Source organism: Schistocerca nitens, chromosome 8, assembly GCF_023898315.1.
Source record: "Schistocerca nitens isolate TAMUIC-IGC-003100 chromosome 8, iqSchNite1.1, whole genome shotgun sequence".
Classification (NCBI taxonomy): Eukaryota; Metazoa; Arthropoda; class Insecta; order Orthoptera; family Acrididae; genus Schistocerca; species Schistocerca nitens.
In genome coordinates this window covers 258809421-258881509 of record NC_064621.1, presented here as the reverse complement: position 1 = coordinate 258881509, position 72089 = coordinate 258809421, and positions in this window count along the sequence as shown.

Genomic DNA, 72089 nt, shown 5'->3' with positions numbered 1-72089 from the left:
TCGTCCAACATGAGTAGCTAGCAAGTGTAGTTTCTAGCTCACTTTTTCCAAGCCAGCTCACTTTTTGATTCACTTTGTGAACCAAAAAGTTCACTACTTGCTTGTTACTATAGTCCATTTTACTAGGTCGAACTCACATATTTTAAATAAATTACTTAGAAAATAAGAAAAATGAATATATTTTCTTATCATGTTCACTTATTATAAAATAATTATTTTTTTCATAAAAAAATTCATATTTTTTTTACAAAAGGTGCACATAAGAAAGAAAATTTAATTCCTTTTCACAAAGAATGACTCATGTTAAAATTTCACTGACTCAGTAGTTCAGTGTATTTTATTATAGAAAGTGGAAGTAAGAAAATAAAACAGTTTTAAATGTTTTGTCTTCATCTAAATTTTTCTAATTCTTTCTCCTTGTGCTGCCATAAGATTTTTATGGACAGTCACTCGTAAATATTTTGTGAGAGACGGCGTCTTTACAATTTTACCACATTCACAAGTAACTTTTATTTTCATGTATCTACTTTCACATCCAAGGAATATCCATCTCTTTGATATTCACCTTAGAAAATTCATTAATATACTTTTTATCTAGACAGTCCTCACACTGTTTTAGCCTTTTGGTATTGTTCATTTAAAGATTATAAATGTAATAGGAAAAATAAAATTAAAAATTTTTTCCACATAGTGAATAGCAGATCATGTAATTCATTATTTCTCTTTTTAAGTTTCTTCATTCCTCTATATTGCAGTTTCAGCTGTCCTTCAGCTAATCGAAAATCCCAATCTGTAAATAATTTAGAATATCTATCTGGTAAAATAATCTTAAACACATTATTAAGCCATTGTTGAGCTCCTTGATTAGGGTCTTGATTGTGGACTCAATGCATTCTTGTTTATTTCAACTGGATATATTTCATGTTTTTCACTTTGAATCATATTAATTTTTCTGCACTGTCCTGTATTACTAAAAAACAATGTTTATAATCTTCTAAGCTTATTCTATTTCTAAAAATACATTTCTTAACTCCTTTACATTTTTGCTCCATTTTATCGCCAACTTTATAACCATATATTTTTGCTCTTAAACTGTTAAGCTCTTCCATTATTTTTCCACAGCATTTGTCGCTAATTTTTTGTTTACTTGTGGTATTCCATAAATATTATCTGTTGAATAATTACTTGTATCAAAGCAATCAATCATCTACTTCATATGTTCATAAAAATCTTCAGGTTTTATATTCTAGATATAACAGTATGTATCTTGATAAGACATCTCAATATTTTCTCCATATTTTGGTTTCATTATTTTACAGTGAAAATCTTACATCAGTTCTTTAGATAAATGAAGCATACTCACACCTACATAGATGGGTTTATTGAACACAAGTTTTGTTTTATTCGTATCAATAGCAACAAGATTTTCATTAAATATTGTTCTTCCTTTAAAGTTTGGTTTTTTTATAAGACCATCTCACATTTCTCCACCTGATACAAATTTTATAGCCACCTTATTTCTAATGTCTTACCAAATACTGAATTATTCATCAATTTATATAAATCTTTTTCAAAATTATTTTTGGCTTTAGTTCTCATTTCTATATTTAAATCTATATACTTCTACAACCAATCTGATTGTTTAAATTTTATAACTCTATGTATTTCTGTTATTTTCTTTACAAGATACAGATACTGTTTAAAATTTCTGTAGTGAACTACATAATTTTGTTTGTCATTCAGAGTAACCAACAACTTGCTTACTTTAGTTTCTGGTAGAACTTTATTTTCAGAAGCTAATAGTAAATCGTTATGTAGATCATGTAATTCTTTTGGATATTCTAATTCTACATAAAAATATATCCAATTTTAGGAGTACTTGATATTTCCCTTATTTCTTTGCAGTCAAAATTATTTGGTTCATCCCATTCAAATCAACCATACGGTAAAAATTGACTCATAGTATAACCACATGAATTGTTTGCATCTAAATATGCAAGTATATGTATATATATATTTGAATATTTCTGGTATCTCAACTGCAGATTTTTTTAGTGCTCATTTAACTTTAGGACTGTATCTCAGAACGAACAAAAATGGACTGTTACCGCTATTGAAATAAACGCTTCATATGTTGTTGTTGTTGTTGTGGTATTCATTCCAGAGACTGGTTTGCTGCAGCCCTCCATGCTACCCCATCCTGCACAAGCTTCTTCATCTCCAAGTAACTACTACAACCTACATCCTTCTGAATCTGCTTAGTGTATTCATCTCTTACTCTCCCTCTACAAATTTTACCCTTCACACAGCCCTCCAATACGAAATTAGCGATCCCTTGATGCCTTAGAACATGTCCTACCAACCAATCCCTTCTCCTAGTCAAGTTGTGCCACAAATTCCTCTTCTCCCCAATTGTATTCAGTACTTCCTCATTAGGTATGCGATATACCCATCTACTCTTAAGCATTCTTCTGTAGCACCACATTTCGAAAGCTTCTATTCTCTTCTTGTCTAAACGAGTTATCGTCCATTTTTCACTTCTATACATAGCTACACTACATCAAATACTTTCAGAAAAGACTTCCTGATATATGAATCTATATTCGATGTTAATAAATTTCTCTTCTTCAAAAAGGGTTTCCTTGTCATTGCCAGTCTACTACTTTAAGTGTCTCATTTCCTAAACTAATTCTGTCAGCATCAACTTATTTAATTAGACTACATTCCATTATCCTCATTTTGCTTTTGTTGATGTTTATCTTATAACTGGCATCTGGTTTCTGTTCAAATTGTAAATAATCTTTCGCTCCATGTATTTGATCCCTGCCACCTTCAGAATTTGAAAGAGAGCATTCCAATCAAAATTGTCAAAAGCCTTCTCTAAGTCTACAAATCCTAGGAATGTAGGTTTGGCTTTCCTTAATCTATATTCTAAGATAAGTCATAGGGTCAGTATTGCCTCACATGCTCCAACATTTGTACTGAATCCAAACTGATCTTCACCGAGGTCGGCTTCTACCAGTTTTTCCATTCGTCTGTAAAGAATTTGAAGTAGTATTTTGCAGCTGTGATTTATTAAACTGATAGTGATCAACACCTGCTTTCTTTGGGATTGGAATCTTTATATTCTTCTTGAAGTCTGAGGGTATTTCGCTTGTCTCAAACATCCAGCATACGAGATGGTGGAGTTTTGTCAGGGCTGGCTCTCCCAAGGCTATCAGTAGTTCTAATAGAATGCTGTCTACTCCCAGGGCCTTGTTTCGACTTAGGTCTGTCAGTGCTCTGTCAAATTCTTGACACAGTATCATATCTTCCATTTCATCTTCATCTACAGCCTCTTCCATTTTCATAATATCGCCCTCAAGTACATCTTCCTTGTATAGACCCTCAATATACTCTTTCCACCTTTCTGCTTTCTCTTCTTTGCTTAGAACTCATTCTCTATCTGAGCTCTTGATATTCATGCAGGTGGTTCTCTTTTCTCCAAAGGTCTTTTTAACTTTCCTGTAGGCAGTATCTATCTTACCCCTAGTGATATGCGCCTCTACATCCTTACATTTGTCCTTTAGCCGTCCCTGCATAGCCATTTTGCACTTCCTGTCGATCTCATTTTTGAGACTTCTGTATTCCTTTTTGCCTGCTTCATGTACTGAATTTTTGTATTTTCTTCTTTCATCAGTTAAATTCAATATCTCTTCTGTTACCCAAGGATTTCTATTAGAACTCGTCTTTTTACATACTTGATCCTCTGCTCCCTTCACTATTTCATCTCTCAAAGCTACCAATTCTTCTTCTACTGTATTTCTTTCACCCATTCTTGTCAATCGTTCCCTAATGCTCTCGCTGACACTCTCTACAACCTCTGGTATTTTCAGTTTATCCAGGTCCCATCTCCTTAAGTTCTCAACTTTGTGCAGTTTCTTCAGTTTTAATCTACAGTTCATAACCAATAGATTGTGGTCAGACCCCACATCTGACTCTGGAAATGTCTTACAGTTTTAAACCTGGTTCTCTGTCTTACCATTATATAATCTATCTGAATCCTTACAGTGTCTCCAGGTCTTCTGCACATATACAACTTTCTTTCATGAGTTTGAAACCAAGTGTTAGGTATGATTAAGTTATGCTTTGTGCAATATTCTCCCAGTCAGTTTCTCCTTTCATTCCTTATCCCCATTCCATATTTGCCTACAACTTTTCCTTCTCTTCCTTTTCCTATTATCGAATTCCAGTCCCCCATGACTATTAAATTTTCGTCTCCCTTCACTATTTCAATAATTTCTTTTATCTTATCAAACATTTCTTCAATCTCTTCATCATCTGAGGTGCTAGTTGGCATATAAACTTGTACTGTTGTGGTAGGCAAGGGCTTTGTGTCTGTCTTGGCTATGATAATGCATTCACTATGCTGTTCATAGTAGCTTACCTGTGCTCCTATCTTTTTATTCACTACTAAACCTACTCCTGCATTACCCCTATTTGATTCTGTATTTATAACCTGCATTTACCTGACCAGAAATCTTGTTCCTCCTGCCACCAAACTTCACTAATTCCCACCGTATCTAACTTAAATCTATACATTTCCCCTTTTAAATTTTCTAACCTACCTACCCAATTAAGGGGTTCTGACAGTCCACACTCCAATGCATAGAATGCCAGTTTTATTTCTCCTGATAACGATGTTTTCCTAACTAAGCCCCATCTGGATATCCAAATGGGGGACTATTTTACCTCTGGAATATTTACTTAAGAAGACACCATCATCAGATAACATACAGTAAAGCTGCATGCCCTCGGGAAAAATTACAGCTGTAGTTTGCCCTTGCTCTCAGCTGTTCACAGTACTAGCACAACTAAGGCCACTCTGGTTAATGTTACAAGGTCAGGTCAGTCAATCATCCAGATAGCTATCTGTATCGCTAAGGCACGCAAGCCTCACCACCAGTGGCAAGGTCCATGGTTCATGGATATACATAATGTTTATTAATAAAAATAAAAAATCTTTAAAAAATTTTCTCTTATATGGAGTCGATTATAGATCTATTCAACAACAAGCTTACATACAATAATAAGCAAATTTTAATGATTGTTGATGAAACGAATAATCCATTGTCTTATGCAAATCAAGTTGCTGATCTTTTAGAATGTATTCGTCCTAGTAAAGTAATTCAAGTCTTTGTTAAACGAAAATACTCTAAATCATTTGAAAATTTTGGTAGTATCATTTTTAGGACAACCAAATTATACACAAAATTCAACAAAATTTATCAAAGAACCTGGTTTATATTCTTTAGTTATGAAATCCAAAATGCCTTTTGCAGAAGAATTTTCAAGATTGGATTTATGAAGAAGTTTTAACATCAAACTTGGAGAATATAAAATGAAAAAAGAAACAAAAGATATGAATAAAGGCCAAGTTACTCAATTAAAAAAAGTTAAATAGAATTTCAGAAGGTTACAATTAAAGTTTAAATCGAATATTTTATAGAGCTATGGAAAGTTCAATGAAAGAAACAAAAAAGCAAATAGTTTATTGCCTCGTGTTGTTCCTCAAATAATTAATGAAAATTTAAGACAATCTTTCATTCTTTTAAAATTATTTGATGATGATTATGAATGTTCTTATTATGTAATTAGAGGAGAACGAAAAAATTTACAAGTACAGTTGTTTAGAACTGAAGACAGATATACAAATTATGAAGAAATGTTAAGAGTTAATTATAATCCCAGTTCAGTAAATTTATAGCAACAAATGAAAGAACCTTTTAAAATTATTTATTGGTACAATTATTTCAGTATTTTGATTAATTATATCCAAGAACCATTAGTTATTGATGTAATTACTCTTCATCAAAATTAACCGTATCTAACAATATTTTTAATAACTGTTCTACACAATGGACATTTAACTTTCTCTTTTAACCATTTATCAATACACTCTTTATGAAAAAAAACGAACACAGTTTGTTTTTGCAATTTGATGATTTTCATTACTTAAACATACAGAACAATCGTAATCTTCAGATCGTTCTAGTATTTCATACATTTTAGATAATTTTTGTATAAATGATTCAGATGGATTTTGATATTCTATAATATACTCCCAATTTAATTTATCTTTTAAATCTATCATAAAATCTTCACATAATATTTGTTCTGTTGATACTTCAACAGAGTGTAATTTATCTTGAAATTCGCTAAGAAAATCTTCATACAAATTTTGATAATGTGACATAGCTTCCCAATGTAATGTGTCCTGAAATTCGCTCAAAAAATTTTCAGAGAATTTTTGACATGCTGATATTTATTCCACATTTACTTTATCTTTATATTCCTTAATAAAATCTTCAGACAATTTCTGACCACATGATATTTAATCCCAATCCATATTTAATTTATCTTGAAATACTCATATAAAATTTTCTGAGAATTTTGACTTTTTTGCTATTGCAATCCAGTTTACTTTACCTTGGAATTCTCTTATGAATTTTTCTGGTAATTTTTGATATAATGATATATAATACCAATTTACATTATCTTGATATTCTCGAGTAAAATCTTCAGGCAGTTTATGTTTACTTGATATTTCACCCTAATTTTATTTGTATTGATATTGTCTCATAAATCCCTCAGGTTCTTTTTGACAGCTTGATATTTTATCCGAATTTACTTTATTCTGATATTCTCTTATAAATTTTTCACATACGTTTTCTTTACTTGATATAATATTGCAGACTAATTTATCTTGAAATTCTCTCATAAAATCTATAGATAATTTATAATGTCCTGATATACAGGGTGTAAAATTAAAGATGACAAACCAGAATAACTAAAAAATAAGCATCACACAAAAAAGGTATACAATCCAAAGTTGAATATTTTCGATTGGGACATCTGCTGGTGCTAAAATTAGCTCACCACCCCAACTCCCTGGGGGTGGGGCGGGAGGCAACTTTAAAATTTCAAATGGGAACACCCATTTTTATTGCAGAATCATTTTCTGCATAAAAAAATACATACATTTTGTATCAAACATTTGTTTGTTTAGATTAGATTAGTTTTTCGATCCATAGATCCGTGCTGAGGAGATCCTCGTGGATGTGGAACATGTCAATTATTTTTAAGCTGAAATAACAATATTAATAGCATGAATATATACAATACATCATTTTTTCTATTAAAAAATTCGTCAATGGAGTAGAAGGAGTTGGCCACTAGTAAGTCTTTCAGGCTCCTTTTAAACTGATCTTCATTTGTAACTAAATTTTTTATGTTTACTGGCAAATTATTGAAGATGAGTGTTCCTGAGTAGTGGACCCCTTTCTGAACTAAAGTAAGTGCTTTTAAGTCCTTGTGCAGATTATTTTTGTTCCTGGTATTGTATGTTTGAACTGAGCTGTTTGTTGGAGAAAGAGATACATTATTTAGGACAAATTTCATTAATGAGTAAATATACTGAGAGGCAGTAGTTAATATACCCAGTTCTTTGAAGAGGTTTCTACAGGACGTATGTGAATTTACTCCACAAATAATACGTATTACACGCTTTTGGACTCTGAAAACTTTTGTTTGACTTGAAGAGTTACCCCAAAATATTATACCATATGACATTATGGAATGAAAGTAGGCAAAGTATGCAAGCTTTTTCATTTTTATGTCGCCTATGTCTGCTAACACTCGAATTGCAAATACAGATTTGTTAATGCATTTCTGCAGTTCTGTGGCGTGCTCTTCCCAACTGAATTTATTATCAAGTTGTAATCCCAGGAATTTAAGACTGTCAACCTCTTCTATCTGCTCTTCTTCGTATTTTATGCATATGCTGGGTGGAAACCTCTTACAGGCTCTGAATTGCATATAGTGAGTCTTTTCGAAGTTTAATGTCAGTGAGTTGGCTTTAAACCATTTATTAATATCCATGAAAATATCATTAGCAGATCTTTCTAGAACTACAATTGACATACTATTTATTGCAATACTTGTGTCATCTGCAAACAAAACGAACTCTGCTTCTGGCAGTGTAACTGATGAGAGATCATTAATGTACACAAGAAAAAGCAATGGCCCTAAGATGGATCCTTATGGGACACCACATGTAATTTCTTCCCATTCTGATGATGACTGATGACTTAATTCACTAGTCCCTTGCACTGACACCCTTTGTTTCCTGTTAGTGAGGTATGACTTGAACCATTTTGCAGCACTGCCCACGACACCATAGAATTCTAATTTACTTAAAAGGATGTTGTGGTTCACACAATCAAATGCCTTTGACAAATCACAGAAAATACCTACTGCTTGTAATTTGTTATTTAATGAATTAAGTACATTTTCACTGTACATGTAAATAGCCTTCTCGATATCAGAACCCTTCAGAAATCCAAACTGTGTTCTTGATAATATGTTATTTGTGGTCAGATGGTTGAGCAGCTGCATGTACATTACTTCCAAAATTTTTGAGAATGCTGGCAAAAGTGAAATCGGTCTGTGGTTTGATGGTATCTCTTTATCCCCTTTCTTGAATAGAGGCTCAACATCTGCATATTTTAGCCAGTCAGGAAATGTCCCAGTTATAATTGACTGGTTACACAAGTAACTTAGAATTGTACTAAACTCACAAGAACATGCCTTAATTAACTTTGTTGATATTTCATTGTACCCACTAGAATGCTTTGTTTTTAAAGATTTTATTGTGGAAGTTATTTCTTTTGGTGAAGTGAGTGATATATTCATGTACTTGAAGCTATTTGTGAAGGCTAGTTTCAGATATTCAAGGGCATTATTTACTGATCCTGAAAGTCCCATTCTACAACGGATATAAAGTACTTGTTAAATAGATTTGACATACTATGCCCATCAGTTACTAATGTGTCATCTACCCTTAGTTCTATTTGCTCCTGTTCCTTTCTGGTTCTACCAGTCTGCTCTTTCACTATATCCCATATTGTTTTTATTTTGTTCCCTGACATTGCTATCTTCTTCTTGTAGTGCATTTGTTTAGACGTCTGAATTACTTTTTTTAACGTTTTACAGTATTCCTTGTATTTAGCTAAATCATCAGCATTGGAGCTATTCTTGGTCGACAGATACATTTTCCTTTTTATCTTACAGAAAATCCTTATTCCTTGTGTAATCCATGGTTTAATTATAGACTTCTGTTTAATTTGAGTAACTTTTAGAGGAAAACAGTTTTCAAATATGGTACTGACATTGTTCATGAATGTGTTATATTTTTCATTCTTGTCATCAGCACTATAAACATCTTTCTAGTTCATATCTTTGAGCAGTTTTCTAAAACACTCAATTTTTGGTTGATTGACTACTCTCCTGTACTCAGATTTAGCAGTCTTGATAATCTGCAGAGAATTTACATCTAAAACAAGGAGCTGCATGTCATGATCTGATAGTCCATTTATAACAGGTTTTATGATATGATTTTGTTCCTTTGATTTGTCTATAAAAATGGCTGTCCTTGAGTATTTAGTGATCCTAGTTGGAAAGTTTACAGTGTGAGTTAGATTGAAAGATAACGTTACTAACTGCTGTGAATGTTTACTGGAAGATTGCATTAGAAAATCTGTATAAAAGTCACCAGCAATCAAAATTTCTTTGTTTCTTCCTGTTAAATAACCCAAAAGATCTTCTAGATGATCTAAGTATAGATTATAATTTCCTGCAGGTGCTCGGTAAATAGTTATTATTATATAGGATCTGTTATGGAACTCTACTTCTGTTGCACATGCTTCTAGATGCTGCTCTAAACAGAATTTATTAATGTCAATGTTCTTGAATTTATGGCAGTTTTTGATAAATGTGGCAACTCCTCCTCCATCCATATCTACTCTGCAGAAGTAGGAAGCTAGCTTAAATCCTGAAATGTCTAACTTAATTATATCAGTGGTCACTTGATGTTCAGAGAGGCAGATTATGTCAATTTCGTTAGATGAATTCATTTCATCGATATAAATGAGTAGTTCATCAAGTTTATTTCTAAGTCCCGGAATGTTCTGGTGTAATAAAGATAACTGATACTGTATACTAATGGGATTGTAACTGCTTTGGTGAAGATGAACTGGCAGTTTCTGATTACTTTCTGTTAAACATTGTTTAAATGGAGGCTGTATGATAAAATCTGACTCCTGTTCATCTGTTTTCTCAAACTGAGTGTGTCTACCAATCTCTCTTAAAACTCGTTTTCTTTTCCCCTTCCCTATCCTAATAAAGGCATCCCTCTGACACCTGTGACCACTGGTATTTTACCACTTGTGCCAGTGTCCCCCCTTAAGTTTTCTGCAATCAACCCAGACAGTTTTCCCTTCCCTTTCCTATTGAGGTGAAGGCCATGCCTAGTGTAGTCCCACCTACCGATAGCACCCACAGGAATCAAACCAATATGGGATCCTATATCCATTCTAAGCAGCCACTCCAACTCCAAGTTCACCCTCCCTACGGAAGAGTTCAAATGAGGCAGATCATGGCGTCTCAACACAGACACAAATCCCACACTTGTATACTTCGTTGCTGATGCTGTCTTCACCAGGCCACTCTCTATGGAATATTCAGAGTCTCTGTCAATGATATTTCCCGGACCACCCACTATAACCACAGCATCCTCCTTTGTGAAATCCTTGCATAAAGCACCTACATCCCCTGTTACCTGACCCAGATCTGCACTAGGCTTGAAAAAGTTTGTGACCTGGTACTCTGGTCCTAGATTTTCCTGCAGTAGTTGGCCAACACCTCTACCATGGGAACTACATAACAACAGAACTTTCTTTCTCTTTACAAATTTCCCTACCTTTTTCAAGTCCTTGAAAGCTTGTTGTGCCCTTTGTACAGCTTCAGCTACAGGAGGCTCATCCGATTCTGACTGAGGCAAGAGGTCAAATCTATTTTCAAGATTTATGACAAAGCTGTCTGATGCTCTCCTTTGCCTGTTCCCCCTATTACCTGTTGCCACTTCCCACCTCTGTTCACCCTTCTCCCTCTTTAACCTGTCCAGATCCTCCCTTGCCTTGTCTAGGTCAGCTTGAAGAGCTGCAATTTTCCCTTCCTGTTCCAGTTTTTCCTATCTCTACTGCAGATCCTACAATACCACTGGTGAGCCTCATTTATGTCCCCATTTCCCACGCCACTGTATTCGCCCCAATGATAGAAACTACAGCACCCATCACACCATACCCCGGAACTAACGATCCTACGGCATGTCACACACTTCTCACTCATGGTAAAAACAGAAATCGTATAAGCTGATTTAAGTAGTGACTTAAAACATTAACAAAGGACCCTAGAAACTATTCAGGCACATATAAATAAATTGAACTGTACTGAATAAAAAAACTGGTGATTACATATAACAGACTGTTTACTTACGATACGCGCGCGTGAAATTAAGCCTAAATTCCGTGCTATAGGCGCAAGAAGGAAAATAAACTTCGTACCCCGTTTAATCTTCTTTAACACTTCACTAACACTTCCACTAATGTAACAACACTTATATTATATTTATACCAACTGGAAACGTTTATCTATATTTTTAATTCACTGCTTACTTACGATTCGCGCGCGTGAAATTAGGCCTAGGATTCGTGCTACAGGTATGAGAAGAAAAATACGCTTCTTACCCCGTTTAATCTTATTTTATACTTCACTAACACTTCCACTAATTCAACAACACTTATATTATATTTATAACACCTGTATACATTTAAAAATAGCTTAATAATAACGCTTTTTATAATTATTTAGTGCAGCAAATACTCGAAGTGCAAAATGACTAAGCAGGGATGGCTAGAGATTCTTGATAGTTGCTGCTGTAATTCAAGAAACTCATTGTTCTCATTTTTTATAGAAAATGGTTATGGATAAATAAAAAATACTTATTTACTTCATAGGATGTTTGGTTAGTTAGCTAGTCAGATGATTTGTTTGATAATTAAAAGTTGTGTGGCCTCATGACCATTAAATAAACAAACCTTATCCAAATCTGTGGAAAAAGTTAATATTTGGGTCAACATTTGTAAAACTCTAATTCCTCTCTCTCGAACACCACCCTAAGGGAGAAGAGGGAGGGTTTTAGTTTTAGCAAATCAAATAATTATTACCAGGAAGATGCATCTCAGGCAATGGTAAATTATTTAATGTACACTTTTCCAAAATGTATGTGGTGTATTCTGCAAATTTCTTACAAAATATTGTCTACCTTTTGGATTGTTGATAATGAAGTCCCTGAATTTATTTGTCACCATTTTTGTTGTTCCATGTTTTTCATTGAAATGATTTTTGTTGTTAGCAATCTCTGCATCATGAATAATTCTCAATCTGTCAATTAGGTCACGAAAATGTTTCACTGATTTCCAAAATATTGTGGTAAACTATTCAAAATCTTCTGAAATAAGGTATATCTTTGGAATGGTTGATAACGATCTCACAAAATTTATCTGTGAACATCTATGTTATTCCAACTTTTTCGTTATGATAATTTTTATTTGCAGGTAATTCTTCACCATGGATAGCTTTTAATCCATCAATTAATTGATAAACATCATTCATCCAAATATATTCTATTGGTTTTTCTGTATATTCCTTTATTAAAGCCTTACATTCTGTCTCAGGTGAACTTATTTCTGAATAATCTGAAGAATTTATTATTGATCTTCTTAAGCTCAAAATAGGCATCCTACAATTTTTATCAGATATTTATATTTATTGCCTCAACTCGATTTTGTTTTATGTTGGTTACTATCAATATCTAATGCTTCTGAATGATATAGTATATCTGCATTATTAGATATATCAAGACCATCAAATTTTTCACACATATCATTCATAGTTATCTTTTTTTTAGTTAAAAGATTCATTAATCCATGTGTTCCTCCATATATCTTTTCACAAATAATTAATTTATCTCCATTGTATTCAACTGGTAAATTAACAACATATTTAATTATACCAACAGGTCTTAATCTAAAAAATTTATCTTCACTGTGATTAATATACTTTGCCTTTTCTTCACCTACATTTACTTTTTTTTGAAATCTCTAGCTGTTATTTTTCTAATGGTGCCTGTCTTGTTTTTACTTTTAGTCGTTTCTTCATAGATACTTAAAACAGTCTGTATTTCTGATCCACTTAATGTATAATCACATTGTGAACTTTCGTAATCTCTAATTTCTGGTATATCTCCAAAATCCTGTATATGATGTCAATAGGGGATCATTTGTTTTTAAACTTCTCTATTTTCTTCAGTTGCTTTCAAAACATTAACATCCAATCCTTCTAATCATTGTTTCACTTGTTCAATAGCATCAATAACTATTTGATCCTCTTTTTTATATTTTTCATGTTCTGTTCTTGGTTGTTTTTTTTCCAAGCTTGAGCTGTTATTTTATTTCTTTAGCTTTATCTCTATTTCATTTAGCGTTTTTAACAATCGTATTTTGCAAACCTTTATTAGATCAAACAATGGAAAATCCAGGATGGAATGTAACAATATTGTGAGAAGGAAAGTTGCTACTCACCATATAGTGGAGATGATGAGTTGCAAATAGGCACAACTAAACGATTTACACACTTAAAGCTTTCAGTCAATGGCCTTTGTCAACAACAGACACACACAAACACACACACACACACACACACACACACACACACACACACACACACACACATTCACAAAAACGCAACTCACACGCATGACTGCGGTCTAAGGCAACTGTAACCTGTTTCACTAGCCGTAACTCCATAACTAAACATTTGCAGACCTATGTTTATATGAAATTCTTTGTTTAGTTTTCTTCTAGAGTAATATATTATAATATTTGCATATCTTCATGAATCACTCTGTATTTGACTTCATCTAATACTGATAAAATAAGTACAGAAGTTCATATACTTAATAATGGAGAAATAAAGAGTAAGAAAAATGAAGTGCTCTATCTATTAGCAATGCTTGTTCGAGTTTTTAAAGATTATGGAGAAATTATGTGGGAAGGTGATTTAACTGTAATTTTTACAATATCTTCTAGTTCTAGAATGCAGTTATTATATGCCCTGGTTGTAATGGAGCTGGAGTTGAAATTAAAGATACACTTCTTAAGGAAGGAAAAATTGTAGTAGAATCCACGGAAATTCGTGAACCAGTTCTTAAACCTCAACCAAATTACGAGTTAGAACATGGAGAAAATATTCTGAAAAATCGAAAAAGCCCTCATATATTTTTATTAAGTACAAACTGTAGAAGTACAGGATTTAGTGGAAGTTTGAATTTGATATCACAAATTCCTATAACTCAGTAGAATCTCATATGCCACATAACGGTTATTTACATTTCAGGCAGATTGTAAAAATAATCAGTTACTTGACTAATCTACAGAATACATACTTGAAAAAGGGAAGAAACGAAATTTCTCCACAGGACATGTGGAACAATTTTCTTCCAAATAGTTACCTCAAAGTATACAAAGCATTTCTCGTTTTTAAATGAGTTACACTGCTCATATCAGACACTGACATAACTGTACAATTTCATAACGAACTATCCTATCTATGTGATTAACAAGACTTGTAGAAAGAACATTGTAACTTTACAGAAAGCAACTATTAAATTTTGTGCAATTTTTAATGAAAAAGTCCCTTCAGATGCTTTCTTGTGTGTAACAGTGTATGGTAAGAAAAATTTAACTAATGATGCAGAGCACACACTACTTACTGAAAATTTTTAATTACATCAATAAAAAATTAGAAAAGTTATAGAAGTGTTAACTTGATGCTTATATACTATTTTGCAACATTTTAAAAAAGATAGAATAAATAAAAACTGAAAGATTTAGTATCTCAATTAGAAGATGATATCTAATATTTTTCATTATATTTTTGTCAGTTAGCTCTTGTTATGTAAATTATGTTAACATTTTGAATTTTCGAGGTCGGTTAATATTTGGGTGAGATCGACGTTATTTCGCCAGATATCCATGCAAACAGTATAGGTCTTATCTGTGTAAGCCTTCTCAGGCAAGTGACAGCTCTGGATATTGTTGGATTTGTAAAGAATGTAAAAATAAACATATGAAAATAAAAGTATCTTGTAAACAAGTCTTCTCTCAAAAACATTTACAATCGACAAGGCATAAAAGTCTTATGGCTGATTAACAAGAAAGAATTAGAAAAATTTTATGTAAAGAATGTCAAAAGCCTTATCATAGTGGATACACCAGTTCCCATCAGATCACCAAAGTTAAGCGCTGTGGGCTTGGCCGGCACTTGGATGGGTGACCATCTGGGATGCCATGCCCTGTTGCCATTTTTCAGGGTACACTCAGCCTTGTGATGCCAACTGAGGAACTACTCGACCAAATAGTAGTGGCTCCGGTCAAAGAAATCCATCATAACGACCGGGAGAGCAGTGTGCTGACCACACGCCCCTTCTATACACATCCTCAACTGAGGATTACACGGCGGTCGGATAGTCCCGATAGGCTACTTGTGGCCTGAAGACGGAGTGCTCTTTCGGTAAAGAATAAAACATATAACAACACTTTTATTTTCTGTATTCGCTTTCTATAATGAAATCCTCTGAACTAGTGAGCCAGTGAAATTTTAATATGAATTATTCTTTGTGAGAACGAATTAAATTCTTTTTCTTACGTACACCTTCTATAAAAAATATAAAATTTTTTTTCTTACGTTCACCTATTGTATGAAAAAAATAATTATTTTATAATAACTGAATGTGATAAGAAAAAATCTTGCAGGATAGTGAACTTTTTGGGCCTCGAAGTGAATCAAAAAATGAGCTAGCTTGGGTGAAAGTGAGCTAGAGCCTACACTTGCTAGCTACTAACATGGCATTTGTCATGTCGTGCAATATGACACAATACGTTCCCAACTTTTACTCTACCATGGTTTTGACAATAGATCGCCATAGACAGGACGACCGTTAATTAAATGTATTTGTCTACCTTCTTACGAAATTTGAACCGATTCACACACGTTTGAAACATAGAAGTGGGGCACGTAAAAAGAAACTCACCAAAACGTGTTTTATGCACTTTAAATAAGAATGAAGCTAGATTTTTGGAAGCGAATTTTCAATTTTGCCGTAAGAATACCTTTTCATTTGATTCACTCCAATCTGTTTCCGTGCATTCAATTCACGTAAAATCGAATTTAATGTGCTACATATAGCGCGGCTATAAACAATCGTACCTCGACAACGGATAAAGATAACTGTGTAAAAAAATTGCGTTTAACTTTATCCATTTACTTACCTTCGAGCAAAGTTTGAACCGATTCGAATAAGTTTAAGAGTATATAAGTGACGTGCTACAAAATACGCCCCAATAAACTTGGCGATACAGTTACCTAGGCTTTAAACCATTGTACCCCGACAGTGGATAAAGACTGTGGGATAAAAAATTTCGTTTTTGGCCTTATCGAATTACCAGCCTTCTGTCGTGGTTTGAACCCTTTCGTACAAGTTCAGAGTATAGAAGTGCCGCATTTCGGAAACCTCCCAGAAAAATATCTCTCTGCATGTTTTTGCTTCTAAAATCCGAAAGGTGTAATACTAATAGTGCCATTATCCGAGGATTGATTTCAACTTAATTAAAATCCCTTGCAAAAAGGAATTAATCGATTTGCACAAACTGTCTGGGCGCCAGCTCCAGTTATTCGTTGAAACCTCGCTTAATATACTGTCCCGTAGCTACAGTAAGACAGATGTTAGAAGAGCTCTACAAATGATCGCTGGATCTCTCTTCAGTCTGCGTGGAAAACTGAATCAGCATACCTCTGCCATGAGTGCGGTGCTGAGTTCAGGAGAACGATAAAATATTATTATAGACTATCTAGGCACACGACTTTCTTCTAAGACGATTACGTTGTAATCGTGTATTGTAATATAAGAGGGTGTTGTTGTTCCCTTTCATTATTAACCTCGGTGCGTTATCTAAGCAATCTTTACTTGTGTGGTATGCATTACTTATGAAGTCTATTTCAGCTTTTTTTTTAAATAAGTGTATTTTAGTAATTTTCTTCTTCTCATTGGGCAGTTTGTTGAACAGTTTTATTCCCTGATAGAAATTGCTGTTTTCAGTTTTTTACTTTGTAATGTACGTCAAGCATGGTTCGTGTTCCATGATTACGTTGTGATATTACTGTCACATATTGTGCTATGTGATAAGAATTCACTTCACAGACAGCGTTTTGCCATTGCATTGTTGTCTCTTGGACTGTGTGTTGCAAGAGTATTCGCGCCCTGCTAGCCCGTCGGTAAATCTTATTGCTTCAACTAGCCCCATTTGTGGGTGAAGTAACGCTGGCATAATTCTGAACGCCCCACACAACCGCCGTTGTGTGTTGGGGAGCGGCACCAAGGCCGGCGGCAAGATGGCGTCTCCCCCTGGAGATAAATAGAGTGCGACCATTTGGCTCCTAACGCCCGAGAGCAACAAATGGTTCAAATGGCTCTGAGCACTATGGGACTTAACATCTATGGTCATCAGTCCACTAGAACTTAGAACTACTTACACCTAACTAACCTAAGGACAGCACACAACACCCAGTCATCACGAGGCAGAGAAAATCACTGACCCCGCCGGGAATCGAACCCGGGAACCCGGGCGTGGGAAGCGAGAACGCTACCGCACGGCCACGAGCTGCGGAGGAGAGAGCAACAGATGCCAGCTGACCGGTGTGGGAGCGGCGTCTCTGTTTTCTCTCCACAAATCTGATGCACCCAATTAGATTGCAGCGGTTCGCCTAGAGCAGAGAGTGTAAGCGTGAACGGACCGACCAAACGAGTCACACGATTCCAGTCCAGTACCAACTTACGAAGGCAATATGTGCGCCATGTATGCAGAGAGGGGGAAGTTTGCTGTGTTTTCTCCAATTTTTCAAAAACTTTGTGTCAATTCTCGCCTGTCGTATTGACAATATCATAGAGTCAGTCTTTCCACCTGGGACTTTCGAAGGGTTGGGAGCTGGGCAGGAGGAAGTAATTTTTCGAGGTGTTGGGGATGGAGTTTCGAGGGACGCGGTCGAGAATCGAGAGAGATGGGAACTAGCAGCCATCTGTGACTATTTGAGCACTCTGCTGGCTTGGAACAGAGGTAAGTTTTCGCAATCTTCAGTGGTTTGATCCGTAATCTGAGCTGTTCACCTCTCATGTGTTTTGGGTGTGTAACCTGAACAGCTGACTTAACGCCAATTTGAATTTGGGTTCTTTAATCTTTCGTCAGCGAGCTGCACAGATGAGGGATCTAGGTGCTATAGCTTCCATACAGTCTTTCTTCCACAGGGTTCCACTCATAGTGTCAACTTCATCCATTATGTTAACCTAATTCTAGGTACAATTGATTTCATTTCCCTGCTAGGTTTTATTTAACATTTGCTTCATTGAAGTGGAAAAGAGATTCTCTAAAGACAGATTACTTCTGATTTATCTCCGTTTGACTTAAAAGAAGAACTGAGACACTGCTAAAGTCAGGTTACGTTTGATCAACATCGTTTTATTTAAGAAAAAAATTAAATTCTCTTAAAGGCAAGTATCTTTTAAGTAACCGCAGTGATGTCGGAGATTCGATGTTTTACCGGATTCCTGATGTTGACTGTACACTCGTGAAATAGTCGTACGGGAAAATCCCCACTTCATTGCTACCTCGGAGATACTGTGTCCCACCGCTCGTACGCCGACTATAGCACCATATTCAAACTTACTTAAATCCTGATAACCTGCCATTGCATCAGCGATAACCAAATTCAAAAAATTCAGATTTGTGGTAAGTTCCTGTGGGACCAAACTGCTGAGGTCATCTGTCCCTAGGCTTACACACTACTTAATCTAACTTAAACTAAATTACGCTAAGGGCAACACACACACCCATGCCCGAGGGAGGAACCACGTCAAGACGCCTCAGACCGAACGGCTACCCCACACGGCCAGCGATAACCAATGTGACAACTTCGCCAGACACTTGTCTTACATAGGCATTGCCGACCGCAGCGCCGTATTCTGCCTGTTTACATATCTCTGTTTTTGAATACGCATGCCTATGCCAGTTTCTTTGGCGCTTCAGTGTAGCTCGCTACCGATATGGAAGAACAGCAAAGGAGGATCCATTCTGCATGTTAGGTAAATCGCTGGACCAATCATCACACTGTCCATAACTTACTACTGTGCAGACGATGAGTTCCTCAGCCACGTATGGCTATTTTTCTGTTAAGCAGTACTAAAACCCACCTCTCGCCACGTGGTCTTAAAGTGAGCAACAAAGCAACAAGATCATGTACTGTGAAAAAATGGTTACAAAAATATTCATGTCGTTCGAGAAGTATTGAATTATACAACTTGCTGAAGGCGAAACGAATGCATGAAAAGCGGAAGAATTTGCTTAACGTGGTTATCAAGTGTCACGCCACATGGTCTTAAGATCAGTAACAGAGCAACAAGATCATGTCTCGCAGAAAATATTAACGGTTCCAAAAATATTAATTTCACTCCCGAAATACTGAATTGTACAACTCGCTGAAGACTAAACAAATTCATTAAAAGCGGATGAATTTGTTTAAGACGGTTATCAAGGGTCTCCACGTGGATGGGATGTAACTAACGGAACAAGCTCTGGTGTAGAGTCTAACACAACTAAACATTCAATGAATACCACATGGATAATAATAGGACAACGAGGAAGCGCTGATGCTTTCACGTTTGCGGGATTCCTGACATAATACACGCATCGCGACTTTGTCTAAATCTGTGTCCCTTAGGAACATTCGCTTACCGATCGACGGTAGGAACACAAGTCCACTACCGAAGTCTGCCTCTCTGCCTTGTTCAAATTGAAGACCCGATATTGTGGTAGCGGCAAATGCCATTGTGGGCAATGAGGCAGCGCGAAATCATCGTGTGAACTACATGCTGTTCTGGCAAGTAGCCCGAATGCAGCACGATGACTCGTGATTCGCCACATTTTAGGCAGGGGGACCTCTTTACGTCAACAAATATGCAGGATAGGCAAGATCTCAAAGGCTGGTATTGCTAGCACGGATAAGCTAATGGTCTGTTGTTGAAATTTATTTTCCTTTTGGTTTGGTTACAGGTATATGAAGCAATTTGTATGTGCCGTCATTATTATCCTATGGCATTTATTAAGAGAAAATTTTGCTTCTTGCTGTATGCTGAGGTTGCGGAGCTAAGATTTTGTTTAACACCCAGGTTTTAAATTGTTGTTCTCTTCAGTCCTGAGACTGGTTTGATGGAGCTCTCTCCATGCTACTCTATCCTGTGCAAGCTTCTTCATCTCCCAGTACTTACTGCAACCTACATCGTTCTGAATCTGCTTAGTGTATTCATCTCTTGGTCTCCCTCTACGATTTTTACCCCCCACGCTGCCCTCCAATGCTAAATTTGTGATCCCTTGATGCCTCAGAACATGTCCTACCAACCGGTCCCTTCTTCTTGTCAAGTTGTGCCACAAACTCCTCTTCTCCCCAATTCTATTCAATACCTCCTCATTAGTTACGTGATCTACCCATCTAATCTTCAGCATTCTTCTGTAGCACCACATTTCGAAAGCTTCTATTCTCTTCTTGTCCAAACTATTTATCGTCCATGTTTCACTTTCGTACATGGCTACACTCCATACAAATAGTTTCAGAAACGACTTCCTGACACTTAAATCTATACTCGATGTTAACAAATTTCTCTTCTTCAGAAACGCTTTTCTTGCCATTGCCAGTCTACCTTTTATATCCTCTCTACTTCGACCATCATCAGTTATTTTGCTCCCCAAATAGCAAAACTCCTTTACTACTTTAAGTGTCTCATTTCCTAATCTAATTCCCTCAGCATCACTCGACTTCATTTGACTACATTCAATGATCCTCGTTTTGATTTTGTTGATGTTCATCTTATATCCTCCTTTCAAGACACTGTCCAATCCGTTCAACTGCTCTTCCAAGTCCTTTGTTGTCTCTGACAGAATTACAATGTCATCGGCGAACCTTAACGTTTTTATTTATTCTCCATGGCCTTTAATACCTACTCCGAATTTTTCTTTTGTTTCCTTTACTGTTTGCTCCATGTACAGACTGAATAACATCGAGGATAGGCTACAACCCTGTCTCACTCGCTTCCCCACCGCTGCTTCCCTTTCATACCCCTCGACTCCTATAAATGCCATCTGGTTTCTGTACAAATTGTAAATAGCCTTTCGCTCCGTGTATTTTACCCCTGCCACCTTTAGAATTTGAAAGAGAGTATTCCAGTCAACATTGTCAAAAGCTTTCTCTAAGTCTACAAATGCTAGAAATGTAGGTTTGCCTTTCCTTAACCTATTTTCTAAGATAAGTCGTAGGGTCAGTATTGCCTTACGTGTTCTAACATTTCCGCGGAATCCAAACTGATCTTCCCCGAGGTTGGCTTCTACCAGTTTTTCCATTCGTCTGTAAAGAATTCGTGTTAGTATTTTGCAGCTGTGACTTATTAAACTGATAGTTCGGCAATTTTCACATCTCTCAACACCTGCTTTCTTTGGAATTGGAATTATTATATTCTTCTTGAAGTGTGAGGGTATTTCGCCTGTCTCATACATCTTGCTCACCAGATGGTAGAGTTTTGTCAGGACTGGCTCTCCCAAGGCCGTCAGTAGTTCCAATGGAATGTAGTCTACTCCCGGGGCCTTGTTTCGACTCAGGTCTTTCAGTGCTCTGTCAAACTCTTCACGCAGTATCGTATCTCCCATTTCATCTTCATCTACCTCCTCTTCCATTTCCATAATATTGTCCTCAAGTACATCGCCCTTGTATAGACCCTCTATATACACCTTCCACCTTTCTGCTTTCCCTTCTTTGCTTAGAACTGGGTTTCCATCTGAGCTCTTGATATTCATACAAGTGGCTCTCTTTTCTCCAAAGGTCTCTTTAATTTTCCTGTAGGCAGTATCTATCTTATCAGTGAGATAAGCCTGTACATCCTTACATTTGTCCTCTAGACATCCCTGCTTAGCCATTTTGCACTTCCTGTCGATCTCATTTTTCAGGCGTTTGTATTCCTTTTTGCCTGCTTCATTTACTACATTTTTATATTTTCTCCTTTAATCAATTAAATTCAATATTTCTTCTGTTACCCAAGGATTTCTACTAGCCCTCGTCTTTTTACCTACTTGATCATCTGCTGCCTTCACTACTTCATCCCTCAGAGCTACCCATTCTTCTTCTACTGTATTTCTTTCCCCTATTCCTGTCAATTGTTCCCTTATGCTCTCCCTGAAACACTTTACAACCTCTGGTTTAGTCAGATTATCCAGGTCCCATCTCCTTAAATTCTCACTGTTTTGCAGTTTCTTCAGTTTTAATCTGCAGTCCACATCTGCCCCTGGAAATGTCTTACAATTTAAAACCAGGTTCCTAAATCCCTGTCTTACCATTATATAATCTATCTGATACCTTCTAGTATCTACAGGGTTCTTCCATGTATACAACCTTCTTTTATGATTCTTGAACCAAGTGTTAGCTATGATTAAGTTATGCTCTGTGCAAAATTCCACCAAGCGGCTTCCTCTTTCATTTCTCTCCCTCAATCCATATAGACCCACTGTGTTTCCTTCTCTCCCTTTTCCTACTCTCGAATTCCAGTCACCCATGACTATTAAATTTTCATCTCCCTTCACTACCTGAATAATTTCTTTTATCTCATCACACATTTCATCAATTCCTTCATCATTTGCAGAGCTAGTTGGCATATAAACTTGTACTACTGTAATAGGCATGGGCTTCGTGTCTATCTTGGCCACAATAATGCGTTCACTATGTTGTTGGTAGTAGCTTACCCGCACTCCTATTTTTTTATTCATTATTAAACCTACTCCTGCATTACCCCTATTTGATTTTGTATTTATAACCCTGTATTCACCTGACCAAAATTCTTGTTCCTCCTGCCACCGAACTTCACTAATTCCCACTATATCTAACTTCAACCTATCCATTTCCCTTTTTAAATTTTCTAACCTACCTGCCCAATTAAGGGATCTGACATTCCACACTCCGATCCGTAGAATGCCAGTTTTCTTTCTCCTGATAACGACGTCCTCTTGAGTAGTCCCCGCCCGGAGATCCGAATGGGGGACTATTTTACCTCCGGAATATTTTACCCAAGAGGACGCCATCATCATTTAGCCATACAGTAAAGCTGCATGCCCTTGGTTTTAAATTACTTTTCATGATGTCTGGAATTAATAAATTAAGAAATGTAATGGATAGCGCTAGTCGCACCTACAAACAACGGATTTAGTGTAGAGTTAGATAAAAAAAGCTTTGTGTTCTGCCTTACGGCAGGTCTTGTCATGGGGGAAGCCTCGTCAGAGAGCTCCAACGCATGAGCGTCTAGGGAAGTGATTCCAGTGGTGGTTTCCCGTTGCTTTCCACTGATGATAATGAAATGATAATGAAGACCGGTCCCTGAGCGGAGAAAATCTCCTAACGAGCCGGTAATCGAACCCGAGCCCCTTTGCGTGAGATAACCGCTTGCTTAAAACAAGCTCCTAACCAGAATGAACTAAACTGAACCATCGGAAATTTATTAATTAAATCAAATAATTTCATTTAACTTCGTTGTTACTCTTTTCTCTTATGGAGGTTATGTTTGATTTGCATCATCTAATCAATAAAGAGGGGTTTAGGAACTGCCATTAGCAACGCCTACTGAGCATGAATTTGAACTGTATGGACTTTAACCAATATTATTTCTGAATCGGTATAACGTAACGTTATATGGAATTACTAGTGAATGAACTTCTCTTAATCGGTCTCCTACCCATGAATTAGCACTTGGTCACACTATCATGAAGGCAAGAGGAGGAAACGGTTTCTGAAAAACACAACATTTTCATGCAGTGACACTCACAGATAGCCGCATCGAAAGCAGCCGCAAAGTAGTGATAAAACTAATTACGTTAGTGTACATCATGCGAAAGCTCTGCATCAAAGATGTCTCGGGTGCATTATTTACGTAAGCTCGCGAAGCGAGTGGGAAAATTTGAATTAATGAGCAAACACTTGTTCAGAGTGTAGGCATTTATTACGATTAGCACGTGTAGGGCCAGGGGCACTATTGGATTTTGGCGGGAACACTCATAAGGACATTGAGTGCGAGGTCGCAAAAGGCGAATGATCTTTGCGGCATTCGACGCTCCACATAATGTCAACCATGCAACCACAATATTGGCAGCTAATGGCAACAGGGGACAGGACTGGTGGTATCCAATACTGAGCACAGCAGGAGGCTACGGAACGTAGTTGAACTGCTTAGTCGACGAGTAACTCACAACAGTGCTACAGAACTAGTGGTGTTGATACAATACAGAGCAATGTCAACGATGAACAAAGCGAACATTGCATTATCTGCCGGCCATTGTGGCCATGCGGTTCTAGGCGCTTCAGACCGGAACCGCGCTACTGCTACGGACGCAGGTTCGAATCCTGCCTCGGGCATGGCGGTGTGTGATGTCTTTAGGTTAGTTAGGTTTCAGTAGTTCTAAGTTTTAGGGGGCTGATGACCTCTGATGTTAAGTCCCATAGTGCTCAGAGCCATTTGAATTTTGCATTATATCTACAGCAATAGTTGCCGAAGTTGACAGTTCGTCAGAAAGGAACCCAAGGAATATCACAAGGTGAGAAAAAAGTGGCAGATGGAATATTATTATTCGTGCAAAATGAGTCAGTGGAATGTGTGGTGTCGCTTACGCTCAACTGCGCGGCCAACGTACGTGAAGAGTACAAAGATGACGGTAAGTGTTATAAACAAGTGAAAGTGATACTGAAATAGGTGTCGAGCCATGTAGTTGTCATTCTTGTCGACAGGGAGCCACAAATCCCGCCCCCCAGTGAACCGAAGTAAAGAAAGTAAAGAACAACAAATATTCAAGGAGCAGGTACTAAACATAACGACGTGCATGGAAGATCATCCGCAGCATAGTAAAAAAAAATGATGAACAGATTTCGAATAAGTCCGCAGCATTATGAGAGTGTAGCGCATAAGAAAAGCTGCGGATATTCAATGGAGGACTAGGCGCACTTGTTACAAAAACTGGAGTTTGCGCGTTTGAGGGATGCTCGATACAATTTACAGGATGCACGTGATGGTGACCTACTACGTTATCCACATCAAACTTTGCGCGACATAGATTACAGTGACTTCAAGGGAAGCAGTGGATGGTTGCATAATTTCAGACCGTCTACAGTACTGGAAAACGTAAGATAACGAAATGTCAAACAAAGCATCAACTTGACGATGAACTGCAAACTGCGAACTCCTCTGAAAATTTGTAGATGAGATAAACAAACTTATCCCTTCGTTCAGTAAGGAATTTATTTTCAACTCTGACCAATTTGTATTTGAAGAGGAAATGAATATGAAATTAACCTTGGAAATTAAGCCTAGTTTACACGACAACACTAGGTTGCAGGCAACTGCGGTACCGGCCACTGCGCATGCGCGCCGCGCGTTTCGACGTGATCCAACTTTGGCGACATTAGTTGCATGAGTTTTCAGGTTATGCGTGTTCGTAGAGTGTAGACAATCTGAAGTATGAAATGGGGAACTGAGAATAACGTTCGCTTTTTGGATATCTATGCTTTGTATAGGTGTTTGTGGGATTTCAGTGAGGCTGATTACAAAAATAAGCAACATATTGCTGCCGCTGAGACTGTAATATGCGATCATAACATAGATGGTTTGACAATATCTGAGCTGCAGGGCAAAATTTATTGAGTTAGGAGCACATATACAACTGAATTAAGAAAAATGCAAGCAAGTGTAATTCTAGCCATGGCAATGCTCTCGTCTACAAGACTAAAATCCCATCGTTGGAGTTGGTCAATTCTTTGTTAAGGAGTATTGTTGACGGGAGGGAAGGTTATACAAATTCAAGAAGCTGCATTCTTTATTCAATATTCATCTATTTAAAACGTCGCTGCAGTGCTCCCCATTCACGTATGTTAGAATTTTGAAATATTGCCACTGTACAGATCTATCTTCAAGAGAGAAGTTTGCAAACCATTCTCTTCTTAATGCAGCCTGCTTCGAATAATTATTGTTGGTAATGTTAATAATTATTAATGTTAATGATAATTGGTGTCAATGAAATAGCGTCATCACCAACTAAAACCGTATCTTATAGCTTGCCGAGTGCTCTCGATTGTACTGGTGTCGCTGTGTCTACACTCATATATGAAACCACTTGCGTGCAACTCAATCCACGCAACGAGTGGCGAAACCCAATGTCGTCGTGTAAACTAGGCTTTAGAGGTACCAAGAGAGTTGCGTCAATACCGCATTCGTATACAATTATGCAAACTCTTCACCTGGGTCGTAAATTGTCGGCAAGTTATTTATTATGCCACGAGAAGTTGGAGGTGCTTTGCCCCCTACGATTCTTCCCGTGTGTTGATCTTCCAAGTGCAGTAGGGAATATTTACGTCGTAGCAAGTAACAGTGGAAAAATGGGCGTAAGAGAGCTACATCTATTATTGTACGAGCACTGTTTTTGGCCAATAACTGGTGACAATAAGCTTTTGCTTGGTTCCTGGTCTGCATATAACCATCATATTGCTTTAGAGGAAACTATTCTTACTGAAAAGTGAGTGTCAAAGCATTCCATACAACCTGGAACCACTGGACCATTTCAGCCTCTGGATGTTCATTTTTTCTGTGCTTATAAAACATATAATCGCACAATCTGCAGCTACGCCTTAAAGGATAGCCAACTTCACGACAAGCTCCACAGCAGACCGTTTCGCATTCGCTGGCATGCCATCACATTCCGTCAGTTCTCTTCACCCCGCTACACAACATTCTCTAAGCGTAGATATCTAGCTGAACGTCCTGTGCTGTTTGTAACTACCAAGGCGTTCGCCTTCGGTCTTCATATTGCGGACCATTGTGGTCACTGTGGAGCACCATTTTTCATACGGTGTTTACGATGAAAGTTGGCGGTTTGTTTTGAACATTTCTGGAACGTCGATGATATCCATTTTGTGAAGTGTAATACAGACATCCCACAGAAGATTGATCTCTGCACATCCCGGACACTTATCTTCTGTCACTCTCCTGATGCACATGGTGAGTCATTAGCGGCTAATATTTTTCCTCTTATAACTGTTAATACAACAATTTCAGATGTGCTTTACTAAAGAATGCACTTGCAACCTCGCACTCGGGGGGTTCCTTGTCAGAACTGCTATCACTCAGGCAAAACCCGCGTGGATGTTACCGTATACGTTGCTGAAGGCCATTATAATTCTGATACCGAAATCGAAAGAAGGGGTCGTAAATGAATAGCTATGGTCACAGGCAGCACGTGGATCTTTGCTAAGGGCATGGCTATATCTTCCTCATAAAGAAACAAATTAAAAAATCCACACAAAACCAATATCAAAACGTTCGAAATTACTTTAAACATGCGTTAGGACACTGTGTTATTAGTTGGCTGCCTTGTTCAAGACACAGTCTACCACTTGCTTGCACGTGATTAGCACAATGCATCTACCACGAACTACAAAGAACACTCAAATTAATCGAGTAAAATATCTATTCCACAATTCATGCCACTTCCAATAATTCCTTACCATAGATAAACACTCACCCATCGTGGTATTCTGACCGTTACTGCTTTCTTTCGGAAGTCACGCGGACGCGTGGCGCTGATACAGTCTGCAAAGAAAGTGCCGCAAATTCGTCCAAAAATTAACTAATAGCATTCTATTCCGCTTCATATTATCTTCCCTGAACGTTCACTACCACTAACCGTTTTCAAACCTATGTATTTTCCGCAGTTACTGACACCAGAAATAGCGCAAACAGGTGGCCAAGACCGCATTACAAAGAAAATTATTTCAAAATTTACCTCTGTTCCACAAAATTATATTAGGAAAGAAATATCTTCACATTTTTTGTTTGTAAATACCACCATTTAACACTCTGAATATCGTCCGGTAAGGTCACAGCACTAGTACAAAGATCGTTGCACCCACCAGTTTCTCATATGTTATTCCACAAAAATAATAATCATTAAATCGACATCTGACGCTTCACTAACCAAATGAACCCTACGTAACACATATTGAGTCCAGTCCACAATGATGTTACCTCAGTTTTCTACTTCTTACCAGTTACCAACATGAGCTCAGCTACTTCGCGTCTCTTCAATTCGACCGTACTAACAGTAGTGCCGGAACATGGCTGCTTTCCAGAGATAACGAACGGTCCCTGATTCTGACCCTGGTTTCCCATTGGCTGAAGGCCAACCCACGCCCTCTACTCTCGACCGAATCGATCTTTCTCCAGCTCCCTGAGACGAACTCTGTGCTTAGTTTTCTCATGCTACGCTTTGACAAGCCTACTGCATTCTATCTTTAGGTTAGTCCTTCACCTACCTGCATCCCATTATATTCTCATATCATGACTCCATACACTCTAGGAGAGGTATAGATAGTGCTATGAAGTGTGGTACATAGAAGTACTTATCGAAATAAAACACAGTGATACACATTTCCATGTCAAGTGGCAGAGGTTTATGATTACAAGAACTTTTCATGTCATAGATTATTGTAAATATTGGCTAATTTGTATTCCGATATCATTTGCATATCGACAATACTAGTGAAGTGTACTAGCATTGCCGATTGATGTTACTTATGAGAATTAGTAAAGGAGCTTCTTTGGCCCATACAAGGCATTCAAACGAACAAGTCATTTTTCAGCCTAAAAGGATTAGGCGCGAAAAGGACTCCATTATGTCTACTTCAGAAACACTGCCGTTTTTAAGAAAATGAAACAGAAGCTATGATTAGAAGCACATTGCTTCAATCCTCATTAAAGTATCAGTGTGTAGTTAGTTATAGAAAATTAGGGATCAACAGGGCCTGACATTGCTAAATCAAAAGTTCAAATGGCTCTGAGCACTATGGGAGTTAACATCTGTGGTCATCAGTCCCCTAGAACTTAGAACTACTTAAACCTAACTAACCTAAGGACATCACACACATCCATGCCCGAGGCAGGATTCGAACCTGCGACCGTAGCAGTCCCGCGGTTCCGGACTGAGCGCCTAGAACCGCTAGACCACTAAATCAAAAGTGATAAAGAAATATATTTTAGGATTAAATATTCTAAAAAATATGAATGGAGTGTGAAAAACGCACGTCTTGCATCAAGCGGAACTTTGACAACAGATCTTCACAGGGACTCATTTCTCTTAATAAAAATATGTGGATGTTGAACATTTGTAATTTATTTTAGAGCATATTATGGAGTGGAGGCCATGCACCATTAGCCTCGAGGACTCTTTTTTCCGATTTTTGTTTTGTTTTTCGTCTTTTCTCTGTTTTGTATCAAACAAAACATCATTCCACCAAAACTTATATGATGGTTATTTCAGCAGATATTAATAAAAACATATCAAATGACAGATAAAAATACTCGTCCAATTGGTTTCTGAGTTATCATTTACAGACAACAACCTCTAAGAGAAATGAGGTATGTAGACATTCATTAAATAATTAGTAAAAGTTGTCATTGTGAGCTTTGTGTTACGCAAGCATTAAGACAGTAAGAAGATACATCTGACATTCAACTGTGCTCTAAGCAATATTATTCAAAAGAAAATGAAAGGGCTGAGTAAGTGACGCACTTACTGCGTGAGTCACTGTTAAACCTGTACGAAATTGTATAACATGAGCAACAATACCGAGCCTAGATTAACGTCAATGGATGCTAAGACACAGTAAACAAAATACACCAGAGAACACACGTAAATAGGTAAATCATTCGTGGATAAAAGTTAAAAAATAGAGAGCAGAACAGTTTACAACAAAAAACACCAAACCAAGCAAAGGATGTGGAGGGAAAAGGACATGGTGAAGAATGAACTATGTTGGGTTATAAAAAGGTTCATTTTCGTTAGAAAAAGGGAATTAGAGTCGATAGTAATTAATTACTTAACTAGTAACAACAATGAAAAAACAAAATCACAAGAACACATACATTAAGACATCCCGCATGTCAACAGACAATCAAATTAAGGGTGGGTCACACGTATTGCTTACACACACAACATTGGCACTTGAGACTGAAATGAACCACTCATCATTGCAAGTACAGCTCAAAGAACAATGTCGTAGGATTTCCTGCACAGTTCACCCCGTTAAGCATCACTGACACTCAAGATCGCGCCTCCTCGTTGCTCGTAAAGGGCGCCACTGTCCCAGAATATGAGTTTCAGATGTCACCAGTACTTGAAAGCCACCAAAATTTTATCAAAGATCAGCATCAATGTCGCCTCAGTGCTGTGCATTAATGAACATTACGTTGCAAGGCGTCTTACTCAGCGTATAACTCAGGGAGCTAACTGCAATATACCCTGAGGAAGACGCCCTGCAACAGTCGCCGAAACATCGGAATTTTATAGTTGACAATGCGGCCTCAAACCCAGGAGAATTTTATTGATTGTGACGACGGCTGCGGAAGCCTATATTTACGTCTACAGGATCACTCACTTCTGCTCTCTTCTCGACTTCCTGACAACAACACGATCCTGGCATGGTTCGTAACTAAGCATCATGAGAAATCTGATAAGGTAAATAATGTTGCAATGAACACTCGTGTAAATAGAAGCTGAAACACATTAAGTACTGAAGTAAGAATATGAGCTTTGGCTTGTAGTCTTGGATGTAGAACCTTTAGATACTGTTCACTTAATGGTCGTAATACCAAATTGTTCCTCTAGTGCCATGTGAAGTGATGTAATCTTCCACCTCAGAATCGTAAAATGATAAACTAAATTTAATGAATGATGTAACTAGTGGATTGTAACCTGCTGAAGGATAGTTAGTAATTTCTTTTGGTACAGAGGTAACAATCTCACACAAGAAAATATAAACTGTGGAAGTATTTACACAATGTATTAACCATTCTTAATTGGTAATACTATGATTCTTAATGGAGGGAGCACAAAACGATCTTTGTAGTCGTTAGAGATAGATCATTCTCTACTCAGTAGAGTGGCATTGTGGAATATTAACGGATAAATTAAATGATGGATATTAATGAATATGTTAATTTTATAACAATTTGGTAATAATAGTGACCTCAGTGATTGACTGGAGAATGACAGAATCTGTGATGATGTCTGGGAAAGCGACTGCAGACCTTAGTATGTGATATAAATTTCAACTTGATATGTATATCCAAAGAAGAGAAGAAGAAAAATTTGTTAACATCGAGTATGGATTTAAGTGTCAGGAAGTCGTTTCTGACAGTATTTGTATGAAGTGTAACCATGTATGGAAGTCAAACGTGGACGATAAATAGTTTAGACAAGAAGAGAAAATAAGATTTCGAAATGTGGTGCTGCAGAAGAATGCTGAAGATTAGATGGATAGATCACATAAGTAATGAGGAGGTATTGAATAGAATTGGAGAGACGAGAAATTTGTGGCACAACTTGACTAGACGAAGGGATCGGTTTGTAGGGCGTATTCTGAGGCATCAAGGGATCATCAATTTAGTATTGGAGGGCAGCGTGGAGGGTAAAAATTGTAGAGGGAGACCAGGAGATGAATACACTAAACAGATTCAGAAGGATGTAGGTTTATAGTATACAATGCGGCCACAAACCCAGACGAATTTTATTGACTGTGATCCTGTAGAATTCTGTGGCATAAATGAAACATAATTCAGTTGAATATTATTAACTGGCGAGAGTTTTACTTCGTCATCTTCCCAGCGCCCCCTAGCAGCGACCATGCTGAGTCTGCACTGCTTGAAAGTGCAAGGTAGCTTATCACTGGCCGGCGAGGAACTTGCTGGGTAGAAATAACGGCGTTGCCTGTGGTCAGCGCTGCAGCCCCGTTGCAGGAGGTTACGGCAGACATGCGTCCCCCCATCCTGGATTGGCTATGGACGTCCATTGAAGCATCAGCCCACTCGATTAGTGCAGTTGCACTTAAGCTCGGCTGCGGAAAGCTGCTTTCCCTTGTTGTCAGTTGTCGAGATGGTGCATGGTCAACAACACGAAGTACAACGCAAGTGCCAGTCCCAGCATACAGCTGATAAGGCAGTGACTGTACTGCCCTAGTAATTGGGACACAGCTTATAACCTGATTATACTTAGGTGACAAAAGTGAAGGGCTAGCTATGTGCACATATACAGATGGTACAGATGGCGGTAGTGCATTAGCGGAGCTATTATTTGTATACAGGTGTTTCACGTGGAAAGCTTTCTGCCACGATTATGATCGCACGACGGCAATTAACAGAGTTTGAATGCGGAGTGGTAGTTGGAGCTAGATGCATGAGACATTCCATTACGGAAATCGTTAGCGGGGTTCAATGTTCCGAGATCCACAGTGTCAAGAGTGTACTGACAATATGATATCACCTGCAGCGCCTCCCCTGGACTCGTGACCATATTAGGTTGACTGGACAACTGTAACATCGAGGTCTGGTCAGATGACTCCTGATTTCAGTTGGTAAGAGCTGATGGTAGGTTTCGAGCGTGGTGCAGACCCCACAAAGCCATGGACCCAAGTTGCCAATAAGATAATGTGCAAGGTGGTGGTGGCTGCATAATCGTGTGAGCTGTGTTTATATGGAATGGACCGAGTGCTCTGGTCCAACCGAACCGATCATTGACTGGAAATAGTCATGTTCAGTTAGTTGAAGACCATTTGCAGCCATTCATAGACTACATGTTCGTAACAATGATGGAATTTTTATGGATGGCAATGTACCATGTCACTGGGCCAAATTGTTCTCAAGTGGTTTTAAGAACACTCTGGACAACTCTAGCAAATTATTTGGCCACCCAGATAGCCCATCATGAACCCCGTAGAACTACTCGTACTATGGGACGTAGTCGAGAGGTCAGTTCATGCACAAAATCCTGCACCGGCAACAATTTCGGAATTATGGACGGTTATGGAAGGCAGCGTGGCTCAATATTTCTGCAGTGGACTTCCAACGACTTGTTAATCCATGACACGTCGAGTTTCTGTGGTACACAGGACAAAAGGAGGTCCGACACAATATTAGCAGCTATACCATGAATTTTGACACGTCATTTCACACTACTTCTCGTAGTACTGTTGGATGTGTTATACCGTCGGTTCTGTTTAGATACGCCGCTTCCATGATGCTGTTAGTTGATCTACTGAGCAAAGGACACCTGGGTTTAGGGTAACATTTGAAAATGTGAGGTTTTGGAGTGGCAGTGTCTCTGTATCTCTAATGGATTTTCTGGCCAAAACAGCAAAGGGCGGGTAAACTCGATTACTGTTGTACCTGTATTTGTTGTCAGTAAGTGAAAAGTTGTTCCAGCTATATTAAAACTGTTCCATTTTTTTGGTTTCCACTATTTTTATATCCATTTTGGATGTACTCCATGGCTCTCCTTTTTGACAGAAATTCAAAATTATCATGTTGAGAGTGTATAATGAATTTGTCCAAGGGACAACTATTCTTTGGAAGTGTGGATAAGGGTTAGTAGTTCCCTCTGCCACTCTGTTGCTTCGGATTTCGCCAGGAAGAATTGTACTCCACTTGTGTGCATGTCAATAAGGACAAATCTGGTCAGACAGACTGTAATGCTCTCCTGGTGGGAAACCCTAACTCTTCTCTGGGCATCAGCACATATTCTATTCTCTGCAATTAGTAGTACTTCGTCAGTGCATACCTGTGTCCATCTTCCTTTCACAGTGTAAGTGTGTATAAAAAGCACTGATATTGGGCACAGGAGTCCACTACTGGAAGACATACTGACACATGAAGTAGCATCCCATCCATTCTGACTTAACTACCGACGTGTGGTAACAAAATGCTAAGTTGCCATCGCTTGGTTCTGAAATTCATCCCTCAATACCCACTGTACAAAGTGTAGGAACAGCAAGGTCACTCTGGTCTTCTTGGCTGCCCATGTTGGCGTACCACCTGAGAGAAAGGAATTTCTCATCACTTTCCATCCCTCTTTCCAAAAGCTTGAGTGCATAACGAAATATTACTGAATTCTATACAATACAAACTCGTTAAACTAATTATCATAGACAAAAACAAATCCTCAAAATAAAGCAATGTGAACCCCAATGACTGAAACAAAAACAGATACACACAACTAACAAAAGGAGACGAAACAAATGGTCTTAAAGCATATTATATGCTACATGAATCCTGAATAGTTTTAACTCCTGGCTTCTTCGCCTTCCTAATTTTTATTTGTACCAGCTGCGGTGCTGGCATATGTGGCAAAGAGTCTACCACTCCACTGAAGAGTTTCGCTCGTGTATGTTTTTCTCAGAAACTGTATCTTCACATTCACTGGTGATGTCGTCTCTGTCACCTGATATGTACCCTGGTACTTCGTTAAAAACTTCTTCATTCTTCCTTTTGGTGTGTATTAGTTAGTTACCAAAACCCACTGACCTACTCGAGTCTGTGGTAGTCTCCCCGTACATTGCCACATCTTCTCTTGACTTTCAAATGCTTTCGTATTCGCTCGTTTGACCTTCTGTCAAATTTGCATTTTCCATTTCGTTAACTTCTTCATTGACTCCTCATTGGCACGTAATTTACGTTTCAGAATTCCGAAAGGAGTCGATATTTTTTACCACACACAACCTCATATAGTGGAAGTTCTGTTCTACTGTGAATTTTTGATTTTTGTGCTGAGATGAGATATTGCAAATGTGAATCTCAATTATCGTACTGACCATTCACAAAATGGCTTATCATCTTTCCAAGTGTATGGTGAATCTGTTAAGTACAACTGTTGGCTTGTGTATGGAAAGGACTCTTGCAAAGTTTTCGGGTACAGAGAACGTGGCACAACTGCTTCAAAAAGTATGGCATAAAATTTATATCCTGATCTGTAATTATAATATGAGAAAACCAAATGTTAGCATCCAATTATTAACCATCACATTTGCAACATTGCTTGCTCATTGATCCTGAATTGCTATCACTGCTATGAACCTGAAACAATGATCTAATGAAATGATCTATAGTCACTAGAATATATGTGTTATCAGCAGCTATCCTACTAGGAGGTCCAAGAATATCTAAACGACGCGTTTCAAAAGATTTTGTCCCTTCTGGGAATCTTCGCAATGGCACACATTGATGAGTCAGATCTGCTCTTTAAACACATGGTACACTGTCTTTCAAGTGCTGGTCAACATCTTGCTACTAGCTCTCTACCAATTCGCTTCTACTAGCCATCTATCCATTGTTCTATGTGCTCCATAACCCACCAACAAATGATCATGAGCCTGTTGCAAAAGTCCATTTTCTAACGATGCAGAAACCACCATGTGTGGTCCACACTTTCCACTTCTGCACAGTAAACTGTCATATGTCACAAGTTGTAACTTTGACCTAAAAGCCAAACAGTCTATAGCCTTTGCTTGTGCTTTCTGTGATTCTGGCATACTTTTGCCCAGTGCTTCCTGAGCTCCAATTTTTCTACTTATAGTGTCTGTATTAGGGTGCACTTTTTCAGGTATATGCACTATCTCTTAATTAAACTCGCTGAATTTCAATGTTGACTGTGTTGATCTTCTGGGAGGATCCCAATAGCCACTCAAGGGAAACATGATTAGTCATTACCTTAAATGTTTAACTGTGCAAATAACAGTGAAGTAGGTAACACCACAGATAACAGCTACCATCCCTTTGTATGTTGTTGAATAACTGCAGTCCTCTTTATTCAGCTGCCATACTGCTCGCAATGCAGTAAAGGATGAACTCTTGTTCGAAGTTAGAAAATACCAAGACAGGGCTGGATACTAAATCATGCTTCAACGTCTTAACAGTCTACTGATCATTCGAATTTTACTCCTTTCTTAACACATGATTCAAAGACTTGGCAATTTGCACAAAATCTCTTATGATGTTCCTGTTATAAATACAGAGGCCAAATAACTGTTGTAACTGTCTTGTAGTTCGTGCTAGTAGAAAATCACAACCTGGAACAGTCTTTACTCCTTCCTGGCTAATTACTTGTTCCCTTGAAGTAGCTTTGTCAAGTAATACTTTTATTTTATTTTATTGGTTTTATTTATTAATATGTAGGTATGCTTTTCCAGTTATGTGCTCAAGTTTTTTTTCCCTTTTTACTGCCTTTATATTTATTTAGTGTTCAACGTTTTACTTTTTATGTTGCATTACTACCACACTGTCAAAGACGCCATTTACTGTAGGTTTGTGCTTCAATCTAGATGTGTAACTTCTTTTCCAATGTCATTTACAAAAATTGTAACTTCTTTGGCGACAATAGTCAGTAAATGTCTGATGATGGCCTTGTGAACCGAAAACCGGCTAACACAGTAAATTAATGCTGTAGAGCTGAATAGTTTCCTCATAGGTCACTCCTTCTATTCTGTCGAGGAGTTGTTTGAAAAATTAAGCTGATTCCATGTTATGTTGTTGATTGCGTTAACATAAACTTATGGCTTGTTTTTTGGTTTCATAAACGTTTTATTTTACCTGTTATTACTTTTATGTTGTACTTTCATGTACTGAGACTTCCATGACCTTGGAGATTTGCTCCTCAATTTGGTTCTACGGAACTAGGCGTGTAAAATAAAATAAAAAACAAAAGCGCACTAGCGCTTTCCATTTATTATGTCCTAGACAGTTCACCTGTGTCTCTGTGAAGTGGCACTTACTGGCACTGAGTGATAAGCGTACTGTTTATAGTCATTTAAAGAATTCCTCCCATTCCAGCGGCATTCTACAATACTGGTAATGCCCTCATGGTGTGACAAAAGCTGTCTTTGATCAGTCTTCTGGAACTTCTTCAAGCTGGTGGCAGCCAGACACAAAATCCATAGTTGAAAGTTTATATTCACGCGGATTGTCGAGAGTCTCCATGATGTTTGGGATGGGATATACTCTGATGACAGTTTTTGAGTTTAAGAAGCGCTAATCGCTACAGAACCAACATTTTTTGGTATCATCCTATGGCTTTCTGGCATTAATCACAACGTTTGTACCCCAGGGACTATCACTATTCTCAGTGATGCCGCTATCCAACTGCTGGTCAATGAATCCCTCCATTAGTGGTTCAAATTGCTTTGGGACCCTGTACACTTTCTTTTATTCCAGTGAATTTCGTCCTGTTGGTATCCTGTGCTATGTAATATGTGTCACTGGTAATGGACCCACTGGATGGAACAAATCGGTTAACCTAAGCAATAAAACATCCACGTTTTCGTATCTTTGCTTTGCTACTTCTTAACTTTATCACACAGTGCAGAATTATTAATGGTATACTTGTGGCTGCAGTTGTCACGTAACCTGTCAATATTGTCTTCCTCAGAGAAGCTCAAACAGGCAACTATTAGACCCTTTGGCAGAGTCACCTCATCCAGCCCAAAACTTACTAAACTCACAGGAACCACAAGTTCTCCATCCATAACAAAAATGCATACTACTCTTTGGTGCACCATACGTTGTGACTTATCTAACTCATTCTTCGTTGCATGTGAATCGTTCTACCCTGCACAACAATCCCCTCGGTAAGTCTGTAGCTGCACTAACCCAGATAAATTTTCCTGTACCTGCTGGTACGCTATACCACGAATTAACTTTCAGTGAATGTGTACGGAGTTTAGCTGGTACTACTTTCAAGACAAGTGCACCTTACGACATTGATTCACTAGCAGTTTTCTCCCCTTACGGAAACAGAGTTCCACCAAGTTCAATCGTACGGTGCGAAAGTTCAGTTATTGGCGATATTTATTCAGTAAATGGTGAACTGCACAGTACCACTCACAAACATGTGGCAACACCTCCATATGCTCCTTAAACTATTCAGTCCCAATGCTAAAAGTGGGCAGCGTTGTCCTCAGTTATTCCGTCTCACTGTTATACACTCCACGTAATCTATATCGTGGATATTGAAATCTCTTCCTACCGAAGAGTTCAGACTACCAACGGACACATGTGCTCTCATGTTCACACGAATTCATGTCCCTCATTACTCATTGCGCCAAGCAAGCAAGAATCCGTCTCTGTACACTTTTTTGCAGTGGGAAATGACCTTTGACAGTTAAGGCAATGCCGTTCGCGTTTGAAAAACTCTGCTTCTTATTGCACTTCTCCAGCTTACTATTCCTACAGTCATAGACCTTAAGTCTAACCTCACCACATTCAAAGCACTGTGGCAGATAACATTCCTTCTTCACCTCACCCATTTGTCCACATCTATAGCATTAAAACTGGAGGAGAAAACACATCGGTCACTCCGTATCCGAGTTAAAAAATCTATTTCCTCTAATAACAGAAGTCAAATCAGTAAGATTTTCCATTCTTACCATCTGCCATATATCCACTGAAATACCCCTCCGAATACATCCAAGGTCTTATTCTCTACTTCCCACAAAAGGCCTCTATCCGCCCCTGCACTGTGCATTAATTTACAAGTCTGCAAATTCGGTTTATGAATCCTGTCAGAGAATGACTCTACTATTTTATTATGTTTCTGCATTAACGCCATGAGCTTTTCTCTGAGAAATCTGGCACTATTCCGCTTACGGGAGCGTTGGATTAGTCCTTTAGCCAGGTGCTCAAGTATTTTGCCTCATGAAGGGTTTATGGTCTGTAACATAGGTTTTAACGTAACCTGTTAATCGTAACTTAGCCATAGAAAGACATGTTGTATAGCATTAGTTCCCTAACTGGAAAGACATGTTGCAACGGACCAGTTCCCTAACTGAGCTACTTCCATAACACTCCAAAAACTGACACATCCTCAGATGTTTTTTTCCAGAGAAATCCAGAGAAAGGTGCAATGAGATTAGTTGCCATAGGGTCAATAGATGGAATAAGTACGTTAACTACAGACTTGATATCCCCTGCTTGTACTTAAGTCAGCCCAGTTGCTGTACATAGTGCTTTTAGTTCCCTTCGCATTTCTTCATCAGCTCTGCTCCATTCTCATTTATGTTGGAGTAAGGAGGCACCCTCATTTTCAAAACTTCAACTTCAGTAACTTTGACTCAAAGTTACTGAACGCGTTTCTAGCCATTGTGTAACCTCCGTTTTCAACTACACATAAGAATAAGTGGGATCTCTTTATACCGACACAACACTAATAAATCTTTCCTCCATATCACAGCCCAGCTACATTTCTCACATGTTTCTGAAACTATCTTAGCACATGCTAACTCATGCCCTGATAAATAACAAAACTGGCACCTAGCCGGGTGGAAATTTTCTTCCCTTCAGTTCCCTGGAACTGTGATAGGTTTGCATGCTTTTGTGGCCTATACAATGTCATATTTAAATTACTATGCAGATCCTTCCGTCTCAACATCCAAAAACAATGCCGATGACTGCTGATGTACACGTGTGGCTCGTTGACTGTGGTGAAAACCGACAACAGGATCTCAGGCGCTCAAACTGTAGGACTGAAAGTTCACCCGGCACCATGAAGTGTATGAGAACCATTTACAGACACTAATGTTACGTTCAGCTCCACTTCTTGACACCAGTGTTACAACCCGCGCCAGGGTCGTTTCATTATCAGGATGTCGAGCGGAGAGAAACTTAAAAGAGCTGGTCTTTTATCAGTGTCCATAATGCGGATGGAATGACCTAACTCTGAGAATGAGCTTGAGGAGGGCGGAGTTTTTATAGCAGGTGTCGACGTGTTTTCCCCCTCCCCCCCCCCACTCATAATGGTGACTGAATGTGCTCTCGTTTTATGAGCTCGTCAGCGCTCTCAGATGCTGTAGTGTTAATCTTCAGGGCTTAAGAGCATTACTTTATGTGAAGTTTCCACCTTGAAAGGCGTTCTTATGACATATCTTGGTGAAATTACTACATTTAGCCTCATTATAGTAGCACGTTCTGTCTGTTCTGCACTGTTTCCGAAGTGGTGAATAAGTTGTTCTTGACTTCCCTCTCGTACAATTTGATAAGTGTGCTCACTGCTTGTTTGTAATTCAGGCATCCCGTGCCGACACTCAGTTAGCACACCGATAATTGGTCAGCAGATGCGCCTCATTTAGACAGCTCAGTCGGTGTGGAAAAAGCTTTAATTCCTGAACTTACTAGTTCACTCTGCAGCAGTGCTGATAATTAGTATTAGTTAAGGTGGATAATTAATTGGTTGCATATGCGACAGTATCTACCTTATCGATCACTGTAATGTATCCTTTGTCGAGCAGCACTGAGCAAGTACGAAAATGGTAAAGTTAAATTAATTTTCTCAATACTGTTCAGTGCCTGAATTAAATGTCTGCCATTAGTGGACACATCACAGAAGTGACACAACATAAAAACATATGAGAGGGATCTATAGGCGACTACAGTAAAGATAGATACCTTTGATAAATATGTCATGTTATTATTCAGAACAAGATAAAGTAGAAGATGTGGCAATTACTCCCACCTGAATCAGGAAATATTAATCACGACATTGAGTATTATGTGAACTCGTGTAAGAAAAATGAAATAACTAACGCTTACTGACTGGTGTATGTATCAAGCCGCAGGTGCTGATAAACGTACCATTGTTCAATAAACAGACTGGCATGAAAAATCTTACTTTAATTTACACCTGAAATAGTGGTAACAAAACTGAATAGGATTTCATCTTTACAGATGCAGTTGCTACACGGAACGCAACGCTGAAACAGCAACATGCGATCTGTGATTGGTCTGATTGCTTTTGGACAATGTATGTTATGCATCCCGATACACTGTCTTTAAAACAGAAAAAAACACAACATAAAAACATATGAGAGGGATCTATAGGCGACTACAGTAAAGATAGATACCTTTGATAAACATGTCATGTTATTATTCAGAAAAAGATCAAGTAGAAGATGTGGCAATTACTCCCACTAAATGAGCTTTGTGAGTTTGGACAAAAGAGAGTGATTAACAGGGAGGAGCTTCTTACCTCAAAAAAATTCTACTGTTTAAGAAGAACTGGCAGATACTTTTATACACCGACACATTTATTTGGATTTATTCACTTGCTTTTTTTATTGAACTGTATATTCTCTGTTTGTCTTACGCTTGGATGGGTGTACAATTATTAAAACAGTGTGGATAAATGAAAAAGAATGTCACATTCTTTTATTTCTTACACATGATTGCCCCCTGGATCCTGGAAGTTGTGGTTACACATGACCTCACTTCTAGGGCTCAGCCAAGAGCGATTATTTAGACGAGGCTCGTTTAGTTGAACTGATACAACATTTACTTTGTGTTGTGCACCTGTTTTATAAATTGATGGGTTGTCACTTGGGAGCATATATTTAAGCGTTTAGTTGACACACTCAGGTGGTCTGAAATTTATTGTCCAATATATTTTTTTCAACCCTTTTTTTTGTTTTGTTAGTTTTTTGTTCCATAGATCCGTGCTGAGGAGATCCTCGTGGATGTGGAACTCGTAAATTTTTTTTTAAAGCTGAAATAATAATACTAATAGTATTAATATATACAATACATCATTTGTTTCTATTGAAAAATTCGTCAATGGAGTAGAAGGAGTTGGCCACTAGTAAGTCTTTCAGGCTCCTTTTAAACTGATCTTTATTTGTAACTAAATTTTTTTATGTTTGCTGGCGTATTATTGAAGATGAGTGTTCCTGAGTAGTGGACCCCTTTTTGAACTAAAGTAAGTGCTCTTAAGTCCTTGTGCAGATCATTTTTGTTCCTGGTATTGTATGTATGAACTGAGCTGTTTGTTAGAAAAAGAGATATACTATTTAGGACAAATTTCATTAAGGAGTAAATATACTGAGAGGCAGTAGTTAATATACCCAGTTCTTTGAAGATGGTTGGTTGGTTGGTTTGGGGAAGGAGACCAGACAGCGTGGTCATCGGTCTCATCGGATTAGGGAAGGATGGGGAAGGAAGTCGGCCGTGCCCTTTCAGAGGAACCATCCCGGCATTTGCCTGGAGTGATTTAGGGAAAGCACGGAAAACCTAAATCAGGATGGCCGGACGCGGGATTGAACCGTCGTCCTCCCGAATGCGAGTCCAGTGTCTAACCACTGCGCCACCTCGCTCGGTCTTTGAAGAGGTTTCTACTGGACGTCCGTGTATTTACTCTTAGAAAAAGAAATATACTATTTAGGACAAATTTCATTAAGGAGTAAATATACTGAGAGGCAGTAGTTAATATACCCAGTTCTTTGAAGAGGTTTCTACTGGACGTCCGTGTATTTACTCCACAAATAATACGTATTACATGCTTTTGGACTCTGAAAAATTTTGTTTGACTTGAAGAGTTACCCCAAAATATTCACCATTTGGGCGTGGCACCGAGGAAAAGAGATCTTGAAACCTCAGTATGAACGCTAAGACTCTCAAAAGTTAGACTGATTTTTTTTTATAAAATGTCTCTGATAATTTATATACACTCCTGGAAATTGAAATAAGAACACCGTGAATTCATTGTCCCAGGAAGGGGAAACTTTATTGACACATTCCTGGGGTCAGATACATCACATGATCACACTAACAGAACCACAGGCACATAAACACAGGCAACAGAGCATGCACAATGTCGGCACTAGTACAGTGTATATCCACATTTCGCAGCAATGCAGGCTGCTATTCTCCCATGGAGACGATCGTAGAGATGCTGGATGTAGTCCTGTGGAACGGCTTGCCATGCCATTTCCACCTGGCGCCTCAGTTGGATCAGCGTTCGTGCTGGACGTGCAGACCGCGTGAGACGACGCTTCATCCAGTCCCAAACATGCTCAATGGGGGACAGATCCGGAGATCTTGCTGGCCAGGGTAGTTGACTTACACCTTCTAGAGCACGTTGGGTGGCACGGGATACATGCGGACGTGCATTGTCCTGTTGGAACAGCAAGTTCCCTTGCCGGTCTAGGAATGGTAGAACGATGGGTTCGATGACGGTTTGAATGTACCGTGCACTATTCAGTGTCCCCTCGACGATCACCAGTGGTGTACGGCCAGTGTAGGAGATCGCTCCCCACACCATGATGCCGGGTGTTGGCCCTGTGTGCCTCGGTCGTATGCAGTCCTGATTGTGGCGCTCACCTGCACGGCGCCAAACACGCATACGACCATCATTGGCACCAAGGCAGAAGCGACTCTCATCGCTGAAGACGACACGTCTCCATTCGTCCCTCCATTCACGCCTGTCGCGACACCACTGGAGGCGGGCTGCACGATGTTGGGGCGTGAGCGGAAGACGGCCTAACGGTGTGCGGGACCGTAGCCCAGCTTCATGGAGACGGTTGCGAATGGTCCTCGCCGATACCCCAGGAGCAACAGTGTCCCTAATTTGCTGGGAAGTGGTGGTGCGGTCCCCTACGGCACTGCGTAGGATCCTACGGTCTTGGCGTGCATCCGTGCGTCGCTGCAGTCCGGTCCCAGGTCGACGGGCACGTGCACCTTCCGCCGACCACTGGCGACAACATCGATGTACTGTGGAGACCTCACGCCCCACGTGTTGAGCAATTCGGCGGTACGTCCACCCGGCCTCCCGCATGCCCACTATACGCCCTCGCTCAAAGTCCGTCAACTGCACATACGGTTCACGTCCACGCTGTCGCGGCATGTTACCAGTGTTAAAGACTGCGATGGAGCTCCGTATGCCACGGCAAACTGGCTGACACTGACGGCGGCGGTGCACAAATGCTGCGCAGCTAGCGCCATTCGACGGCCAACACCGCGGTTCCTGGTGTGTCCGCTGTGCCGTGCGTGTGATCATTGCTTGTTCAGCCCTCTCGCAGTGTCCGGAGCAAGTATGGTGGGTCTGACACACCGGTGTCAATGTGTTCTTTTTTCCATTTCCAGGAGTGTATTTACATACAGTAATGATGCAATGAAGTATTTCTTTAGTTACTGCTGGAATAGTGAACCTCCTGCTCATTAGATATGAAATAGAAAAAGTCTTTGACCCTTTTTTCCTATATAACAGTAATTATATTATTCAAGAGGTTATAGTGATTTTATGTTTGTCTCATGACTAAGGAGTTCGCTTTATTCTCGAAATGTCTTTTGTACTATAACGATATAGTTCATGTACAATTTTACATTTGATAGCATGGATTAACACAGTTTCAATGTTTGGCTTAGTTTTTAGATAAGTAGTCTTTCACAAATAGAATTCTACCATCGTCAGGAACTAAGCATCATTGAGTAATGATGTCATGTGTCGAACCACCACTGTGACGTCATGCCGGTAGTTGTCTGGTGAGTGATCACATGCTAGAATGTTGCATGCCATATTCATGGATCAGTTCAGACAACAGAGTGACAGTTCGTTCTGCTCCATGTTGAGTTGCTGTTCTCCGTAGTTGTATACATGAAAAATTCATATGGCGGTATCAGTTTTCTGCAAATCATGACTTATTTTACTGTGGAAAGAATAACAAAACCACCGCTTTCTTAGTTCACATTTGTTTTACATGTCTACTTTTATTTTATTTTATCTGTGTCTTGGCATTCAGAATCTCATTACTTATTTGTTATTATTACTATATTTCTTAACAGTTTATTCTCTTTTAAGTTCATATTCCAGTTATGCAGCTCGTTATTACCAATGTTAATCTCTCTCCAGACACGTTAAATTCATCACCACAAGCACTATCTACAAGCGGTCTTGCACGGTAGTTTTTTTATTTATTTGTAGTTTTTATCTGGTTCTTTACTACTGTGCGTACACACTTTCGCATTTCGAATGTGACAACTGCCTGGCGTTGCTAACCGCATTGTTGAAAGTGTATGGCGATAGCCTTGCTGCACAGGGTTGTCGCAATTTAACGTAGTGTCCACAGTTCAGAAGTGTCCTTCATTACCATTGTGAGAAGTGCACCACCTGTATTCGAAGAGAGCTCGTCCGTTGCAGAATCTGCACTTGGATTAACTTTGTACATCATAGTTCTCGATTCAGCAATGTTAAATGAACATTTTATTGATTTTCAATCTTCACTATTCTTTGCACCAAAGTACAAATCATAGTTAACCATTAGCATTCAACAGAGCATTCATACTTTTCATTCGCAGTCTGAGTTCAGACATGACGTAGTTTTCTCTTAATACGAAACATCTTGCATTGATATTAAAATTTTATCTGGCATGACTTGTTTTGTTACTGTCCCCCCAGATAAGAGTTCTTTGTATTTCATTTACAATAGTTTTCAAATATTTTAATATATATATATATATATATATATATATATATATGTGTGTGTGTGTGTGTGTGTGTGTGTGTGTGTGTGTGTGTGAAGCAATTCTTTTGCTTTTAGTAGGACATTTTGTATTAGCCTCACAATTGAAATACCCTTTACATCTGTGAAAATAGCCTTTGACAATATCAACATACCTTGGTGTGATCCTAAAATATCTCCTGATGTCACAGACATGTCATATCCTACTCGATCTAACTCAGTGAATCTTTGAGTCTAGAGGAAAGGTATCATAGCCCATATATGTATGATTTTATCCATTTCTAGCTTGAAATACGTTCATAACAGTGTTAATTATCTATTAATTAAAATTTGCTCTTATGATACATATTTACAGGGACTATTTACAAATTACTACTTTTACATATATTTTTTGGCTGTTAATTGCTTTATATTGAGGATCACTTTGCCTTTTTAACTACTTCAGCTTCCTTGACGTTATAAAACATCAGTTCTGGTTGAAAGTTTTCACATTCATCAGTATGGTTTGCTGGCGTACACATATTCCTCATACAAAATATACATATTTATACTGAAATTAGACAAAATATATTCGCTTAATTAAGAAATTTCTTGCACTATAACGAACAATGTACAGATACCTTAATGCAAGTTTGTGTAAATCACTCTCTTTGTTCACTGCTCATTTACGCTATTGGTTGCCTGGTATAGTACCGCAGATTTGTGCAGCATTTAAGTGCTCAAACAAATGCTGCTAAGCGACAACCCATCAATTTATAAAACAGGTGCATGATGAAAAGAAAGGGTAATATCAGTTCAACAGAATGAGCCCTGTTTAAATAGTCACTCTTGGCTTAACCCTGGAAGTGAGGTCATGTGTAGTCATAATTTCCAGGATTTAGGAGAGCAATGATTTGTAAGAAATAAAATAATGTGACAATCGTTTTCATTTATCCACACTGTTATAATAAAATGTACACCCATCCAAGCACAAGACAAAAAGAGAATACACAGTTCATTAAAAAAAAAGCAAAGACTGTGTAAGTGAATAAATCCAAATAAACGTGTCGGTGTATAAAAGTATCTGCCAGTTCTTAAACAGTAGAATTTTTTTGAGGGAAGAAGTTCTTCTCTGTTAATCACTCTCTTCTGTCTGGATTCACAAAGCACAATTGGGTACAAGCAACTGGCAAATCACGTTTTTTATATTGCTCTGAATAATAACTGGACATATTTATCAAAGGTGTCTACCATTATTGTAGTCACCTATAGATCCCCCATATATATTTTTCTGTTTTAGAGACAGGAAGCGTAACTTAATTGTTCAAAAACAGTCAGACCAATCGTGGATTGGGTATTGCTGTTTCAACAGTGTGTTCTGAATAGTAACTACATGTTTAAATATGAAATCCTATCATGTTTAGCTACCACTACTTAAGGTGGAAATTAAAGTAAGATTTTTCATGGTCAATCTGTTTATTGATAAATGTTACATTTATCAGCATCTGCGGCCTGATACACATACCAACCAGTAAGCGACAGTGATTTCATTTTTCATACACAAATTCACATAAAATTCAATTAGATTATTAATATTTCCTTATATTTGGATATAAATCTACTACATTATGCCATCACTTCTGTGATGTATCCGTCTGATGTCTGGATATAAATCCAATACATCACATCATCACATTTGTGATGTATCCTTCTGATGGCATACTATTGAGCAAATTCATTTAACTTTATCATTTTCACACTTGCTCACTGCTGCTCAACTTAGGATGCATTACACTGCATACCTTACATAAGCTCATAAACCTATTCACATATCCATCATTAAAATACCATACCTTAATAAGGTCAATTATTGATGCCTTCCTTGTTACTATAATGTGAACCAGACTGCAGTTACCTACTTGTTTCTGCCTCACAAAGTGACTGTGTTCCCCTTAAATAATTTAGCCTGAGACTGTAGGAGTTTCAATACATCCCTTCATTCACCAATAACTAGTGCATTTCTATTTATTCACAGCAGCTAGTTGCCAACATATCCTAGTTACCTACAATTAACAACATCCAAAAAAAAGACTGATCTGTAACACCTCAGATATAAAACAGAAAATTACATAATCCATTTAAGCAGGTACACTTTTATTTGTTTTTATTTTACCATACTTCACAAATTACTATAATGTAGTCAGTGTTACCAATTTATACAAGTAATCATCAGTATATCACCCAAAGCATTATTGTTACTGAGCCTTGTGTCCTCTTCTACCTCCATTATCATAAACACCAGCGAAAATATTTTTTAATGTCCCCATGCGAATATAATCCTTTGATTTTCGTACTTGACGGATATTATAAAAGATATCCTCCTTCATGCAGAATTCTTACTACTTAGAAGGGACCAGTATGTATTAACTGCCACTTCTTGTTTTTCTTTAATCGTTATGGTAGTTTTAAGTAACATGTATCGCTAAAGGAGTAATTTTGTGTTCCTCCAAACTTTTTGTCATGGTATCCTTTTCTTAAATTTGCTTTCTCTGTAGCCTAAATTAAGACTTGTCTTATCTCCTCTTCCCAGGTGGTCTCCATCATGACAAATATGGAACTGTTTCAAATCATTCATTCCCTTCATTTCAGTAGCCTATTAGATCAGATGGAGTGTATGGTGTAGAACACAGGTGAATATTATTCTCTATTTACTCAAATGATCCCAAGAATTACACCATATTGATTTGTTTACTAGCTGCATATGTTTTCATAAACCTACTGAATTCATGAAAAATTATTTCTATGGGATTGGATTTAATTCCAATACCAGTGTTTGTGGGAATTGTTGATATTGCAAAAATTCTCTCCATTTCTTGCAAGTAAAATTTGATGCATTGTCTGAAATATTGTGGTAGGCTTAACCACCGTGGGAATGTAATCATTCACCATGCATTTAATTATTGTGGCAGCAACTGTGGACTTTACTGCTTGTGATTTAACATCGAATCCTCAGCAAGCAGAGGGCAAACGTCCTACTTGTGACCTATATTTAAAGGTTTTATGTTTATGATTGGGTGTAGTTTCTCCTTGCAATGTTGAGTTAATGGTTTATCATATCACACAAGTTTTTCGTGTTTGTTGAACACATCATAACATGTTCTGAAAGTAACAGTAGAGGTTAAATTTCTTGCAACATTTCTTGGTGCCACTGAGCACCCATATGTAGTGTGTATGCCATATCAGGGCATCCTGAAATGTAGCAGATATACAAACACACCACAAATTTTCTATAAAGCTACCTGTCTCCATAAAGTTTATAGTGTTGCCATACTTTATTATTGTTTCTTTGTGTGAGGAGTAACTTTACCTTTTTTATCTGAGATCACTATCTTGAAATTGTTTCATATTTTTACATACATCAAAAAAATTATTGTCTGTAGTTAGTGTCTTTCATTAGCGTGATCTTACATTCAGAGGTTTGTTCCACAAGTTCCTCAGATTCTGGAAAACCTTGCAAAAGTAATAATAAAGCATTAGTTGTGACACTGCCTTTTCCATTTGCATGTATAATTTAAAAATCATGTGATTGCTAGAACATAGTCCAACATGCCAAATGATTATAGGTCAACAAGGAACTTAAAACTTGATCACAGTAGACCTTCACATGCTTGCCAAACAGATAATAATTAAACTTTTTAAGAGCCCAGATTATGGCCAGGGTTTCCAGTTTGGTACGCAAATACTCACTTTCAAATTTTGGTAAAGTCCGACTGGTAAAACTGATTATCCCAATCTCACTTTCGACCAGTTGGTAAACGACATGCCTGCAGCCCTGAAACCGAGATGTAGAGGCAATACAAAATTTTTTGTCATACTGGGATGGTAGAATATTTCAGAATGTGTCAAACCATATTTTATAGCTTCAAAATCTTCTTAACTTTGTTCTGTCCAAGACCACTGTACATTTTTCTCTAACAGGCTCAAAAATGCAGCACTGTTTAAGAGTTGATGTGAGACAAAATACCTAGGAATGAGCATAATCCCATCAAAGCTTTTAATTATTCTTCGATTTGGGGAACTGAAAAGTTTTCTATAGCATTCATTTTATCAGGAGCCAGTGTAATTCCCCTAAGAGAAATGGTGATCCCTAGAAATTTAGATTTTGGTAGTTTGGCAGTAACACAGAGAGAAAGAAATTTCTGCAATGTCCATTCCAACAGTTCCAGGTGTTCCTACCAGGTGGGGGAGGCGACCAGAGTATCATCAGCATAAAGTGTAATTTTATCTGATAAGTAATGTCCAACGACAGTATCAAGAACAGTGATGAAAACACCAGAACTGACGTTTAGGCAGATAGGTAAAACACCCTGTTGTTAAGATCTGTCAGTAAATACCAAGTCTGTATATTTTCTGCATTCCGTGGAAAGTGTTACCTGCCAATAAGAAGTCCTGAACAGAAACTTAAGCTATATGGAATGTTTGGAATATGTTCTTCCAGATTTTCTGGACACATTCGAACAGTTACAATAAGTTGATTGATTGCTCTGGCATCCATCACTAGGGGTACGTTTCTGTCTGGTTCAGCTACTGTTGGTTGTGGACTTTTGCAGTGGGACAGTGAAAGTTCAGTCATCTGCTACTCTAACATAGTCTAATCTCTTTGTTAACCACATCCCAGTTCGAGCAAGGAATGGAGTACATACTATTACTTTAAGTTTCATGTGGTTTAACTTCCATATGGTACTGATAGGTACTGATCACACCTGCTTTTTTTTGTCAAATACATGAATGTAATTTAACAGTAACAGTTATTCTTGTTGCTACCGAGGAATTCCAGTGGACTGCAATATTCTGTTACAAATAACATCGCTATCCTCATGTGTTGAAGCCAATATGTTCAGAAGGTTATTAATCAGCAACTCTTTGGTGTGGATAAAGCTTATCCATATATTTCAACTAAACATGCGAAGCTAGCTAACCAACTAACTAACCAAATCCACAACACAGTCTATCCCATCCATTTGTAGGTGACACATTCCTGATTGAAGAGCAGTTTTAGCATTTTTCTCTCAAAGAAATTAAAGTCCAAAAACGTATCTATCTATCAATCCTTCAACAATAAGAAAATACACTCCATCACCACATTCCCTACATTTTTGTCTATCGGTGTTTGTACTTGGACAGTTTTTGACTTACCACCTACAGCACTAAATACTCTGAAATTCTGCATAGGAGAGGTAGGTAACTCTTTAACATTACTGTTTTCATTAAACAACATTCGAGACATTGCATTAACCATGATTCCAGTATCAAGCAGAATAACTGTTGGAATAATTCCCACAGTACCATAAATACCGACAACCGATTTTGATCTCTCTGAACATTTATGGTGACTACTAGCCAATTCATCCCAGATGTAAATACAGTTATTATATCTCAAAAGGTTACTTGTTGTATCTACCCTTACCCCATTCCGTGGCTTTCATTGGTGAGCCTAATAAGGCCAAGTTTAGTTTCTCAAACTCACAGACACAGGTTGTGCGTTCTCCATGATCTTAGTAATAATGACTACAGGATTTAAATTTCTCCACTGTGGTTCAACATTATAATGTGGCTCCGAGTTTTATTGCTTGTAAGCGTTACTCACATTGAAGTGCGACTGATCTCTTTGATTAGAGTACCACTGATTACCAGAATTATTACCATTTACATTAAACTCTGGGTGATTCTGTCGACTGGAATGCCACTGATTATTACAATTATGATTATTCCATGAGAATGTTCCGTTATTTATAACTGGGGTGATACCTGTCATTATTTCACAGCAATTACAGTTTGATGGTACACCAGACAACTTCTGAAGTGTCGGCAGCGGAACAACAAAAGTAGCATGAACATCAACTGATTGCTCATGAATGTTGTTGTACTGCTGGTGTGGCTGCATTGTCTACCTTGTTATTACCGTTAACTCTTATTTCATCATTTGTCAACTCAACTGAATCTAGAATAGATAGAAAGTATTCCATATTCGACTCAGGCACTTATACTAGTTTTTCTCTGACAGCGATCAGTAGTTTCTCTTTAAGAATGCGTAATAACTCTCTGCGTAATAGGGATTCATCCCAGTAACGAGTTTTGTTTAAATATCTCTCAAAATATTTTCTCATACTGGCTTGTTTGAGATTGTAAGGTTCAGGACCGAAAAGTTCCTCATCTAATCTCTCTTGTACACGTTTGGACTAACATTTCACTAAAAGGCATTCAATAACTGTTCAAAACTTCGACAAATTCTGCAGTTTCGCTTACCCTAAGGCCGGCCTTACCTTGGACAAAACCTGTGATAAAATGTGTTTTTTACTGGTCAGACCACGTTTTGGGGAACACAGCTTTGAAAGATTCAATGAAAATGACCAGGTGTACACTTTTCTTTTCCTGAATAAACACCTTGAATTGTTTGTGTAAAACAGAAGAAATAAGGCTCTGCCCCCATACTGCTGGTTGCAGTTTTCTAGTGGTCTGTTGCTACCATTCACTTCGCTAGCATACATATTTTTAGGAAACCCTGTACTATGACAGACTTGTCCTAACTACACTGGCAGCCCCATTTCTTACTTTTTCCTTAAAAACATTCCATTCTTTTTCTATATTACCTATCTAAGTGTTAAGCTGAGAGTATACACTGTCTTGTTACTGAGGTAAATCTTTTGTTAGTATCGTTTATATGTGCCCTAATTCATTCTTGACTGTCTGTACTGAATAAACTTCATTAATGGTTTCCTGTACCGCCTTTTTCAAAACTCTGACTCTCACCTTTCTGTTACCTGGTCATCTTTCACTTACAAACACCATCTGCTTTCTTTACGTGTTTTGTGGTGAACTACTTGTCTTACTACTTGCTGAAATGTTGATTGTAAAGTATTTTATTCCAATTGTAGGGTATGAAAGTCCTCAGTTGACCTTTTTCTTGATTCAGTGATACCCATAATGTAGTTTTGTAATCCTGAAATTTCGTTTGTCATACTTTCAAGATCATCTCGTAACAACTCGGTTACATGATTGGCAGCTTCGGTTTTCAACTACTCGCTTTGATTTTTAATCTGATCAGTGACGTTGGACGGCTTCACATTGGAGTAGTGGCCGTTATTAAACGTGAATAAATTATATTAATGTGATAGTGACGGCTAACTACTACCTACTACTGCATCAAAAGCGATATTGTAAATAACTTGTATTTATTGTAAATTATCTCACGATAGAAATTAGATCATATTGAACAAATCATGAATGAAAACAAATTAAACAAATAGTACACTGTTCTTAGATATACTACACTGTTAAGATTGGCTCTCAGCTCTTAATGTTAAGTTGATACGAAGTTAGATTTAATTATGCCCCTGGATAAGCAAATGGTAAATGCGATCTGACTGGGTTCCTATATTCTCAATGTTAAGTTGATGCGAAGTTAGATTTAATTATGCCTCTGGATAAGCAAATGGTAAATGCGATCTGACTGCATTCCTATAATCTCAATGTTAAGTTGATGAGAAGTTAGATTTAATTATTGCCCTGGATAAGCAAATGGTAAATGCGATCTGAGTGCGTTCCTATAATCTTTTTTATGTCTGAAATAATACGCACTTCGGACACCACCACCAAGAAACAAACAAAACAACATACAAAAAGACAAATAGCCAATAACGAATCGTAAGCAAAACTGCACAGATGCTCAGTGGATGGCAAGAACACGATCCAGCAACTATTTCTGAACTTTACTGCCGCTGCTGCAAATTTTACAATACCGTCTACCAGCGTGCTGGCTCCGTCGATACTACTGGGGCGACGACTGCAGCTGTGAAGTCGCTGAATTAAGATAAGTCTCTCAAATATCTTGAGCAGAATAAACTACTCAGAAACTGCTAATACCACAAGCCCTATATTTCCTCTAAATGGTATACAACGCTTTCAAGACTGGCTCAACAACCTTTAAGATGCAGCCCAGTGTGTCTTGTACTAACGTGCAATACCAGTATGATAGCTCTGTGCACTGGTTGACTACGTTCAATGGTGACTGCCAGCCTATAAGGCGGAATCAACTGCAGTTATACTAGTAGTCAATGCAATGCCCATCGTGGACGCTGATGTCCTACTGTAGCTGCAGACTCTAGATCATACACAGCACAGTATTCAGAATCTATGTCCCTATCTCAGAGCTACCGGACTTTGCGACTGTCCGCTTTCACGGCGCAAGACGCTCTCCCTCGCTCTGCCGCGCTCTCACGATCTCTTGCAACAATCTTGCCGCCAAACTCTAATCACTCAATCCCGACGCTGCAAAGGCCTCCCACATCTCCCTCGCGGAGTGATAAAATTTTTCCAATTATCTAAAAATTTCTCTGTTCAAACAGCGGGTGTTGACCCTCAGTGTTTCCCGCACTTTCTTATGAACTGCCCAATCAGAGCTCAGCCCCCATTTGCCGCTAAACAGCGCGCGACCGGGCGGCGCCGGCTCGTACGTTGGACGCTCTCTGTCTGCTCGACACTTCCCGCCTCTCTCTCACCTGTCACCTGGCACCTGGCGGCGTTCCTTTTGATGCTTGCCGGTCAGTGGCCGCATCCCCTGGGACCCCCGGCCCCTGCACAATGCTCTTCCGGCACTCACCGGCCTTCGCCTCCCCGGCTGAGCCCGTCCACTCCTCGCCTCCACCGGCAAATTTACTTTGCTTACACCTAGAGCATGCAACTAAATATTATCATTACCAAAGCCCGTATTACTTCAGACATGTATTTAATCATCACGTATCTCTCTTTCTAATCCACCTAATAAGAATAATTAACCATTATATGGGTTTATTTACTTCAAACATGCAGAATAATCTGCGAAATGAACGTCACGAATGAAAGACACCTTTCAACGTGTGCAACTTGACTAGCCAAACTCTCTTGTTTATCATTCATAATATTAAACTCAGTAGTCAACAAATCGCAATCATTAGCCAAACTGTCTATCCATTTTGACGAGCTTTGTTGTTCATTCGTCAAACCACCTATCATAGCATTTGTATAATAGGATCAGATGTCGTAGCAACAGACTCAGAGTAGTTCCACTCGCAGCAGGTGACGTTTTCTCACTTGCTCAAGGAGGAAGATCATCTACATTTTCACTGGCGAATTCATCCGCTGGTACTTAACTTGATACGGTCTCTATATTCCACGATTCCATCATAGTAACCTGGCTTATTCTTTTTACTATATTAACATGCAAGTTAATTTATTAAAATTGCTGTTGCTGGTATTACAACTGGTCACAGAGGCTGAGGTGTTGGTGGAACTCAACTCCCAGCCCAACATTGAAACCCGCTTGGCCCGTCCCATCCTTAATGATGCCGAGCCAACTTGTCTAATGTGGATATTCACCAAATCCCCCTCCTCCATTGACCGCCTACTTACCGAGGTAGCCCTCATATACAATTGCCGTCACAAAGTGGACCCCTCCCGTTCCCCAGTCCAATCCTACCGCTGCCAATGCTGCCTCACGTACAATGACAATGTTACCTCTGCCTGCTAGAACCCCCCTACCTGTCCCCACTGCAAAGCTTTCAACTTCTTAAAGAACTGGCCCAACCTCACCTCTCCCCCCTCCTGCAACACCTGTAATGAACCCCATCGTACCTACTCCTGGAAGAGTAAAGTGAAACCTCCTCCAGTCATCCCCGAGTTCACCATCCCTGTCCATCCAGTTGATGACCTTATCCACCCCAACAACTCTCTCCGCCCTCACCCTACTGCAGAGGACATCATCCGTTTCATCACCATTGTGTTCCAAATCATCCACCCCTTACAGCACTCCCACATCTTTTCCCAAATCGTTCTCGCTGCCCGTTCCATCTTCCATCTTACCACATATGCCACCTACTTCCACAACCAGGCCCACTTCACCTTCACCCCCTCACCACCCTCGTCTAACTCTCCCCTCCCAAGGTGCGACAACACTACAGTATCCCCGCGAACCCACAAACTTCTCTTCCTCCACACCCTCCATCAGCACTGCATGATCCCTTCATCCTAAATGAAACCTTCCGTCAATCCCCGATCTCTATCTTCACGGCTCCTTACACCCTTCACCGCATGGATAACCCGTACCCTCTGGAGCGTGGCAGAGTTGCTATAGGCTATCTCAAGCTAGTACCCGTGGTCTAGGGGTAGCGTCTTTGATTCATAAACAAAAACGTCTTCGGTCCCAGGTTCGATCCCCGCTTCTCTAGAATATAAAGTTCTTAGAATTGAGAAAACGTAAGCTTGAATTATTGCTACTGCTGATTCTAGAATTAATAGAAGTATTTGTCCAATAATTAATAGTGAGATTAAATTTATTGCTATAGATGGTCCTGTATTTCCTAGCAGTGTTAATAGTAAATGTCCTGCAATTATATTTGCTGCTAGTCGTACTGCTAGCGTACCTGGTCGAATGATATTTCTAATTGTTTCAATTAATACTATAAATGATATTAATGCAGGTGGTGTTCCTTGGGGAACAAGGTGTGTAAATATATGATTGGTATGATTAATTCATCCAAATAGTATAAATCTTAATCATATAGGTAGAGCAATTGCAAATGTTAATGCTAAATGTCTTGTTCTAGTAAAAATGTAAGGGAATAATCCTATGAAATTGTTAAATAATATTATAATAAAGATTGAAATGAAGATGAATGTTGTTCCATTAAATGATTTTGGTCCTAGTAATGTTTTAAATTCATTATGTAAGGTTAAGTTTAGTTTATTTCAAATAATATTAATTCGTGATGGTGTAAGTCAAAATATTGATGGGATTAATAATAATCCTAGAAATGTTCTAGTTCAATTTAATGAAAAATTGAAGATATTAGTTGATGGATCAAATGTTGAAAATAAGTTTGTTATCATTTTCAATTTAAGTTCTTTATATCAATTGTTCTTTTTTCTGCTCTTTTAATAAGGTTTGGTTTAAATGAGAAAAAGTTTATTTGATTAAATAAAACTAATGTGGTTGAAAATATAATAAATAGGGAGAATCATATAAGAGGAGATATTTGAGGGATTTGGATTGAATTTCCCCATCAGAAGTATTCGTTAATTTACTATTTTTTGGTTTAAGAGACCATTACTTACTTTCAGTCATCTGATGTATTTCAAGGTGTACTAATTATTTAGTTATTTTAGATTGACACTCTAATGTTATATATTAACTAACTCCTTAGGTTATCTTAGATAATCACTTGATAAATAAGTTTACTGAAGTTCTTTCAATTACAATTGGTATAAATCTGTGGTTTGCTCCACAGATTTCTGAACATTGTCCAAAGAACAGCCCAGGTCGGTTTATTGTAAATGTTCCTTGGTTTAGTCGACCTGGTGTTGCATCAATTTTAACCCCTAATGCAGGTACTGCTCATGAGTGTAGAACGTCCGATGCTCTTGTTAATACTCGTACTTCTGTATTTATTGGTAGGATTGTTCGGTTATCTACATCTAGAAGTCGAAATCCGTCGTTTTCTAATTCTTGTTCTATTGTTATATAAGTGTCAAATTCCACATCTATAAAGTCTGAATATTCATATCTTCAGTATCATTGTCGTCCAATTGTTTTAATTGTGATTATTGCGTCTACTGAATCATCAAGTAAATATAGTAATCGTAATGATGGGAGTGCAATAAAAATTAGTGTAATTGCTGGTAGTGCTGTTCAGATTGTCTCAATTAAATGTCCGTGAAGTATGTTTCGGTTTGTATAAGCAATGAATAATATGTAACTTAGGGCATAACCTACAATTACTGTAATTAATAATAATACGACCATAGTATGATCATGGAAGAATGATAGTTGCTCCATTAATGGTGAAGCTCCATCTTGAAGGGATAAATTTGATCATGTTGCCATTAATAAAATTTTTCTAATAAAAGGTCAAACCTTTATTTGTAGAGCTTAAATCTACTGCACTAATCTGCCATATTAGAATCTAGAAATTAATGGTAGTTCTGAGTAACTATGTTCTGCAGGCGGATTATTTTGTAGTCATTCTGTTGATCTTCTTATATTAGCTCTAAATATGATTGATCGGTTTGTAACCATTCTTTCTCATATAATTAAAATAAATATAATGATTCCTACAATAGAAATTGTGGACCCAATTCTTGATACTACATTTCATGATGTATATGCATCTGGGTAGTCTGAATATCGTCGTGGTATTCCTGCTAGTCCTAGAAAGTGTTGAGGGAAGAATGTTAAGTTTACTCCGATAAATATAATTGTAAATTGGATTTTTAATCATGTATTATTTATAGTTAACCCTGTAAATAATGGGTATCATTGAATAACACCTCCTATAATTGCAAATACTGCTCCTATGGATAATACATAATGAAAGTGGGCTACTACATAATATGTATCATGTAATACGATGTCAAGTGATGAATTTGCTAATACTAATCCTGTTAATCCACCAATTGTGAATAGAAAAATAAATCCTAAAGCTCATAATAACGGTGGATTGAATTTGAATTTAGTACCATATAGTGTGGCTAATCATCTAAATACTTTAATTCCTGTAGGTACAGCAATAATTATTGTTGCTGATGTAAAATATGCTCGTGTGTCTACATCCATTCCTACTGTGAATATATGGTGTGCTCATACAATAAATCCTATTAGTCCAATTGATAGTATGGCATAAATTATACCTAATGTTCCAAATGATTCAATTTTTCCTCTTTCTTGACATACAATGTGAGAAATAATTCCAAATCCTGGCAGAATTAAAATGTAAACTTCTGGGTGTCCAAAGAATCAGAATAAATGTTGATATAGAATTGGGTCACCCCCTCCTGCAGGGTCAAAGAATGATGTATTTAAGTTTCGATCTGTTAATAATATAGTAATAGCCCCTGCTAATACTGGAAGCGATAAGAGTAGGAGAAGGGCTGTAATAGCTACAGATCAGACAAATAAAGGTGTTTGATCTAGAGTTATACTTTCTGATCGTATATTAATTGCTGTTGTAATGAAGTTTACTGCACCAAGAATAGATGATACACCTGCTAAGTGAAGTGAAAAAATAGCTAGGTCTACAGATGCCCCCCCATGTGCGATGGCTCCTGCAAGAGGAGGATAAACTGTTCATCCTGTACCAGCACCATTATCTACTATAGAAGATGTAAGAAGGAGGGTTAGTGAAGGTGGTAATAATCAAAAACTTATATTATTTATTCGTGGGAATGCTATATCTGGTGCACCAATTATTAATGGTACTAGTCAATTACCAAATCCACCAATTATAATAGGTATTACTATAAAAAAAATTATTACAAATGCGTGAGCTGTAATAATAACATTATAAATTTGGTCATCTCCAATTAAAGATCCTGGTTGACCAAGTTCAGCACGAATAAGTATTCTTATTGATGTTCCTACTATACCTGCTCACGCTCCAAATAAGAAGTATAAAGTACCAATATCCTTATGGTTTGTTGAGAATAATCATTTTTGCGGTAAGATGGCTGAATTTAAGGTGGTAGACTGTAAATCTACTTATGAGATGTTTCTCTCTTACCATGCTTTAGGCCTTATATTCAATTATGATTCTAGACTGCAATTCTAGAGGTGTAAATTTTTACTAAGGCCTAAAAGATTGTTCTTTTAATTATAACTTTGAAGGTTATTAGTTTAGTTAACTTAAGTCCTTAGTATAATGAGATTAAGGTTGATGTTGAGATTAATCCTATTGTTGAAATTATTACTGTTATAGGAAGAATAATTCTTGATTTTTGAGACTTTATTTTTATAGATCACGAATTTTCTGTGTATGACATGATTAGGGCTGAGAATCTAATACGTATGTAATAATAAAGTGTAATTGTAGTTAATACAACCATAATTGTCATAATAGTTGTTATGTTATTTTCTATTAATGATTGTATTACAATTCATTTTGGTAGAAATCCAAGGAATGGTGGTAAACCACCTAAGGATAAAAGAGATAAAAATATTATGAATTTAATTTCAGTTTTTATGTTTCTGGCTGAATAAATTTGGTTTATAAAAAATAGATTTATTTGCTTAAATAATAATACCATAATTAATCTTAATATTGAGTAAATAATAAAGTATAATTCTCAGATGTTTTCTCTAACTGTTAAGGATCTAATTATTCACCCTAAATGTCTAATTGAGGAATATGCTAGAAGTTGTCGTAGAGATGTTTGATTTAAACCACCTATTGCCCCAATAATGATTCTTAGAATAATAATCGTTCAAATGAAAGTTCTTAGTTGAATACAATAAGATAATACTATTATTGGGGCAATTTTTTGTCACGTTATTAGTGTTAAACAGTTATTTCATCTTGAAGCTTCTATTACTTCTGGAAATCAGAAGTGAAAGGGTGCAGCCCCAATCTTTAATAATAATCTAGATCTGATTATTATTGATGGAATAAATTCTGTTTCTCATCCTATTGGATATTTTATTTGAATCAGCAAAATTGAAAATAATAGTATTGTCGATGCTATTGCTTGGACAATAAAATATTTAATTGATGATTCATTTATTATTATATTTTTATTTCTTGTTAGGAGCGGAATAAATGAAAGTAAGTTGATCTCAAGTCCTATTCAAACTCCAAATCAGGAGTTTGATGAAATGGACAGGATCGTTCCTATCATTAATGTTGATAGGAAGAGAAGTTTTGTAGAGTTGTTGGTCATTAAAAAGGAGAGGATTGATACCTCTATAAATGGGGTATGAACCCATTAGCTTGTTTAGCTTACCTTTTTACATTAAGGTGTATGATGCACGTTAGTTTTTGATACTAAAGGAGGTAGTTTAATTCTGTCTTATGTAATTTAATGAAGGTAATTTTATTTACTTGATTTACCCTATCAAGGTAACCCTTTAATCAGGCACTTCATTTATATTTAATATATAAATTAAAAATTTTTTTAAAAAATTTGTTTATGTATTATTTTGGTTATTTCTAATTAATTTATCTCGATTAGGATAATCTGAATATATATTATATATAATAAATAATTTATATTAATATATTACATTTAATTAAATTTAAATACTTATAATGTTATTTTATAATTATTAAATGATTATTTTAATACATTTATTTACCTAGGATTATAGCTACTTATGTTTTTAGCTTAAAATAGGTTATTATATTATAAATTATATAATAATATGTAAATTAATATTAAATATTATTATAATTGGATATAATAAATATAATTAATATTATTAAATATAAAATTTTATATTAATATATATAATTATATTAATTATAATAATATAATTTATAAATTATCTATAATTAGATTATTTAACTAATTAATATTTAAGTTAACTTAATATAAAGTTAATTTTATATTAATACCATATTACATTAATTTAGATAATTGTATTAAATATATTTATGATATTATTTAATCTTTCTTTATTATTAGTGAAAAGAAAGATTAAATAAGAAAGAATATAATACATTTATTGGTATACATGTTCCATATTAATCTTTATTTATATATAATAGAGAGGTTGTTGTGGTCATTCGAGGGCGCGTTTCTTTTTTTTTTTGTCATTTTTTGTGTTTTTTCTCTTTTTTTTTCTTTAAATATTTGAATCTTTTATTTTTTCTTATTTTAAAAATTTTAAAAAATTTCTTATTTTGTTCCCAAAAGTTTTATTCTTGCTTATTTATTCACTTTTTCTTTGTATTATATGTAAGTTTTGTTAAACTAAATGTTCTATTTTGCAGTAATTTGATTTAATTATCAATTGATTTTGGATTTAGCAATTGATTTAGTATCGGCATAATTCGTGCCAGCAGCCGCGGTTATACGATTGATACAAGTGAATATTATTGGTTAAAACAGTTGTTTATATTTTTAGGGTTAAAATATAAATTTGTAAGGTGAAATGTTAAAATTTATTTATAACTCTTTTTATGAATCTGCCTAAATTTTGATAAATAATCAGCATTGGCGGCCGAAGACTTCCGGCATAAGAAGTCAGCCTCATTCTGCCAACGGCCTTGTCAAAGAGGGCGGAGGAGTGGATAGAGGTTCAGGGCACTCTCTTGTCCTAGGGGTGGGAAATTGCCCCTAAAGGCGGAAGAATCAGCAATGATTAACGACATGACGTTGCTGAAGGCAATGGAAACCACTGCATTAAAGACAGGTAATGTGTATCCACAGGACATGTGGCCTGTAATTGAAGAAGTGTCATGATGATCTCTCCATTGGCAAAAGATTCCGGAATAGTCCCCCATTCGGATCTCCGGGAGGGGACTGCCAAGGGGGAGGTTACCATGAGAAAAAGATTGAATAATCAACGAAAGGATAACGTTCTACGAGGCAGGGCGTGGAATGTCAGAAGCTTGAACGTGGTAGGGAAACCAGAAAATCTGAAAAGGGAAATGCAAAGGCTCAATCTAGATATAGTAGGGGTCAGTGAATTGAAGTGGAAGGAAGACAAGGATTTCTGGTCAGATGAGTATCGGGTAATATCAACAGCAGCAGAAAATGGTATAACAGGTGTAGGATTCGTTATGAATAGGAAGGTAGGGCAGAGGGTGTGTTACTGTGAACAGTTCAATGACCGGGTTGTTCTAATCAGAATCGACAGCAGACCAACACCGACAACGATAGTTCAGGTATACATGCCGACGTCGCAAGCTGAAGATGAACAGATAGAGAAAGTGTATGAGGATATTGAAAGGGTAACGCAGAATGTAAAGGGGGACGAAAATCGAATATTCACGGGCGACTGGAATGCAGTTGTAGGGGAAGGAGTAGAAGAAAAGGTTACAGGAGAATATGGGCTTGGGACAAGGAATGAAAGAGGAGAAAGACTAATTGAGTTCTGTAACAAGTTTCAGCTAGTAATAGCGAATACCCTGTTCAAGAATCACAAGAGGAGGAGGTATACTTGGAAAAGGCCGGGAGATACGGGAAGATTTCAATTAGATTACATCATGGTCAGACAGAGATTCCGAAATCAGATACTGGATTGTAAGGCGTACCGAGGAGCAGATATAGACTCAGACCACAATATAGTAGTGATGAAGAGTAGGCTGAAGTTCAAGACATTAGTCAGAAAGAATCAATACGCAAAGAAGTGGGATACGGAAGTACTAAGGAATGACGAGATACGTTTGAAGTTCTCTAACGCTATAGATACAGCAATAAGGAATAGCGCAGTAGGAAGTACAGTTGAAGAGGAATGGACATCTCTAAAAAGGGCCATCACAGAAGTTGGGAAGGAAAACATAGGTACAAAGAAGGTAGCTGCGAAGAAATTATGGGTAACAGAAGAAATACTTCAGTTGATTGATGAAAGGAGGAAGTACAAACATGTTTCGGGAAAATCAGGAATACAGAAGTACAAGTCGCTGAGGAATGAAATAAATAGGAAGTGCAGGGAAGCTAAGACGAAATGGCTGCAGGAAAAATGTGAAGACATCGAAAAAGATATGATTGTCGGAAGGACAGACTCAGCATACAGGAAAGTCAAAACAACCTTTGGTGACATTAAAAGCAACGGTGGTACCATTAAGAGTGCAACGGGAATTCCACTGTTAAATGCAGAGGAGAGAGCAGATAGGTGGAAAGAATACATTGAAAGCCTGTATGAGGGTGAAGATTTGTCTGATGTGATAGAAGAAGAAACAGGAGTCGATTTAGAAGAGATAGGGGATCCCGTATTAGAATCGGAATTTAAAAGAGCTTTGCAGGACTTACGGTCAAATAAGGCTCAAATGGCTCTGAGCACTATGGGACTCAACTGCTGAGGTCATTAGTCCCCTAGAACTTAGAACTAGATAAACCTAACTAACCTAAGGACATCACAAACATCCATGCCCGAGGCAGGATTCGAACCTGCGACCGTAGCGGTCTTGCGGTTCCAGACTGCAGCGCCTTTAACCGCACGGCCACTTCGGCCGGCTCAAATAAGGCAGAAGGGATAGATAACATTCCATCAGAATTTCTAAAATCATTGGGGGAAGTGGCAACAAAACGACTATTCACGTTGGTGTGTAGAATATATGAGTCTGGCGACATACCATCTGACTTTCGGAAAAGCATCATCCACACAATTCCGAAGACGGCAAGAGCTGACAAGTGCGAGAATTATCGCATAATCAGCTTAACAGCTCATGCATCGAAGCTGCTTACAAGAATAATATACAGAAGAATGGAAAAGAAAATTGAGAATGCGCTAGGTGACGATCAGTTTGGCTTTAGGAAAAGTAAAGGGACGAGAGAGGCAATTCTGACGTTACGACTAATAATGGAAGCAAGGCTAAAGAAAAATCAAGACACTTTCATAGGATTTGTCGACCTGGAAAAAGCGTTCGACAATATAAAATGGTGCAAGCTGTTCGAGATTCTGAAAAAAGTAGGGGTAAGCTATAGGGAGAGACAGGTCATATACAATATGTACAACAAGCAAGAGGGAATAATAAGAGTGGACGATCAAGAACGAAGTGCTCGTATTAAGAAGGGTGTAAGACAAGGCTGTAGCCTTTCGCCCCTACTCTTCAATCTGTACATCGAGGAAGCAATGATGGAAATAAAAGAAAGGTTCAGGAGTGGAATTAAAATACAAGGTGCAAGGATATCAATGATACGATTCGCTGATGACATTACTATCCTGAGTGAAAGTGAAGAAGAATTAAATGATCTGCTGAACGGAATGAACAGTCTAATGAGTACACAGTATGGTTTGAGAGTAAATCGGAGAAAGACGAAGGTAATGAGAAGTAGTAGAAATGAGAACAGCGAGAAACTTAACATCAGGATTGATGGTCACGAAGTCAATGAAGTTAAGGAATTCTGCTACCTAGGCAGTAAAATAACTAATGACGGACGGAGCAAGGAGGACATCAAAAGCAGACTCGCTGTGGCAAAAAAGGCATTTCTGGCCAAGAGAAGTCTACTAATATCAAATACCGGCCTTAATTTGAGGAAGAAATTTCTGAGGATGTACGTCTGGAGTACAGTAGTGAAACATGGACTGTGGGAAAACCGGAACAGAAGAGAATCGAAGCATTTGAGATGTGGTGCTATAGACGAATGTTGAAAATTAGGTGGACTGATAAGGTAAGGAATGAGGAGGTTCTACGCAGAATTGGAGAGGAAAGGAATATGTGGAAAACACTGATAAGGAGAAGGGACAGGATGATAGGACATCTGCTACGACATGAGGGAATGACTTCCATGGTACTAGAGGGAACTGTAGAGGGCAAAAACTGTTGAGGAAGACAGAGATTGGAATACATCAAGCAAATAACTGAGGATGTAGGTTGCAAGTGCTGCTCTGAGATGAAGAGGTTAGCACAGGAAAGGAATTCGTGGCGGGCCGCATCAAACCAGTCAGTAGACTGATGACCAAAAAAAAAAAAAATCTCAAGCACCTCCGTGTTCAGCCTGTACCTCTCCTTAACAATCCTGCCGAGCATCTCACCCTCAGCCTCTTCTTCCCCACCCTTGCTGTCACCTGTGCCACCATTTATGTCCATCCTCACACCCCCATCCTATGCCTGGCCCACATTGACCGCACCTTCTGCACCTACGTGATTGCCACCGACCTCAATATCCACAGCTGTGCTCCTGCCGACCTCCAGCAGAGGCATTGGTTTATCACCACCCTCCCACAGTACACCCGACCTGAATCCAACACCACTCCCAATGCAGTCCTTGCCTCTCCCAACCTCCTTGGGCGCATCACTCCAGATGTCCTTGAACTCATTGGCAGTGACCATGCTCCCGTTCTCCTCCCTCTCTCTAATGGTCACCATCCCTGACCCGCTTCTTGCCATGACATACCTCCTAAACTTGTCCATGATTACTCCCATGCCAACTGGGATGCCTACCGGGACTCCATTCACACCCAGGTCGAAGGTCACGATCTTACCCTCCAATCTCCTGATGACATCTCCTGCACTGCTGCCTTCCTGTACCAGACCTTGTCTGACACCGTCGCCACCCATATCCCCACTAAAGCGATTCACCCCCACTGTCCTTCTCCTTCGAGAATCCCGCCACCTCTACCGCTCTTTTCTCCACACTCGTGACTGGGACACACTTACCCACCACCGGCAATTACACCGACACATCCGCAACGTGCTTACTGCAAAGAAACGTCGCGCATGGCGCCAGACATGTACACAACTCAGCACCACACTTCCAATAAACTCTTCCAAGTATTGGTCTGCTTTCCACCGCCTTACTGGGAACCACCCCACCCCCGCAGTACCCTCTCCTCCTTGATGACCATCCCTTTCTCGACAACCTCAGTAAGGCCAACCACTTTGCCTCTCACCTATCCGATGTCTTTTCCACCCTAGATGATCCCCAATTTGATTAAACCCTCTTCCCTGACATCATCAATCGTACAAATACCTCTATTCCTCCCCTTGCTCCTAACTTCCAGTACTTGAGCCACACACCACTATCTGCACTTAACACTCCCATCACTACACAGGACATCAGCCTCACTCTCCACACTAAATGCAACACTGCTCCCGGCCATGACTGCATTACCTACTGCTACCTCAAACACTGCCCTCCCTCCTTCCTTGCAGTCCTTGCCACCCTCTACAACATCATCCTTGCCACTGGCTTCTACCCTGACCTGTGGAAAACCTCCCGTATCCTGATGTTCTCCAAAACCAACAAGCCTCCATCTGATGCCTCTTCCTATCGTCCTATATGTCTCACCTTGGTGTTCAGCAAGCTCTTGGAATCCATCCTTACCTGGCGCATCCATCACCACCTCCACCGAAACCACCTCCTCCCCAACACCCAATGTGGCTTTCGATCTTCGCTCTCTGCCGAAGACCAACTCCTACGCCTCACTCATCTCCTCTCCCTCCAGCTTCATTCCCATCACTCTGCCATTTTGGTCTCCCTCGACCTCAAAATGGCCTATGACCATGTCTGGCATCCCGGTCTCCTGTTTAAACTCCAAACCTACACCCTTCCTGTCAACTATCCATCTGATTGCCTCCTTCCTCTCCCGCCACCCCTCCTACATTACCATCCATAATGCTGATTTCCACACCTTCTAGCCCTCTGCAGGTGTGCCCAAGGGCTCTGTCCTCTCCCTCTCCTCTGCCTCCTGTACACGGCAAATATACCCCAACCCCCCCCCCACCCCTGCAGTACACTTCCTGCAGTATGCCGATGACACCACATTCCTTGCCCTTGCTCCTACCCTCCAATGGCCCCAACGCCTTCTCCAGAATCACCTTGACCTTTTTGCCACATGGTGTAACCAGTGGCCCTTGAAAATCAATCCTTCCAAGACCCAGACAATCATCAGGTTGTACCACTTGCTCCTTCCAGCTCCTGGATTTCTCCCTTAGCATCTGCGCCCATCCTGTCCAGTCTCCCCCACCATCACCTACCTTGGCCTCACCATTGACTGTCATCTCACCTGGATCCCTCATCTCCGCTCCATCCTCCACACCTACAAATCCTTAATCTGTTCCATCCTCTGTTATGCCAGTCCCACCTGGATATCTGTTACCCCCCCCCCCCCCCCCAAAATTCTATAAGTCCCTCCAGATCCTTGAGCGCCATGCACTCCACCTCGCCTTCCGTATACGCCTCCCGTCCCCCACGTGGATCCTCTACGACCTGATTCCTTTCCCCCATCTGCTCCTACTATTCCTCGAACATATCCACATACTCTACACCTCCCACCACCTTGATCCCCCTCCTCCCCTGGTTGCTCCTCTGCTCTCCAACATCTCTTTGCAAGAGATATAAAATTCACACCCAGCGACAGCATGATTTCTGTTCGCAACACTTTGGAAAGACGCACAACACTGAACGCTGCACTTAAAAAGTTGGCACAAATATACCACAGCCGAGGGCAGGCGGGGGGAACCTGGACAGATGATGGGAAAGAAAAGGGAGGAAGGAGAGGAAAAACGTAGTGGGGCCGAGGGAGGAAGGAGCCGATGGAGGGCAATGACCCATCAGAGGGGGAGGGGGCTGGGCAGAGGCGTCCTCCACGCATCCTCCACACCTACAAATCCTTAATCTGTTCCATCCTCTGTTATGCCAGTCCCACCTGAATATCTGCCCCCCCCCCCCCCCAAATTCTATAAGTCCCTCCAGATCCTTGAGCGCCATGCACTCCACCTCGCCTTCTGTATACGCCTCCCATCCCCCACGTGGATCCTCTACGACCTGATTCCTTTCCCCCATCTGCTCCTACTATTCCTCGAACATATCCACATACTCTACAGCTCCCGCCGCCTTGATCCCCCTCATCCCCTGGTTTCTCCTCTCCTCTCCAATATCTCTTTGCAAAAGGTAGGTGGAGTGCATGCCGCACGTTTACTGTTGTGTCCCCCATACCGTTCATCTCTACACCCTTCATCTCGTTTCCCAAGGTGGCTTCTGTCAACTCCCACTCCCGGATGATGCCCTTTCTCCCTCCATTTGTCCTCCTATCAACTCTGATCCTCATTTCCCCCTCCTTTCCTCTGTCCCTTCCCCCGGGCTCCCTCTTCCCCCTTTCCATACCGTTTTCTCTCCACCTAACCTGTCTCTGTCCCCCTTCTTCCCCCCCTCCCCCTCCGAGTCCTTTTGCATTCCCATTCTCTGCCTTTCCCCACTCCCTGACGTGTCTGCCCAGCCCCCTCCCCCTCTGATGGGTCAGTGTCCTCCATAGGCTCCTTCCCCCCTTGGCCCCACTTCGTTTTTCCTCTCCTTCCTCCCTTTTCTTTCCCATCATCTGTCCAGGTTCCCCCCGGCTGTGGTATATTTGTGCCAACTTTTTAGTGCAGCGTTCAGTGTTGTGCGTCTTTCCAAAGTGTTGCGAACAGAAATCATGCTGTCGCTGGGTGTGAATTTTATATGTCTTGCAAACAGAAACCAGACTGTCGCCCTGTTTTTTAATTGTGTGTCTATTATTTTACCTGTCTGCTTCCTGCATCTTTTATTAGCTTTTGTTTTATGTTTCAAGTTCCACAATTTTCCACCATTTTACCATTTAAGTCCCGATTTTATCGCCTGCTTTTATTATTTATTATCTTCATCTTTTTAAAACAAATTCTGTAGGCTGAAGAGCGGCGTACTAAGCTGTTGCCAGGCCGCCCCCTTCGCGGGGAATCGAAACTCAATAAAGAAGAAAAATAAAAGATAACACATCACAGTTATCAGTTAAAACAACATACACATGCTATTCCTATTTAAAAGCATCTCACTACTGAACAAGATGATGATGATGGTGAAGTTCCATACTCCTTCACAGAGCGTAGGGGAATGATGCGGGAGACCCCCACCGCCGTACTAGGCAAGGTCCTAGTGGAGGTGGTTTGCCATTGCCTTCCTCCGACCGTAATGGGGATGAGTGATGATGATGATGAAGCAGACACAACAACACCCAGTCATCTCGAGGCAGGTGAAAATCCCTGACCCCGTCTGGAATCGAACCCGGGTTTCCAAGTCTTGTCTCAACTGTGTATATCGTAACTGGTCTCGTTTTGTGTATAGGCCCTGGAAGGAACGGCAGTGAGAGGAGTCACTGGCTAACTATCCGATGTGCAGGTCACGTTCGACGAGTCCGTCTACATTATGTGTAAAATGAAGAAGCTACGTGTTTCTCGCGTCCGGATTGTATTGCCGTGAAAACAGGTGCATTTACGGACAGATTGTGAAAATTTGAGCTTGGCGAGGTGATTTGTTATAGAGAAAAACGGGTGTGAACTTTGGGTCTTTGTAAAACTCCGCGTGGTATGTTTCATATTCGTCTATGGAATATTCGGCGAGCAATTTCTGTTAATAGAAATCCACTGAAAAGGACCGAACGTGAAACTCATATACTGTAGCAGAGTATTGACTGTAGATCGCGTAACAATTTGGGTTTGACTTAAGTACATCTCTGGCTCCCTTGCGTGTGTACTGGGTTACATGAACTATGAGCTGGCGACAGAGATGATACTCGTTAGTTAAATTCGGGCTGATGGTAAGTGTTTAATTTTGAACCTAAAGGAATAAAATCGTTGCAGAATTTGGCCATTTTTCTAAAGAGATGAAGCTGTCGCCCACCACCCCAAATTTGCTACAAGATAGTACAGGATAGCTTGCTACCAGAGTTTACCCGGACGTTGCAAACTTAAGTATTGACGGTGTTTTTCTTCAACGCTGCTTTTAACATCGTGTGGACAGTATCTTGGTATGCAGAGAAACGGGCTGGTGATCAGACGCCGTACTGAGGTAGGTGGAACTTTTGTAGTGAACAGTACGACGAGACACAGTGATCAAACATTTACGACGAACGAAGCATCCCTAACCCGCCCCGCCGCAGATGAACCGAAAATTTGTTCACGTCAGTGCTGCGACTTGTCATTACTGCCCTACTTAAGTATTAAAAAATGCAAATAGGCGATTGACGTGGGCCTCGCACTCGCAGTGTACGGCCCTTATGGGTTGCCATCTTACAACTTTTACTCATCTCCACGTAGTAACTAATGCGTCATGTTACTTTATCTGTGGCCAGCCGCTGTGGCCGAGTGAGTCTAGCGCTTCAGTTCGAAACCGCGCTGCTGCTACGGTCGCAGGTTCGAATCCTGCCTCGGGAATGGATGTGTGTGATGTCCTTAGGTTTAAGTAGTTCTAAGTCTAGGGGACTGATGACCTCAGATGTTAAGTCCCATAGTGCTTACAGCCATTTGAACCATTTTTTGCCTGTCTCGCCCTTAAATTTTGCAGATAAGTGTAATATTTATGCTGTTTACAAATCTGAGCAGTCACTATCGCGATTCAGATTTCAATATTCTTTTGTTCAAAATTTCAGTTGCAGGAGGAATATGTTCTAATGTATCTCCTGTCTTTTTTTGATAGAGTTTGTACGATATTTCAAAACTACTGTTATCAGCGTTTCTTTGGTTATCTGAATTACCTTTTTGATTCTATATTTCTGCTTTAGACTATTAATTAGTGAATTTTCAAGAATGGATTTATTTTCAAACCATTGTCCACTCAACACTTTCTACGCGTCTTACGAGTTTATAAGACGGATTCAGAAACATCCTGTGTGTCTAAAATGCACGTTAAAAGGCGATTTGTGAAAATGTACGTGTTGCACTCTGGATATTTTCATTTCTTTGTGTGTCGGCGTAGCTAAACTGTCTGTTTTGTTTGCTCACAGTTTCTTCTTTCGTTATGCAGAGTGAAGTATTTTTCTGAGGCGCGTTTCGGTGCCAGTTCAAACAAAACACAGTAGACTGCGACCGCAGGTGTCTGGCTGTGGGCGGTGGTAGTATTTCTTCTGTAAAATCCCAAATCCCTCTAATACAGCTGCGGCAAAGGCTGCTTGGTAAATACACCGCGCGTTTGTGTCGTTATTTTTACAGCGGGACGCGCCTGACGTATTTTTCTCGTCTTCTCACGTAAGCTCGGCAGTGGGGTGCAGAGGAAAAATGGGGAGCGCCGACTCTGCCTTCGCCAGAGGTATGAGAAAGGGGCAAGACGGAAAGGGAAGTCTCACGGAGATGAATTGAGAAAACAGCATAATTGCATTCAGACAGAGTAGTTGTTTAGTGGCCAGAATGGATTCCGTCACCGATTCATTTCATGGCATCCAGTTGTAAGCTCCGCTTTAGACGTTTATTTCCGTGTTATTCCTTACAAATGAAGTGCAGAGCGCACTGTCAGAACGTTATGCGTGTTCAAACATTTTCCGTGCAACAGAGATCGCGGATGCGAGTATCTGCGGATATTTCCTTTACTCATGTTTTATTGTAGCTGGGTTTGTCCAATTGATGATTTACCGTGATTTATCAGATATGACGAACTAGCCGCTGGCCTTCGTGACAAAATCAACCACAACGATCTAAGAAAGCCTCGTGTGTCAATAATCCTTGTCCGAACGTCCTGTGAGGTATGAAGAAAGTCAAACAGCCGCGGGAAGAGTTGCTTTGTTCAATAAGGATTATGAGTGCTGTGTCGAGGAAAGGTGGTAGTGTGAAGAAATACTACGACGTGGGAAGAAAAGCACATTATGAAACAATATCGATAACCTCTCCTCCGAATATAATCTTCTCCTCCTTATTTTCGTTACGAGTCACCAGTTCCGACTCATTTATTTCATTTATATTCCTGCCGTGAAGGAACAGATTCAAATTTCGTCTACGATAACAAGTCTGCGATCAAAAACGGTTGGATTATTTTCCAATGCTCCAGACAGAACTGAGAAATTATTTCTCATCGTCTGTTCTTCGTGTAAAATGTCCTACACTTATTTCCCTGATACGCTAAAGGTGTCAGCCATTTTCTGTAATTCTAATCGCTGAACGTCCAATTCTTTACCGTGCACATTTTTCATGATTTAATCTGTGGTTGCAGTTCTACAAAGTGTTGCACCTGGAACATCTTTGAGAGTTCTGCGTTCAGTCACTCATGTTGGAGGAGACTTTGAAAGTCGTATGTTGGAAACGCTTTTCATATGATTTGTCGCTGCACGAGTGAACCGTGTGGCTCGCTTTCACTTCTCTATTGCGCGGTCGCGCGTACGTCTTCGACGGAGTGCGGCTCTATGGCGCCGACGGGACGAGAGCGCTTCCAGCATGGCAGTCGGGGGAGAGAGCTCCGAACAGCAAGGGCTGACAGGAACCGCGGTGTGAGGCGGATTGATTGAATGATTTACTGAGGGGATTATGGGACTAAACGAGAGATCATCAGTCCCACGGTGTGAGGTGGAATTGATACCAACGGGGCAATGGTGTACCGTGGCTTTGGGGATCTGTGTTCCTGTTGGGGCAGGAGCGTAGTTTGGCCTGCCGGTGTGGGTTGAACGCGAGCAACACAGCGGGCATTTGAGGTGCGTCCGCCAT